Source organism: Ambystoma mexicanum, chromosome 8, assembly GCF_040938575.1.
Source record: "Ambystoma mexicanum isolate Mex_15411 chromosome 8, UKY_AmexF1_1, whole genome shotgun sequence".
Taxonomy (NCBI): Eukaryota; Metazoa; Chordata; class Amphibia; order Caudata; family Ambystomatidae; genus Ambystoma; species Ambystoma mexicanum.
In genome coordinates, this window is record NC_090929.1 from 1,494,839,889 (window position 1) to 1,494,911,977 (window position 72,089).

Consider the following 72,089-nt stretch of genomic DNA (forward strand, 5'->3'; position numbering starts at 1 on the left):
CCACAAAAAAACAAGGCCTAACGGTAGTGATCAAGAGACTACTAACGAGTGGAGATGGGCTAATACTGAATAGAGGCAAAATTATGAAACTGTTACACTACAGTTCCAAATTGCACGACATTGCCTTGGAGGACATCCGAATCGTGCAATTTGTAAATGAAACTAGAAGTGATTGGGTTACATTGCATCTGAACTCAAAATTGGTGCAAACTGCACTACTGAACACAACACAAGAGCTACTACCATATGGGTATGAAATTAGTTAAGAATTTAATGCACCTACTAATTCGTCGCAAAAGACCAACAGCTTGACTTCAAACTCTCAACAAATGCATGGAAACTATGACAAGAGGGTTAAACGCAGCCAGCGATATGAAATAAACTTCAACTCGAGGAACCTTCCCTCAAAGGAATCTCTTTGGAGAGAAATACCAAGAATAATAATGACCTTTCAATTTAACAATTATTCTCCAAAGAAAACAAAAGGAACCCTTATAGATGCTCCCCAATTAGAACAAGAGCACGATTGCTCATGGATTGCAACCTCCTTGGCCCCCTTAAGTTCAAGATAATGCCCAGCACCAATGAAGTTAAAGGAAATGAAAATGTCATGCTGGAAACCAGAGGATTTATCCATCTCTTCAATCACAACTCCATGAACCTTGCTGACTATGACATATTATGTCTTCAAGAGTCTTGGATTCAAAATAAACCAACCGTCAAGGGTATTGAAGTGTATTTAAACCTGGCACCCAGGGGCTTAAGGGGTCGAGCATATTACGGTCTCTTGACTCTAATTAAAGTGGGGAATGGTCTAGCAGCAGTTAGTGAAAGAAATCCTAATACATTCACACAAATGTTAGTGTTAGAATGGACCCATTGTGCCCCCATTGAGAAAAAAACAATCATTGTGTTCAACATGTACTGGAATCTGCTTGAAATTGACCAAACACAGTTTTGAAATACTCTTACATCATTGATGAAACTTACATCCAATTCAAGGATACTTTTGTCATTATTGCTGGAGACCTTAACATCAATTGTATAAACAGAGAGGGTATTGCGATCAAGCGTGCTGAGCAAACAAGTAGAGCAGCCTTGTGGACTCAGAAACTAGATGTTTGTGATTTCTATATGTTAAACGGGCAAGTTAAAGGAGATATTCTAGCTAAACCAACGTGGGCATGTTCAACTCAGATCGTTCATCTCGATTACTTCTTCGTCTCAAGGAATATGAGAGGCCTTATCGACACCTTCACAATCAACGTGCACCAAATAAGCAACCATCATCTGCTCACCCTAACAAGGAAACAGACCCAATCACCAATCAAAGATTTCTACAAGGCACCTGTACACATTTCGAATGGTGGCAATAGATTAAGGCTAAAAACCTCAGACATTGAAACCATTACAGAGAAATATCGGCTTAAATCTCATTTCGAAGACTCAAAGCAGGAATATGCGTGCATCTTAACGTGCTTTAAAGAACGTTGCGCTAAAAATGGAAAACCTTCATTAACATGATTGCATATTCACAATCAAGAGCTAATTAATGTTCAGCGAATCTTTCAAGTAGACATGAAACATCTAAGCAAATTAAAATGAGACAATACATTTAAATTATGCAGAGCAAGAAAACAGTGCTACAGGAATTGGCTAATTGCCTTTAAAGCTAGCACTTCACAGCATGATGCGGAACAAATGCCCAGCAGAATCTCCAATAAGAACACATGTGACCTATGGTCCATGTCAAATAACAACATTACAGTCCATCTAGCGACACTGCCAAGCGCAGTCCCTGAAAAAGTGTGGCAAACTCATTTCGCAGCGCTATATGCGCAACCTAAAAGAGATGGAACCATATAAAACTGCCAGACAAATACTCCATGGGCAATTGAATTCAATAAGGATGGCATTCTATTTTAAATAATAAAAACAAAGTTCTTGACGTACACCAGGACCCAATGGGCTTACGAATGCCAGCTTAAAACTCAACCCTGAAGTTTGGGCAGAGTTCTGAATACTAATGTTCACAAACACTGCAACCATTAAAAAAAAACAGATTCCTTGAAAACTGTAATAATAGTTCCCATCTTTAAAAAAGGAAATAGAGAACAACCTCAAAATTATCATCCAATACCCTTACTGGAAGCGCTGGGAAAAATCTTTGGCACCATTCTCTTGTGCCACCTTCAATCATGGGCAAAAAAATCCGGCAGAATAGACTCGAGGCAACCGGGCTTCACAAAAGGAGTAGGTACAAACCTACATTACTTTCTGTTATACCTGGTGAAATTAAAAGCTCTCAAGGCCAAATCTAAAATATATACAGTCTTTGTGGGCTTGGAGCAAGCAGAGAGAGATTATGAAATAGACTCCTCAAACTATGGCAATGTCCAAAAGACCTCCTAGAAGCCATAAAAGCACTATATTCAGCGACATCCACACAAGTATGTTTAACAAGAAAAGGCAGACTGTCAAGCAAAATTGAGACCTTTAAGGGCTTGAAACAGGGCTGTCCTTTGGCATCAGCCATGTTTAACATCTACCCGTCTGACATGAGTGTGAGCCAGAAGAAAATCAGAACCTTTCTGCCTAAAATAAACAACACACCCCTGCCATGGATATTATATGCCAATGATTTGCTCGTCATGGACCAGGCACAGATTGGGTTACAACGGCAAATCAATGCTTTAGACCATTATATGAAGTAGAATGACCTGAAAGTCAATGTAAAAAAGACAAAAGTCATAATCATGACAAACGTGAAACACCAGAATAAATCTACCCAATATTGGTTCTTGGGAAATCAAGAACTGGGTAGAGTACAGTCAATGAACTACTTAGATGCTTACGTCAGCTGAAACATGGATGAGAGTGGCTGGACGACTGCAATCAGATCGAAGAACAAAACATTGACAGCACTGGCTCGCGTATTGAAAAACAAATACTGCAAATTTACCATAACGCCTATTAGCACCTTGTATAAACAAAAGGTTGTGCCTATTGTCACCTACGGAGCGGAATCAGCACTGAACTTATCAGGGAACATTTGGAAGATCACAGAAGGTGCGTTCGGAAGAAAGTGCTACAGCTCCTCATGAGCATCCTGATTGCACCAGTACGGTTTCAATTAGGATTGCAGTCGCTACATTCGATTTTTTGATGGAAATCCATATAATTCTATCGCATTGCCATTTCAAATCCTATGTCCCAATCTTAATGGTGAACCTGATTGGATGTACATGAAGTGGAAACGCTCCTGTCAGGCCTGGTTATAGCATCTGGAAATCGCTGAGAATCTGCTAATGATAAATCCAGAAAAGGCAAAAAAAGATAATCCAGAGACAGGATTGGATCAAAACCCAAGATCTACAATCCACATATAAACTGTCAATTCCACTGTTATACGAGAGAAGATCCATTGGCCAAACCCCATCCTATTTAGCCAAATTCCTGAGCGCTAAAATAAGAGACCTATTCATGAGAATATGGCTCAATGTCCTACCAACAAGAGAGTTTCTAATGGCATGACATCGCGTACCTGAATCTGAAGTCTTCTGCCGATTATGCCAAAACAGAAATCACATCGAAACTGTAAAGCATTTTCTGCTGCAGTGCACAGCCATAACTCTACTCAGGACACATTTTTTGGTGGAATTTCTCAAAAATCTAAAAAGAGCTTCACTAGAAGAATGGTGGTCCAAACTTATTATTGGAGACCATCGAGCCTTGACAATTGCTGCATGCAAATTAATGGAAGACATTCTTAAATTGATCGAGAATAAGAATGTATGAACTTGTATTTCAAATGTATAGTTTTGACAGAAAGGCTTTGAAAGTAGACCAACATGAAATTAAGTGGACTGTTGATGATGTGTTTTTTTTTCCTTATTGATGAAAGGTTTGTACCAAACTAAATAATGTAATAAAAATTTAAAAATAAAATCGTTTTGGTTTAGATGTGGCTCTTGATAGCCAAAACTAAAAATTGCAACAACGCGTTTGCTTAGTGGCCTACATTTCAAAGAATCTGACAAATAACAATGTAACAATAATGTCAGGTTTTTATATAACGCTTCATGAAAAGATTCCCAGTTAAGTCCAGTGAATGTATCAATCTTTGAAGGATGAAGCATGAAGGGTTGGACGAAAAAATCATGAAATTCTTTTATTTCTGACCCTGTTTACTGAATTTGTGTTGTTTTGTGCCTGTACTAACACCCTCTTGCTTATCATGGGGTTATGGGTTACTACCAACAATTGAGGTGGCCTCCAACACCCCCGGAGCCACACCCAAGGGGCAGTCAGAACGGGACACAATTACAATATTAACAAAGAACGTATTTCGGACTTGTTAAACTATAGAAATTCTATATTTTCATATAGAACCTCATATGATAACCTTTCACAGTACCTCATAGTGTTTAGAAATAAGATGATTTTCATATAACTTCAATCTATAGTGTTCAGCATCTAGGGCTCCACTTTCGTTACCTCTGAAGATGTCACTCGCAGGTTCCATATGACGTTATAGAACCTCAGTAGTTGAGCCAGTCCTAACAATGTTCTTAAAGCAATAAACCCAGAGCCGGGGGAGGGGGGCAATTACTGCATCCGGTAATGGCCCCGGTGCCCATTACTGCATCCGGTAATGGCCCTGGGGCCCATAGTTACAGGCCCAAGCGTAGCAAGGGTCTCAACGAAGACCAGGGGGCATTACCAGACATGGTAATGGCCCCCCGGCTCACGGCTCATTGCCATTAGTGCCCCGGTCAGTTAGACCGGGGTACTAATGGTGTTTTGTTTTCAGTTGCGAGACACATTGCATTTTGCAGCCAGAAAAAAAAATGCCCAGTGGGAAACGTAGTCCATTTTCACTTTCTGTGGCGGCCATGGTAATCAAAGAAAATGGCCCCCATGGAACGGGAGAAGGAATTACACATAGTCCCTTCTCCCGTTCCATGGCGGTCATTAGAACAAATGAAAAAAAATACATAAACAAAAAAATGGCTGCCATGGAACAGGGAGAAGGGACTACACATAGTCCCTTCTCCCTTTCCAAGGTGGCCAGTTGCGGAAAGAACTCTGGACGCCGCAGAGGTCGGAGCCTTCTCGGGCACGTAAGGCCTGGGCGAGGGCCAATGAGCTTACGTTTTACAAGCTCATTGACCCTTACCGGGTACTAATTGTTTATACTTCCCTCTGCCGCCATAAGCCTTACCCACAACAACCATGTATGCTGGGGGAGGAGGGTTTTGACACTTTTTCAGGATTTTAGCTTTTTTTCAGGATTTTATTTCCCAAAAATACAGGACTACCCTGTATGAAGAGTAGAGGCGGCCATGGCTGGAATAGCTTCATAAATTCATGCTAACCTCACGTCAGAGGTGAGCACTTAAACCATGAACTCTCCACATAGAAAAGAAATCAAGTTTTTTTAAGGTCGCTTGGACAAAGAACCCATTTATTTTATTTAGATTTGGTTTTCACATTTAAACCGTACACAAAAGTTGTAAACTTCATAATAACCAGAAATCTACTAATTCCAATAATAAAACAAACTACAAAAGGACAGAGAGAGACTCCATGATTAAACCGCCCACAAAAGCAGTAATACAACAATTCCTACTAAAAAATACTTTTAGTTTTAATGATTTACTGAAAGAAAGGGTTTGTGCGTCCTACGAACAAGGCTGTTATTCAAACACACAACAGCATGCCCCAGTGCAACTTCAATTTTACCAATTAGAAATAGTTTAGGCTGGAATATAGGTTTTTAAAACATCGAATGAACAGCTATTGGGAAAATTGCACTTGAAACTTGGACCTAGTTTCTCGTGTTTCAGCTGCATACATTCCAACATGTCCCATTCCATTTGGAACATGCAAGTACAGCCCTCGTTTTAACTTTGCATTCTGGTACTTGCAGCCGTTGATTTCCCAACAGGACTACAAGTTCCAGAATGAAAAGTTAAAACCAGACATGCACTGGTATCTCCCGAATGGAATAAGGCATCTTGTCATGTATGCAGTTGTTTTTTTCTTCTCCTGTCTGGTGTTGGGATGGGGATGAAAGTGCAATGCCCCAGGCAGGCAAAGGGATTTTGAGTGCGCAAAACATATTAGCAGGTGGCATAGTGTTAGCAGTTTTCGTTGGGTGCGGCAGAATGCTTATGTATTCACTTGTAGTTAGCTTGAACACACATTAGAAACACCATGTAGCTACATAGAATATGCAACAGATGTATTTACGTTGTGGTTTCCGACGTTGAAGATAGGGTGATGTCACTTGTTCCTAGTGGTAGTGTACGAGCTAGTGTTTTCAGAGGTGTGCTTGTAGGTAGCTAATAGAGGTTGACATGTGAAATGGAGTCAGAGAATCACTGAGATTCAGACAAGCTCTAGGGACTAGGGTAGGAAGAGTTCTGCTGTGTTGGAGTCAGAGGCATGTGAAAGGGTACGCTTGCCAAAGGATGCAAACTAGGCCTTGCATGAAGCTGCTGCTCTGTTTAGTTTAGTTGATTCAGAGATGAGTTTCCCTTTCATCCCCCAGAGAGAAGCTATGCTGGCAAGGTCACTGGCAGCCAAGCAGTGGCAATAACAGTTAATTGAGTCCAGCTGCAGGGATCAGCAGCGCTGGGAAAGGAATGTTGGGTTGAGGAAAGGAAGGGCCGGGACTTGCCTTTGTAGTTTAAAATTCATGTGAACAGGGCATGGGGATTTATTAGGCCAAGAAGCCTGATGAAGATTTAGAGTACTACTGCCCTCGTCCTAAAGGTGGTCATCCTATTTTAAATGCAAGTGCTGCACTCAAGGGGATTAATAAATACACGAAATTCAAAAAGAAAAGTGGTGCCTTGAAAGCATCATCCCAGGGCACCTGGGTTCTTAGAGAGATAAGGGAGGAGACGTGCTAGGGCAATACTGTGATTTGGGACAGGAGTAGCACAGGTGATGCCAATAAATTAATTTATGAGGTCAGGAGGCTGTCTGTGAATGTCACAGTGCCTGGTATCATGAGGAGACCCATTGTATTATCAAAGCAGAGTTGGCCTCGCTCTTCACACTTTGATCAAAATCTGACAGAGGGGTGTACATCATGCGCCGGTAAAGAATGTTTATTCAGCAACAAAATATATTATGGCAACAATGTACCTGGTAGTCAATCAACTCTTAAGTTTCAAGTGATGATGTAGAAAGTCACGTGTTTAGGCGAATGTGTTTTAGATAATGTGTGACCAATAGGGTAATGGACTACAGGGGATAATTAGACTTGTTAGGTGTTAGCCAATGGGGAGTGTGGGATTATGTTGTACTCATTATTATGCATAGTTCTGTTAAGTTGTAGTTTTCTGCTGTAAAAAGATGTGACTTCTTTGGGTGGGGCGACCTCCGTGTTAGTTCGGTTCTACGGGACCATCTGATACTTTTTGCATGGAATAAAACTTTGTTTTCCTGGCAAACGGTGCCTGGATTATTTAGCCTACTTGGAATTGTTCTTGTCGTTTGTGTTTTGGGTCATTCACCCTACAAAGCTGGTGACCCCAATGTGATCCCAGCCTCTCCGTGAAGCTGTGGGCTGGCCTGCTGTGCATCCTGGTTCATGGTGCCCCTCTGCAGTGATCAGTCCCACATGCACTACTTGCAGAGGTTTGTGGGCGCTGTATTGCTAGAAGGCCCGCCTGTTCGTTGGAACAGGGTGCTGCACCCAGTTGTTCAGGCAAATTGATGGGAGCCCCATGTTAGAGGTGCTCGGGAGAATGTGCAGACGTAAGTGCACCTTTACGGGCGAAAAAAGCAGGGGATGATGTATGAAATTGAGTGATTGTAAGTGTGTGGAGAGAACAGACCACGTGGCGATATATAGGCCCTCATTCCGAGGTTGGTGCTAGTCATGGCGCTTTTAGCACCATGACTAGCACCAATAGCGGTACCGCCACCGACTTGGTGGTATGGGGATTTACCGGTCCATTCCGACCTTTGCGGGACCGGTAAATCCCCATTTCAAAAGCCATTCCCTATTCCCATTTGAGCCCCCATAGGGCTCAATGGGAAGGGGGAAGGCGTCAACAAAGGTACTGCAAATCGGGGTACCGTTATTGACCCCGGTATCCCTTTGCGGGTCCCGTCCATAATGCCTGGTAAAAACAGGGTTCTCTTGCAGAATAATGGTGAGATCTCCTTTGAAGTACATTGTGGAGACCAAATTGTTCAAGGAATTTTGGAAAGGGCTTTATTTCCTTAGTTTAAAGAAAGTAAACCAGACGAAACAGAGAGAGGTACCTGTCACGACCCTCGTCCCAGATCCCCACTGCCAAGCCCATTGGGATCAGGACTCGGGTCTCTAATAAGGCCTGGCATCCACTTCAAAGGCCCTCTGGGGGCCAGTCCTGGCGCCTATGGCACCAGGCTCATACACAGTGAAAGACATGTGTTCAGGGAACTACTTTATTTGAGGTTTTCAGCCAACATGGAGGCATCCACATAGCTTGGCTCCTAGGAACCAAGCTATGCGGTATAGTGTTTTGGGTGTGGTGGCCTAGGGACTATTTTACCTGGACTACTTTGTTGGGGCTATTTAAACCACACCTGAACAAGACAACACGCTTCGCGTTACTTTGCAGTCTGCAACGTGACGCTCACTGTGTTCAGCTATACCCACAAGCCTCGGAGAAGCAGCACCTGCAAGGAGACAAAAGGAACATCGTTAGCAGCAGCATCTTACCTGCAATCTCCATCTTTATCTGCCCGCAGCTCCTGTGAACAGCTTCCTTGGATCCGCACGCCTCCCGGACGGAAAGACATGAAAGAGGAAGGTAAAGACAACATTAAAGAAGGCATTAGAGACATTGCAAAACTACGAACTGCTCAAAAGGCTTATCTGGCTGGTCGCATCTCGGCTGGCATCGCTCCGGAAATTCCACACGCCCTGGGAGAACACTGCGACCTACGAGAAAAGAAGGAAAACAGGTTAGCAAAGGCAAGACATCGCAGCGCTGCGCATAACGCTTACTTACCGCATCATAGCGCTCATTACGCACCATCATTTACCGGCGAGGCCCAACATAGCCAGTTCGCCACGCTGAAGCTCCGCATATCTAAGGGAGAAAAGAGACATTTTTCAAACAAAGAAAGGCATGCAGGAATAACAACACTATATGAAAAAACAGCAATAAGACCTACCTGAAAGACATCAAACGGGCCGACATCAGTGAAGTAACTGGACCGCACATGCCCATGAAAGACAACGCGCCCCTGCAAAGAAGGCAGAATGGAGAGTACGCCTAATTCTACAACAAGGTGAGGAGAGGGCCCAGAGGGGCTGAAATCATACGGGGTGGTGGGAGGATACTTACCTCGATCTGCCAGTCTTGAACACAGCCCTCCTGTATTTTCAGGCGGAACCTTCCCCGCAGACCACATCTGGGAACCACTGAAAAGTATACCAGCGAGCAACCAGGCTGGGTGGCATCCCTGTGGATACCAGGTGAGCGTAACAGTACCTTAGGCTTTGTGGAAGCTGATAAACCTTGTAAAATCGAAGAAAGAAAGGGAGAAGAGCCTACCATCTATCCCGACCTAGCCTTCGCCCAGTGAAATGATCCAGCATCGCTGAAGCTTTTCTACAAGCTGTTCTGGAAGGAGAAGTTATAGAGAAAGGAAGCCCCTTTTTCTTCCTAAAACAAGGGTTACTTTATAGAAGAGAGACATCTATGGAAGACTTAGTAAAGACGCAGTTGGTAATACTCAAAAGCCACTGAAAGCTTGTACTGGAGATTTCGCATTCCCATCTGACTGGGGGGTATTTAGGAAAATCTCAAACCCAGGCACATATTAGTGGGATGTTTTACTGGCCAGGTATTCATGCCGATGTAAAGACCTTTATCCAAATGTGTGAAATATGTCAAAAGACCAGCACGCACATCCCATTACCTGCCCCTCTGAACCCGTTACGGATCCTAAAAGTCAATTTTTCAAGGATCGGAATGGACACAATTGGACCTCTAGAAACATCCAGATGCAACCCGATATCCCGAAGCATTTCAATGTGAAATAATACCACACACCAAATCCTTAAGCACCTCCTACCATATTTTTCCAGGGTCGGCTTTCCCAAAGAAATACTAACCGACTAGGATTTGAATTTCATGAGTAAGCTTATGGCAGAAGTCCAAGAGCTACTCTATATTACTACCTTGCAACCTTCTGTGCACCATCCCCAAACCGATGGCCCGGTAGAAAGATTCAATAAAACTCTGAAGTTAGATCTACGGAAATTGGTAGATAGGTAGATAAAGGTGGGAAAGACTGGGACAGAATGATCCTCCGGGCACTATTTTCAGTAAGGAATACCACTCAGGCCTCCACATGTTTCTCTCCTTTTGAACTACTCTATGGTAGAGAGCCTAGGGATGTCCTGGACATGCTCCAGGAAACCTGGGAAGAACGAAAAGAGGCTCCCATTCCCATTCCCATCTCGCAAACCGACACCAGAATGTGGGAACATATGAAATTGGTTTGAGATCTAGTCTGTACTCATATTGAAAAAGCCCAGAGCCAGCAAAAATCCACTCATGACAAAAAGGTGAGCTTTACATCATTCTCTATAGGACAGAAAGTACTGGTCCTCCTACCAACCTCAGAAAACAAACTAATGTCGAAGTGGCATAGGCACTATGAGATATTACAACGAACGGGAACCTGTACATATAAAGTAGCCCAACCGGACAGGAAACAGAAGGTCCATTTGTATCACGTAAATCTCTTGAAAGAGTGGAAAGAGAGCCATCAGCCAATCATGCCAAAGTATTAGCCTGTCTGGTTCCAGAAGAGGTAGACAACTTTGAATTAATTCCTCCAGAGCTATCTATCCAATACCAAGAATCTAAAAGATGTAGTCACCTCATTTCCCGACGTATTCTTAGAAAAACCAGGAAGACAGGAAGAGTAAAAGGCACATACCACTATATTAGAACACCTAAAGGTAAAGAGGTTAATGTAAAACCGTATAGACTCCTGGAAGCCCGTAAAAAGATAGTGATTGAGGAACTCAACAAAATGTTGAAAGCCAATATTATCGAGCCTTCGTCAAGTCCACGGTCCTCTCCTATCGTGTTTGTCACTAAACCTGACCGTTCCTGGAGATTCTGTATAGATTTCCATCAAGTAAATTCCATTTCTGACATTGATGCCTATCTCATGCAACACATCGATGTCCTAATTGATAAACTCACAGCAGGCACCTTTATATCCACCATAGATTTAACCAAAGGGTACTGGCTAGTTCCAGTACATGGGCCAGATAAGGAAAAGATGGCGTTTTGAACGCCCCAAGGACTGTTTCAATTCAAAGTCCTCCCTTTTGGCTTACACAGTGCGCCAGCCACTTTCCAGCGCCTCATGGATAAAATCCTGCAACCCTATTCCGATTTTTGTGGGGCTTATTATGACAATATCCTCATTTATAGTAAGACCTGGGAAGAACATCTCTTCCATCTTTATACCATAATGAAAGTCCTCAGAGAGGCCGGCCTAACTGCTAATCCAGCCAAATGAAGCTTGGCCCAGTCAGCCGTAAAATATTGGCTTCTTTGTAGGGAATGGTAGTGTACAGCCTCAACATGAGAAGGTGAAAGCCATCCTAGATACACCAACACCAAAGACCAAAAGAGATCTTAGAGCCTTTCTCTGGTTAATGGGATATTACTGTAGGTTTATCCCCAACTTTTTGGCCAAAACAGCTACGCTGACAGACAAACTCAAGAATGACGAACCCCTGATACTTCATTGGAACGACGAGGATGATATATGTTATAACACTCTAAAACAAACTATGTGCCAGAACCCAATCCTGAAGGTAGTAGACTTCTCTAAAGAGTTTGTATTACAGACATATGCCTCCCTTACAGGCTTAGGAGCAGTACTGTCCCAGGTTTCAGACGGATTGGAACACCCTATCCTATTTCAAGTCGCAAACTCTTCCCACGTGAAAAGAAATACTCTGTGCTGGAACTAGAGGCCCTGGCCATCAAGTGGGCCATTATCCATCTTAGATACAACCTATTAGGAAGAAAGTTCATACTAGTTACAGACCACTCGCCCCTAGTTTGGATTAGCCAATGCAAAGATTCCAACCCTCGGGTCATACAATGGTTTATAGACCTACAACCCTACTGCTTCACTGTGCAACACCAAAAGGGAAAAGAGCAGGGGAATGTAGACTTCCTTTCCTAGTTCCCCTGTGAAGCAGATGCGGCTACATCGCATGGAGGAAGGTTATGTGAGAAACCTGAAGGTGTCTCACCCGCTAGTCCGGAGATCTGTCATCCAGGTGGCCAGGACACGCCATCGCTATTGGATCCAGTTCCTGGGGGTGGATCAGTGGGGAAGATCACCTGGATGGGGGGGTCTTTGGGGAGTGGAAGTGGAACACCGATGGGCGTGACGCAGTACCCCCTTCCTTCTTACCCCTTTTCTCCATCCTACCCCGTAGGATACTTAGAAGCTGTATCCCACACGCCCTTTTCTGACACGAACACTTTCCTACATGGTGAATGACAACAGGCTAACACCAGAGCCGTTTATCTGATAAGTCCCACCACAAGGGTCAGGCAGAGTCAGGCAATTGACCATAACTACGTACACCTGACGGCCCTTTCCCTTCCCCACAGGGATAAAAGGTGGAGCAGGAGAGCACATTTTGAGCAAGGCCGAACGCACAAGGAAACGGCTACACCGGACCAGCAGTTCAAATGGAGGAGAAAGGCGACGAGACCTGGAGGAACAACGAAGGGGGAGCGGCCCTTGCCTTTTTCAACTCAAACCCACAAAGCCTCCGAAAGGGAAATCATAAGACTGGGAAGTCCAGCTGGCGTGTGGTGTGACAGGTGTACATGGCACACAGGGCCCTCCCGCTCTGATAGCAAAGCAGGAAGAAGCAATTGCCACTGTGTTGCCTACCTTGACTCCCGAAACAAGAAACTCCAACAGTTCAGCACAGCCGGTGAGTCGGAGAAGACAGATAGTAAAACCGAACTGTGCAGGGCCCAAGGTTGCAGGCAGAAACCTTGTTGAACAAAGAACTTATGTAATTGAACTTTAAAAAAAACAATAGAAGGTTTAAAAGCAGAGGTGTCAGGCATCGCCGGGCGCTCATTCGAAGGACTGGAGCATTTATGGGTTGTGTTGTTTGTTGAAACTACGAGAACCAAGAGGCCTTTGGAGAGGCCATTGTGGAGTGTCAAAGTGGTCCTACCAGGGTCTAGCAAAACCCCTCGTACACTCAAAGGTATTTGACACATTGGAGAAAATTGATTGAATTATGAACCTGCAAATGTGAACCCTACCGAGGGATGCCTGCGAATTGAGGGTAAACAGGGATATACCCATGAACATTGTGACAACAAGTGTGAACCCGGCTGAGGGATAGCCACAATGGATAGTTGTTTAAAAGGACATTGAGATTGTTGAATGATGCGTTTTGAGTGAAAGGCTGTAGTGAACCCCATTGAGGGAGGCTAACATTGCAAGAAGGATCAGAGCCTGGGCTGAGGGGGGTGCAAAGGGGTGAAGAGCAATTGTCCAACGTGAAAGATTACCCAAGGAACTTTTGTTTGTTTATTGTTTATGGTACAGCAGGCCTTCCAAGGCAAGAGACCTTACAGGAAAGACCCTAGAATGTCCTGGCATCATTGAATGAAACTGTAATCTTGTGCCTGCAAGGCCCAGGAGTGTACTGTGCTCAAAAGTCCTGCCTTGTCCCGTGCTAGAAACATGGGGAAGAGAGACCCCAGCCCTACCATCCTGACTTATCATTTGGTGAACATTTCCTTCTTTTCTTGTGAACATTATCCCCCCCTACTTTGTAATTTAGTTGTAAGGATTGGCAATCGTTTTTTTTTTAGTATAGGCCCTTTTTGTTTGACAAGACACTACTAGGACTGCCTTACTATTATTTGATGGTCGTAGCTTGCCCCCATCTTAGATTTAGTTTTATATTAGGCGTTTTTCTCACCAATTATACAGTTTAATAAACACCCTTGAAGTGTGATCACCTGTGTCTGCCTTTACTGTTGCCACCATGAGTACAGTATCCCTTGTCAGGTCATGGTGCAACACAGTAAAATACTGCACACTACATTTATTGTTAGAGTAGTACCCACTCACTTGCAGGAAGACATGGCAAAAGTACCCAGCACCTTATGGACCAGCACCCCCATGATGTAGTGTTATTGAAGAACATAGTGGCCGTCCACATACAACTGAAGCAGGGTGCCATATTACCTAGAGTATGACAATGCCCATTATCCACGGAAGCCGATGAAGGGATTTATGACAGTATGTAGCATTATGGCAGCAATGTATAATAGTACCATCACAATCCCCTTGCAACACAGTGATATATCATGTCAAAAAAACAAAGGGTTTAATTTGGAGAAGGATACAGGATCTCTGCCTTTTGTACAATATTGTGGAAGCAGAGTTCCTGGTAGTACCGAGTCCCGCCACAATCCTATGTAACATACTCAGTGAAGCCACACATTTTACTGCAATTGATACTGCAATTGATTTGAAAAATGTATTTTCCCCATCCCATTGTACCCTGATTCTCAGTACCTCACTGCAGTTATGTATAGCGGGCAGCAATTTCAACATGCAAGACTCTGTGAGTGGTCAGAAATGAAAGCCGGACACAAAGTTGTCATGTTTTTGGTTAAAGGGCCACATTACGACCCAGGCGGAAAACCATGGTGCTAATAGCACCATGGTCCATGCCGGTAATTTACCGACTTCGCCATGGAGAAAGGGGGAATTACCACCCCATTACAAGGTTGGTGGGACGGTAATTCCCCCTTCCCCATTCCCATTTTTGCCCCATAGGGCTCAATGGGAATGGGGAAGGCGCTAAGTACGGTACCGCAAATTGCGGTACCGTACTTAGCACCAAGGTCCCTTTGCGGGTTCCTACTTTAACTGCTGGTGTAGACCAGCTGTTAAGGTCGGGTCCCGCAAAGGGACCTCGTAATCAGGCGCTAATGGGTTAACGGCGCCACAGCCTTTTACGGCGCCATTAACCCATTAGCGCCAGGGTCGTAATGAGGCCCAAAGACTTTTATTCAACTTAAATGGGTTGGGACAATGTGTCATGATCGCCCCTTTTTGGGAGCGCTGGAATAGGTGGACATGTCGCCATTAACATGTTCCACCACGCCTTGGCACTGTCTACCTTGCACGGTCTAGTTCTTTTTCAATATGGCCACTGCCGTTCCATATCAGAGTTCCGTTCCCGGCAGCCGGCACTTTGCAACCCTGTTATTCCTTTCGGGTAAGACGCTAGTGCTCTCTTTTGCTCCCACTCCTGTTTTTCCTCCAGCCTTCCTGCTCCAACCTCCTCCCGCTTGTGCTACACCTGCCCTTGCCTCATTCTCTGTTCTCCTGCTCCTTTTGATGTGCCTATCAAATCGTTCGGCTCCTCATTCCTCGTCCTTTGATCTGTTGTGTGCTACCGGATACTTGCTTCTTTGATCCACGTTGTTGTCAACTCTAACAGCCACCATACATAGGAGTTTTTGTGCCTAAGGCTTTTTCCCTTTTCTTGGGCGGCTACCGTGGGGTGGGGGATAGCCACTTTATCCTTCTGTTTTAACATCTTCAGGACATAGTGGCTACCTCCTGGAACAGACCTTATCTCTTCGAGAAGAAGGGCTCTTCCCGAAGCAAGAAGTCAGACCCTGGTGCTGAGTCATCGGATTCAGATCACTGCACTTCTTCCTCACGTGACAATGAAGAAGATAAGGCTGTTGTTTTTGAGACAATGCCTCCCTGACCCTTTTCTGAAGAGTAGTTTCCCTACCGAGAAACATAAAATTAAGGATCTGTCCGAAAGTAAAAGTCATCATCGTGTCCAAACGTTCTATCCTGACCCTCACACTATAAAAAAAAATAAAGTGAAAGGGGAAATTTCTTTAACCTGGTACTTGCAAAGAGCATTCTTAAATAAAAATAAAATAGCTCCAATGTACATTTTCTCCAAAATGGAAAAATACCTTTGTTTCCAGAGGCTGATTTCCTTCGCCTGGATTCTTCACTGGTATCACAAGTGTCTTTGGATCTAACAGTTCCCCTGTGTTTTTCCTGGCACACAACAATCATTTTAGACAAACACTGTTCACCCTTGTAAATTCTTCTTTAACAAAAGTTCCTTCTTTTAACACAAGTTCCTTCCTTCTTTAACAAACACTGTTTCCGCTTGACGCTCTTTGTAGATCTGCAATTTGCCTGGTATACTCCCCTGCCAGGACTCTTTATGCACTATCATTTTCCTGGTGTACTCCCCTCCCAAGACTTCTTTTGCATTTACATCTGTCTGGTACATGCTTGCCATGAGTAGTATATATCATACCAGCTCAAAATCACATTATGAGGTGCAGAGAAATGCATGGAAAATCTTACCATCTCACACAGAGGACCAGAGAATAATGAAGCCCAGGGATAGCAAAGTGCGTGCCTGGGGCTTGGCCCTAGAAGGGGCCCAGGGGTGAGTGCAGGGAGTGGGGGGAGATGCTGGGGGCAGGAAAAGAACTCAAATAATTTGAAAGAGAGATGAGCGGACCACACACTGTTCTTAAGCACTAGCACTGTAGCTACGCAGGGCTGTTCTATTTGCTGTTCTATTTGCCATTACAGATACATATATATGCCATTCACCATACTGTCACTATTGTGGGATGGTATCACAGACTAGAGACAGTGTGCCATGAGCCCCAGAGACACTTTATTATCCTTGAGTCTCATTTCCTTCCGGTCCTCTGTGTGAGATTGTAAGAATATCGCAATTCGCTAACAGGGGATCTTCCTCATGGGACAGCGGGGGATACCATGCCTCATCTAATGAAGTCATGACATCCCCCAATAGTTGTCTTCTCCCATGTGATCCTCCCTCATATAGCCACCTCCAGGGTCAGGATCAGGTAGTGGCTGCTGTACCCTGGCCACATGGGAGGAGATCGCTGCCAGGGAATTTGTGATGGCTCCATTGGATTCACCACAGCTCACTCAGGGGTGCTGTAGGTACCCCAGTATCTTTAACAGAGTATTACATATGGATTAAGTTAACATACACATTCAGAGTACTTTCATTCAGTATTTAGATGACCTCCTAGTGTGTAGTAACACTGAAGCGCAGTGTAGAAGGACTCTGTGCACTATTGTCATTGCTTTCAGAAAAGGGATACAAAGTGGACAAAAACAAGATGCAGTATTGTCAGAAGGACATTTTATACTTAGGACAAAGTCTATCCTCAGCAGGAAAAAGGATAGCTCCAGACAGAACAACTAAAGTACACAACACACCACAACCTACCAATTTGAAAGAAATGCAACAGTTCCTAGGATTGTGTAACTATTGTAGAGCTTGGACTTTTGACTACTCCAGTTACACAAAGCCCTTGTTGCAAGGACTTAAAGAAGTCCCGAAGACTAAAGGGTCACTCACATGCACAGGAGAAATTATCACGTTTCCAAGAACTTAAGAGTGCCAATACTGTCTAATCCCTCCATTCACATTGTAAGGTGTTGCACAGTGAACTCTGCTACATTCATTGCATGGGTGTAATTTTAGGGGGGTGCAGGGTTGTTTGTCCCCCCCAACTTTCATGGCACACCATTTTGTCCCCATTCATTTGGATGGGGAACCTTTTCTTCAGATCTCATGTCCCCCCCAACTTTTTCAGCAAAGTTACTCCACTAATTCATTGCAATACCCGTTCAGACAGGGGAGGAGGTGTATGACTATGTTACATATGAGGGACCCAAGGACGACCTGATTCATGTGAGGGAGAGTGCACTTGAAGATCGGAAGGTGCTCTTCGCTAATGGGTCATCAATGATTGACCAGTAGATTGGCCAAAGGCATACAGGTGCTGCAGTAGTGTGCCTCGTAGACGGGGAGTATGAAGTAGCAGTTAAAAAGAGGTTACCAATGTGTTATTCTGTGCAAACAGCAGAACTCATTGCACTGATTGAAGCATTAGAAGCATCATAAGAGTGTCTAGTGAGAATCTACTCTGATTCACCATACAACACATCTACAGTACATTCTGGGTTGTCCAGATTCTGAAGGAGAGGGTTCAAGAGGGCTGATGGGACACCTTTGTAGCATGCCTCATTGGTGGAAAGATTAATATATTCCTTATCCCGCCAATCAGTAGTAGCAGTGGTGAAATGTGCTTCCCACACCGAGACACCGACTTTGTTTCACTTGGTAATGATGATACAGATAATACTGCCAAATAAGTGGTGTATCTAGAAGACCCAGACGACACAGCATATCAAGAGGTAGCCTTACAACAGTAGTTGCAGCTAACAGTACCTTACACAGCAGTTACCCTCACTCAGATAATTGCATTACAGCGTCAGGCACCCCATGGTAAAATGATTTATTGGCTAAATGTGGGTGTTTACTTTCACTAACAGATCTTATCTGGAGACAAAACATCATAGGTAAAGTAGTAATGCCACAGGAATTGCTTATGGTTGTTCTTGATCAACTGCATTACCCAATGCATATGTCTAAACAATATGTTGCAGTGGACATACAGGAGGACTGGTCTGTCCCCAATGTTAAAAGGTTCATTGATAAGTTTGTGGCAAATTGTACTACCTGTCATCTTTACAGCACTGGGCACACTCTCAGGACATTGTGTGGCACATTGCCCATCCAACAGGACCCTTTTGAGAGCACCACATTGATTGTGTGGACATTATCAACAGGTATTTTTATTGTTTGTCAATTTTCTCATTGGATTGAGGTGGGCCCTTGCGCACAACCAGATGCAAAATCAGCAGCAACATTTTTAGTACACAAGGTCTTTCCTCACTGGGGGATATGTGATGTCCTAAAGTCAGATAATGGGACACACTTTTTCAACAAATGATTTAAAGAGATTACCTCCCTACTAGGGATTAAATATAAATTTTGCTTGATTTACCACCCTCAATCCAACAGGATTGTAGAGCGCATTAACTGTCTCTTGAAACAAAAGCTGTTGAAGTTATGTCACACGTTAGGCAGGAACTAGCTGCATTGTCTCCCTCTGGCTCTTTTCAGCCGAAGAAACCAACCAGGCAAGGACCACCATTTGTCCCCACACTAGATAGTGATGCGGAGAAGGTTGCACACACACAACTTACACCTGCATGCACTGCATCAGACGCACACAGGGCAACTGAGATTTTGGGGGGGTTTCAGGTGTATTTGAGAGATTTAACCAAATGTGTAAACATTATCTCTCAACATCTCACTTCCAGGAGCGAAGAAACGGCTGCCACACCCACAGTCGACCCAAGGTCTCTACAGGTGTCTCAGCTATATCCAGGAGATTTCATCTACGTCCGTTCCTTTGTGAGGAAATGGAGCAGTAATCGTTACCAGGGCCTGTACAAGGTTATTTAGTGTACCCTGTTTGCAGTGCAAGGGAAGGAGTTGACATATTGGATTCACCTCTCTGATGTAACAGAGGCAACTGGCACAGCACCACCTCCTGCAGGCCCTCAAGAATAATGACATTAAAAAATGAATGTAGTTACTTTTATGGTGACAATCTTGCACCAGTGGAACCACGGGCATCATGCCACTATGTTTTCTTTTTCCCCACAGCGTCCAGGATTCAAAAGTAATGCAATGCATATAGTATTATATGTAGGATGATATTGATTGTGATTTCAGGCATAGGTTAATTTATCTGGGATAATCTCTCTCAAATTTGTACAGTTGTCATAGCTGGTTCACAACCCAAAATATTGTGCCTGCCCAGTGCTCACAAATTAATTCAGGAGATTGTATGGGTCTGTTGTCATGTCTGACAATTAGTTATATAGATATTACTTTTTGTTGATGTTAAATAATGAAATAAGACCCATACTATTTTTCGGTGAGTTCATGATCATCATCATGTTTATTTCGGAATCATACAAGACATTCCATCAAAACAATACAACATGTAAAACATATTCAATCACAGTTTAAATTACACCCTCCATGTATTCATTACATTGTATTAACAATCATACCAGTTCTTAATTCAATTCATATTTCTGAGCAGACATTTCCTCATATAGAGTGCAGATTTTAAGTACACAAGCAGGGACCAGCCCACCCGAGGCGAATCCGCCCATAATAAGTAAGTCAGGGCAGGTTGATACTGAGTAAAGCCTATTTTCACGTAGCAATGGTCATAACACTGAGCTTCTCAAATTAACATATGCAGGACAAAAAAGTACCAGATGGGCCAAGTCCTCGAGTGGTGTATCACACAGAGGGCAAGACCGATTGCCATTCTGACCAGACCAAGCCGCCACCACCGCCCATAGTTGGAAAACATCAAACCATGCCCCAGTTATAGTTACACGGTCTGCCGGAGATTCTACCCACAACAAGTATTTCTCTTTGCCTGGGGACATAATGGTCATGAGCCCTCTAATCTTTGGTTTCAACAGCTCACAGTTTCTCTAGTGGCTTTGACATATTCATAAGAACGGGCAGTCCACAGCTTTACCTCACCACGAGACAGCACATTAGAAGGTGGAAATAAATGTGTGATGTTAATGGCCCTCAGTAGTTTCTTAATATGGTACAGCCATGGAACTTTACCCCCACCATCCCTAGATATCATGAAAGTAATCAGCTCATGGGTGAGGTTTGCTCTCTCATTGCCCCATAGTCTAACCAGCGAATGATAGGCTGCAGGGAAACCACATATCCGATTGGCCTGCAGCCCAACTCCATATACAACCTAGAATCTGGCGTTGATGGCAGCAGGCCCAGTTTTCACAGTTTGGAATGGGGGAAACATTCAAATAACCCCACAGCTCCATCCCAAATCTGGCAACCGAGGCTGCTTTGCCATTGTACAGTTTGAGTATCAGATCAACTGGTCTGGCCCTGAACTTTACCAGGGCCCTTAGGACTCCTCCCAACGCTTGTTTAAAATGCACAGCCTATTTTGTAATATGGACTGGGGCACAAAAACTAGAAGCAAATCTGACCCCGAGTTAGTCGAAATAATTAACCCTGGAGATCACACTGCTCATACAGTACATGGCCCTGAATTTGACCTTTCGCCTCCCCTTCCAGCAGGCCATCACCGCTGACTTTTGTGCATTTACCACTAGGTCCAGACCACCCATAAAGCAAGCATAGTCAGAGATGAGGTGCTGCAAGGCTGTGGAAGTATGGGCCATGAGCACAGTGTCATCCGCACATATGAGGACCGGGAAAGATCGTCCGCCCAACTTGGGTACACCAGGAGAAGAATTTAAAAAGGCTTTGAACGTACGGCCCTTTGGGTAGCGTGTCATGCAGTGGATGGGAAGCAGAGTAACTCTTACACCAAATAACGGAACCAATTCAGGAAGATGGCAAAGGTTTTCTGTTTTAATACTAATTGTCTAAAACAGGGAGTTACAAAGGACATCAACAGATGTCGCACAAGCTCTCAGTGCATTTTCCAAAAAATCAGTTATATAGTGAAAATTCATCATGCGTGACTTCATACTACGTGGCAAATAAGAAAAACCTACCAGCGATTGTGATACGCTCAAGGGGAACCTCTAAGTTTACTTTCTATAAGGGGTTAAGTTGTGATTGGACATCTACTGTCAGGCGAACAATTTATGCCCACCTCTAGTGCAAGTCATCTTCATCACTATTAGGTACACGTTATATCATTGGTCTCTAACTATAAGGCCCTTCCTTATATGTCCCACTATATTTGGTTGGCACGCTTGTGCCAGTCTGAAACATCCGGCTCACTAGCAGCACCTAAGCTCAAACCCCAGGTGCCAGGAGGTGGACTTGACTGTACAGCCCCACCCAATTAGCCCAACATCTCTTATCACCCATGCTTGCTGCCATGAAGATTGTCTTTGAACTTGGCCTTGCAAAGTATCCTTGTCTCTGGGAATATAAGGGAGTGCAAGCACGCACTATCATTATTCTGGAACTCCATGCTTAACTTCTATTTTCATCCTTGGCTCACATGACAGGAGACCACGATTTGGTCCATGTCTCAGTATTTAACTTAAATTAATAAAACTTGGCACCCATGGTGTTCTTTCTTTGCACCTTAACAAGGAATGATTCAGTATTTCATGTTCACTGCCATCAAAAATAGATAACCAGTCTTGGCTGCTTCAGCCTTGACACCAGGCCATACAGCCCATCCATAGCCTTCCACCACCCCAGGTAGTTATTTGTTGCAACACAGCTTTCGGCCCTTCTCACCATGGGTCTGGGCTTACTAAATTTGTGACACTGATGTTCAGCTTCTATATAATGGCGGCACCGCCTGCAGTCTATTCACTATTCATAGCCAGCGTTTAAGTTTGCTTGATCTACTTGCGTTGCAGCGTCTGTACAGTTTTTGAATGGCTTGCATTTTCTGCAGTGCTTCTCACACGTGCAGTCTTCCCTTCGCATTTCAAAGTTTACTCGATTCTCAATTTCGTCATCCGTTTCTATATGGTCCATATGTTTTCATCTTCAGCCAGTCCTCTCAGTGCCTCACGCTTGTCTTTTGTGATGTCACCAGCTCCTCTTTCTCTCATTTTCATATTCCTTCAGGTCGCTCCTCCATCAGATTGTCATCTTTCCGGGAATACACCTGATATAGTTTTCTTAATGCATACCTTTTCTCAAAGATTCGCTGTGGAATGGTCACAACTGTTGGTGTCAAGCATGACACAATTTCAGGCTCCCAGCATACAGGTAGTAGGGGGCGGGACTTCCTGCAGAGGCATGTGGCTGCTCCTCTACAGCTTTGTGGAGACCATTCACATATAGGCAGAAATGAAGCAGCACCAGGATACATCCCCTGCACACTCCTAATTCCACCGCAAAAGAATCCATGCAGTACCTGTTAGCTCGACTCCTAACACTAGCCTTTGTTAAGGTATGCAGTCTAGCCAAAATGCTTACTAGGCCGGAAGGGTAATTCATGGATTTGAGCATGTCCCACAGCTTGGCACAATTCATCTTGTCTAAGGCCGTGCTCAGATCCATGAAGGACAAATAAATGGGTTCTTCCTTAATATAAATCGAGTGTGCAGCTATCAAGTAAAGATTAAGAAACTGCTCAGCTGTGCCCAGCCCCGGCCGGAATCCCAGCTGCTTGCTTGAGCCAGGCCAGAAACGCACGGCCCAGAATCTTGAAAATAGAGTCCAATAACGATATGGGCCTTTATGAGGCAGGAGACGCCTGAGGCCCCTTTTTGTAAATCAGATGGATAATGGTGCAGGTCCATGAGGGCGGTATCCCACCCCTGCACAAATGGCATTCAGGCCCTGGGTCAGCACCGGAGTCCAGAGGTCTGGAGCCATAGTGAACAAATCTGCCGGGATTTCTGTTTTTATTGAAATTATAATTTCCCAGGAGTAGCCGAGCAATGAGGATTACAACCACTGAAAAGCACAACAGGCGGTATAGTCATTGGAATAGATTGAGTGGTTGTGGGGCATTTAAAATCACCACTGCTGATACTAGAAGAGAGAGAGAGGTTGCAGGCAGAGAGACCCTGGAGATAAATGTGTTACCTCTGACGCTGATCAGAGAATGCAATGCAGGAAAACTGCTGCTTGACCAGAAAAGACTGCTGGAGACATCATCGAAGAAGGCAGACAGACCGGAGGTTAACTGCACTGGTATTGCGACCAGCGGGGCGCTGAGAAACATAGGAAGAGACTGGGAGTGTGGCGACTGACAGCAGCACAGAGGACAGAGTGGCAAAACGGAGCAAGAAGGCAGCCCAGTGAGCGATGTGCCCAGATACGCTCTGCAGCGGCTGTGGCGAAGCGGGAGGGAGCAAGCAGTGCTTCCTGACAGCCAAGGGAACTGGGACACTGAGCGAGGACCGGATGTCTGCTGGAGGTGCCTGCAAGGTCAGGAAGAGAAGCGGGAGCCAGGGAACATAGAGAGAGTGTAGGAAAAGAACTGGTGAGCACAGGAAAAGGGTGGGGATGCTGAAGAACAGTCGGGCAAAGTATTGGAGGCTCTAAACAGTGGGACGGGGCCTGGGACCCACAGTATGAACTTGGGGAAAACCGAGAAGGGAAACCAAAGCAACATTGTATGTTAAGACCTGGCCAGAGAGTATACCAGGTTTTTTGATCAATCAAGGCAAATGAACACATTAAAAGAACTGGACACATACTGTGTAAAAAAACTGCATGAGAGAAGTCCTGACAAGAGAGTATATCAGGCGCACTATGAGTTTGAATTGAAAGTCCTGGCTGGAGAGCATATCCATGAAAGCCAAGTGTGTGAAGCGAATTGCATAAAAAAAGCCTGACAGGCTTATACCAGTATACCAGGCAAAGCCAAGTTTCAAGTCTGGGATCTGCACTCAAGTTGAGTTATTTTGAAAGAAGAATCCAAAGGAAAATTTATACCCATAAGATTTTGAATTGCAGTTGTAGCACTTTGATAAGAGAATCCCAAGGAAGAGTCATCCCCTTAGGTTTTTGAATTACATTGTTTGTGGGAAAGACTTGGGGAAGGGAGTTATTTCCCCTGGAGTGAATTGTAACACCAAGAGGAGGGGGTCATCACCTTGGGCTTTAAAGAACTTGGTTATTCTTTGGAATTGTTGGTTTGGTTGAGAGAAACATGGGGGAGGGAGCCATTCCCAGGAACTGTCAACATTATCCATTTGGAACTTGTGTTGGATTATACCTTTTTGTTGAACTTGAACATTTGTGCACTTTTCAAGCCAAAGACAATACCCTTAACACCTTAGAGTTTGTTTTAGAATGAGAGGGTTAGGATAGGATTTCGGAAACAGGACATTTTTTCTTCATCTTGACAAATGACAGACCCTTAGTTTTGGTTGAGACAGTGAGGCATGCTCAACCCCCTTTTATCAGTTAATACAAGTGTATATCAATCACTATGCGTCCTCTGGGTCCACGTCTCATTCCTGGTTCCTCACAGATGCTTCTCTCTCTGTCTTCTCCATTCCTTCATCATAGGTAATTGTATATGGGGCGTGCATATAAAGGGGGGTAGTAGTAATACCACAGATGATACAGAACCATTAACATTATGCATAGTGATGGCACAAAACAAAAGAGATGGAAAAAATGTGAGAAGCACGGAAACAGAAAACGAAATAGAATACAATCAGAATAAGTGGGTCATTTTAGATACAGTTGTGGATGTGCACCACCCCGAGACAGACAATATGTGGTACAAAAGAAGTGGGATGAGTGAAGTCAAATGAAAGAAGCTATATTTGCAGCCTTGTATCCGTTCATTAGGCATGCCCAAAATGTTTATCCCGCAGGAAATTCCACCTCTTATAGCCCAATGTTTAATGCACCTGGACCTTTGTAGAGTACAAAGCCTGTTCCAAGGACACACCATAGAGGCAGTCGTAATGGATAGAGATGAAAGCGAGTGTGGAAAGAACAAAGAGCAGCCGTTTTGTTAAATAAGACCACTACTGAAATTGGAAGGTGTGTTGTTTTCCAATGACAGATGGGTGAAAGGACTTGTGAGCTGTACAGCAAGGGGTCTACTGGGGTTCTTGGAGGATGTAGTGGCACATGTCAACGAGAAATGTTCTAACGTGTCAAACCTCATGTTTACTGAAATGAATGAGAGGCTTGCTAAAGTGAAAACATTGACACACTTCTCTTTTTGCTTCAGAGGAAATGGTACTGTACTGGTGGGCACAAATGAAAGATACAGTAAGACTCTGTTTATTCCTGATCTGACTAATGGCACATCTGCATTAATGGATGTGTATTGGGTGTGTGGACGATACGCATATCTCTACCTTCCTCCATCCTGGAGAGGAATTTGTTCACTCACCACTCTGCATTTGGTTGTCCTCAAAGTGCCTCATTTACATTTGATTGTCATAAACATGCCACCCCCAGTCGGAACCAAACCCACTCCCCATCCGTGTGCTCGCCACTCACTAAGAGGTCGTTGACAAAAGAGATCTAACTATTGGTCTCAAGACTCTTCTGACAAGCTGAAAGCGATCCCAGAACAAATCCATCTGTTCACAAAGACGGAAATCATTTGTTACCTCCCTCCTTGTGCCGGGCCTTCAAACTGCAGCAAATGCAAAGTGGCTGAAAATCATAAGGTGGGAGATGCTACACTCCAGTCGTGTCTGCTATCCAGAGTCGGGCCATGTGGGCTTGCCACTTCATTCCGGGGTTGCGTTCACTCGTTCCTACCTTTTTTGTTTAATCTGGTTTGCCTTCCTACAGTCAGGATGATAACAGGGCTCCATGTCGTGCTTCTGTGAATCACTGAGGCTTCAGCACTCGGGCTTCCCTTTTCGTTCCTTGCAGAGTCTCTGCTGCTTCCCCGTTGTTGGCTTGTTTGCTGTGGGGTGCCTTAATGGCCTTCCATCATCGCCATCCACACCCCCTCCAGAGTGTATGCACGGCTCATGGGTTGTGTCGCTGTGCGAGCGCTTTTCTGTTGTTTCCTCGCTTCGCACAGGCCACTGGCTCCTCCTGCTCCCTTCATCCTGTTGCTGCGCTGCTCTCCGCGTGCCGGGTCTCGCTGATACAATGTATCTAGCCTGCTGTGACCGCGCATGGCTCACTGTCCCTTAGGACTAATGTTCCTCTTTGTTTGCCAATCACACTCCCTCTGGAGTGTCTTCAGGGAGCCTGGTCTGGATGGCTGCGCAAACTCTCCTCCAACGTTGCACTCGGTCGCATGGACCACCAGGTCTATCCGTCCCTTTGTTCTGCGGGAGAGCCGCTCCTCATCCGGGACTTCAGCGTTGCAATATATCTACCATGACACATTTACTGTGCACGGTCTTCTCTTCCTCTGAAGACCCGTATCGCGGTTCCAACACATAGAGCACTTCCAGATAGCAGTTCTCCCCTTCAGTTGCATCCTGCATGATGCTGCATCCTTTGTTCCATCGCACCGGCCATTTTGTTTACAGTTACGATTTTCGGATACAAACTAGCCATCGATATCCTGGATGAGTACAGTTGTTTTAGGGCCTCAATTCTTCTCCAAGCATGCACCGATACTTTGCACATATCACAGTGTCTTCCTGGGTTCAATCACGTCATGTGGATACATTTCTTTGTCGGATCATCTCGGATCATCTGGAGCAGTTCAGGATACACGTCCTACTCCATGGCTCTTAAGCCACGCCCCCGCGAGCTCTGTGTTAATTTGGTTTTATGGGACCGTCTAACACTTTTTACATGTAATAAACCTTTGTTTTCCTTGCAAACGGTACCTTGATTATTTGGCCTACTTGAAATTGTTCTTGTCGTTCGACCCTGTCCTGGCTGACCTCCTTTCTCACTGACCGACCCTCTCAGGTCCAACTGGGGTCTTTCCTCTCTTTTAACTCTCTCTCTCTACTTGTGGTGTCGCCCAGGGGCCTAACCTTTCTCCCTGGCTTTTCAACCATTACCTGGCACCTCTTGCCCACCGCATCGCTACTCTCTGCTCCAACTTTCAGTGTTATGTGGATGACACTCAGATCCCTTTCAGGCTCCCCTCAGCCGCCTCTTCCCCTTCTCTCATACCAGACTGTCTGGCCGCAATTCAGGAATGGTGTGCCACCACTGATCTCTGCCTTAATGCCAGTAAGACTGAGCTCCTCCTCATAGGAACACCAGCTCCCTCCTTTCCTCTCTCTCTCTCTCTCTCTCTCCCTCTCTCTCTCTCTGGCCACCCACCCTGCGCCCTCTTCCTGCTCCTACCTGTGAGGCTAAGAACCTTGGTGTCATCTTCCACTCCACCCTTTCCTTCTCTCCTCACATTTCTGATGTCTCTAAGAAATCAAACTATCAGCTGCACCTCCTCAGAGGTATTCTTCCTTTCCTCACTTCCCCCAGAGGCTCACTGTCTCCAGAGCGCTGGTCCTCTCTAGGCTGGACAACTGCAACAGCCTCTTTCTGAATCTGCCTGCCTCTACTCCCCGACCTCTACAACGTATCCAGAACAGGACTGTGAGACTTGTTCTTGTCCTCAAACCCAGGGATCGTATCTCTCCAGCTCTGAAATCTCTTCACTGGCTCTCTGTGGCGGCAAGGATCAAGTTCAAGACCCTTTGCATCGTCCACAAGGCTTTCTGGGGTCTGGGACTGCACTACCTCCAACTCTCTCTTTCTAAACATCTCTGTTTTTGAGCTCTCTGCTCATCCACTTCCAACTCTCTGTGGGTCAGATGCTTTTCAAAGAAGAGAGTTGGGGGCAGATCTCTCTCTTCGGCTGGGGCCTCCCTCTGGAACAGCCTCCCTGCCTCTCTCAAACTTCAGCAGAACCATCTCTGGTTCCGGAAGCAACTCAAGACCTTCCTTTTCACTTCCGCTTTCTCTCTTCTCCCCTACTGATGTCCCATACTGCTCCACGCACTGGTCACCGGGCGACCCTCTGAACTTGGACCCAGGCTCCTGCTTATCCAGTTGCCCTCACACTTATGGTCTGCAACCCTACAGTCCCTCCTCCTTGCACTTATAAGCCACCCGCTGGCTGCAATTAGTGATGTGCCTGTACTTCTCCCCCCCCCCCCCTCCGGACCCCTCGGCACTTCTCCCCTTCCACTTTCCTGCACTTGTGCAATCAGAATGACACAAGGCCTAGTAAGATCACCCCCTGTTTCTCCCTCCTTGTCGTGCCTGGAAACACTTGTGTACATGTGCGTTATAAATGTCATATCATATTGGGCCCTTCACTCTACAAAGCATAAAGGCAAAGTCCAAAAATCCAGATGCTACAATTGGTTTTTATTAAAAACATTTTTAAATTAGAATTTCCAGCATGGCAGGGTTTTTCGATCTTCAGCATCAATGTACCTGTATATTCCTTAAAAATCTCCTTCTCCTATGTTTAGTTGCCATGCTGCACTTACTCCCGGCCACAGGATGTCATATTTTACAGTGTAAGCTTCACCTTGCTATGCTGATGCTTGCCTGGGTCCTAAATTAGTTTGTTTGAAGACTGACTCACCCTTTTCTTACAGCAAGCAGTATAAAAGCAATCATTTTGCTAGCCGGCTCAGAACTATTACTGGCCTGTGGGCAAACAGAGAGCACTACCTTCCTTCCAACCGAGGCACTCCCAAAACAGCCACACGCACACAATTTACAGTGTCTAAAATCCGTGCTTATGCGTGCAGTTTCCACAAGAGGCTCTTTGTGTTGCTCTGCCTAAAACCTGTTTAAAGACTACACCTCTTCAGGAGGGAAAGACTGCTCTACCTCCAAGGCATAGCTACCTGTCAATATTCCAATGCTTTCAAGCTCGGCGCTAATGCAGTCTATGAAATGGAAGGATTTGCTTTGAAGTTTTGACTCGGGCGGCATGAAAAAAACCTTTACGCCCAGCGACAGGGAGATTAGAGCAGCTTTGAGCTGCTGTTGCGCGGGTTTCACAGGGCATTTCCAAGGTCTGCTTATGTAAAATGAAGACTGTGCTTTCAGTTTTAATCATACACAAACCCCGCATGTTTACTCAAAATAGAATGAGTGGAAGGGGGGAAGGTTCTCGGGAAGGTGAATTCTGAAATTTACTGCAACCTTTAACCAGCAAGGCGTTTGGCGGGCAGTGAAAAATGGCTGACGTAAGGCCCATTTAAACATCTTTTAAGACCCGGTTCCTGCAGCTGAAATAAACCCACCTGCATATCGCAATAGCAAAACTGCACTGATGTAGTATAGTCAAAGGTTTAAAATGCAAAAGGGCTCTGGAAAAACAAGTATGCATATGTTTTATCTCCCCTACTTAACACGTTTACAATCTTCCTTACTGGATAGATCTCCTAAATCAACATACTGCTAAATATGTTTGTTTCTGATGGAGTGACTTTGTACTAAGCCGATTGAGGGCTTCGATCAGCATTCTAGTTAAAAGAACTTTCTCACCCTTCAGTAGACTGCCATCCTAGCCTGAGAGGACCTTATACTGTGGGCCCTGGGGCCAGAACCCCTGCTCAATCCAGGACTTCAGCAAGCTCACCCTTTACCTGACTGCTTCAAAACATAGGGTTCTGTCAACCTGTTGAATATCAATTCACTGCAAAGCTTCTATTGCCTCACAGGGCCAAGGAACATTGCTGTTTTCAGCCTGTAAATTGTCTTTTGGTTACCTATAGCCCTATTTTAGTCCAACTCAGAACTTACACTTGCTTCTTCTCATCAAACCATCCACTACTTCCCTTTATGCTCCCCCACCAATCCTCTCTCTTTCTTGGGCTGCACCCTTTCTTCATTGCCTCCACTTACCTATCTCTTCTGCCCTTCATCTTGCATCTTGACTTCGCTCCAATCTCCTTCTGCTCACTCTTCTCTGTCACCCATAACCTTCAAACTCAACTGGGTTTCAGTTGCTGTCCCCCCAATCTTCTTCCGACTCCCTGCACCTCGCAAATAAGATGCTCCCGTGTTCCCAGGATTTCCAACCTCATCTAGCTCCCTCGCCTACCGCAACACACTCGCTCCTCTCCCCACTTCCTATCACTCTTTAACTCTGTGTCTGGTACCCGCAATCCTTCTGCACCAAAGTCTTTCGACATCACTGACCATTTCCATTCTTATCACCCTCAACTTTCCCTTCTTGTTATCACAGAAACCTGGATCTCAGCTCAAGACTCTGCAATACTATCAGCTCTTCGCACAGACTCTGCTCCCTTCTCCCACTCTCCCCAAACTGCTGGGAAGGGCGTTGGCATGGGGTTCCTTATAAGTAAGTCCGTCAACACTGCAAACGTACCCCCTCTGACATAAATACTTTCTCTTTTGAATATGAAACAGTTCAACTCGTCCCTCCTACTCCTCTCACTGTTCTGGCTTTTTATCGACCCCTGGTTCTCTCAACTGCTTCTTCCCTGATCTGACCTTACTCCTCGAGTCATTGGGCCTCATTACACGGTAGGTGGTAAGGGATTACAGGCACCGGTAAGGGTACCGGTTCCGGTAATCCCTTACTGCCCTACTACGAGGTCCCTTAGCCGGTCCCTTCTTTAACGCCAGGTCTGACCTGGTGTTAAGGACGGGACCCGTTAAGGGACTTCAGAGCAAATAACGGTACCACAAATTGCGGTACCGTTATTAGCTACTTCCCCATTCCCATTGAGCCCTATGGAGGCTCAAATGGGAATGGAGAATGGTTCCCGGAATGGGGACTTACCGGGTCCTCCAAGGTCGGAATGACCCGGTAAGTCCCTATTCCGGGAACACGGCCCCGGAATGTGGTAAGGGGGTAGCCATGGCGCTAATAGCGCCATGGCTACCGCCTACCGTGTAATGAGGCCCATTGTCATGCATTGTGACTTTAACCTCCTCAAGCCCTCTGCGGCCTCCTGCCCTGAAATTAACTCCCTACAGTCTATCCTCTCCTCATTGACCCAGCTCAATCCAATCACTCTACTGTTCACTTTAACATCTCTGTCCCACCACAGTCTTCTCCTCATTTCTCGTCTTCAGTGATTACATGGAAATTCAGGCAGGACTCTCTTGCCTCTCACCTGGATGCTGAGAACTCTCTCCTGTCTCTTTCCCCTCTTCATGCCTCTTGCATTGACTGTGCTTTATCTGACTTTCACTATGCAATTATGACTCCTTTTGACAAACACTATCCTGCTCGCACATTCACACCTTTCCGTCACCATCCTCAGCCTTGGATCACCTCTAAAATTCAGACCATCAAAACAAACATGTGCCGTAACCTATGCCACTGGCACAAATTACAGACACCTACCCAATTCTCTTGCTGCCCTAACCTCTGCACTGGACTCTCCCAAATCCTCCTCCTTCGTGAATCTAATCTCGTACCTTCCCAATCACTCCTGCAAACATTCATCTACCCTCCAATGCCTGCTCACACCTCCCAAGCCACCATCCCTTGCCTCCTCCCTTTCTGCTAATGACTTTGCTTTCTACTTTTCCTCTAAAATCTCCAAAGTTCATGACACTCACACGTCCCTCCTCTATTTCCCTCCCCAACTCTCCTTCTGTCCACCACTTCACCCCCAACCTTGTCTACTCTTTACTACTTCTCCCCTACCTCTCCTATTGAATTATCACCCATCCTTTGCAGTGCCAAACCCATCTTGCGTTCCTATGGACCCTTTTTCTACCCAAATGGTCAAAGACTTGGGGGCTCATTCTGAGTTTGCCGGCCCTGAAATAAGGTGCTGGTAACAACGTGTACAGGCACCTTTCTGGACCGGCAAACTCAAAGTCTGCCAGCAGGGACTATGATCTGCCCGTAGTTCAGGCCCTTACAGGCAGACAAATGCTGCAATCACCATCCCATGGAGTCATATTTGACTCCATGGGAGTGGGGATTTACTCATGTCTCTGCCAATGATAATATCCTGGTAATACCGGGATATTGGGTGGTGGAGACGGTAGGTTAGTCTCCCAGGTATCCCGCTGGAATTACCGGCGGGATACCGGGGGACTTGTAATGAGCCCTAGTCTCAATCACTTGCCCTGATTTCTCTGAGCTCTTTAACCTCTCTCTCTCCGCTGGACTCTTCCCTGCCTCTTTTAACACTGACAATGCCTTACCGCTATTGAAAAAACCCTCTGCTGACTCAAACGTCCCTCCAAAATATTGCCTAGTTTCTCTCCTTACCCATTATTTAAAGTCTTTGAGTGGGTGGTCTTCGATCAAATCACTAAGTACATTGAGGATAATGACCTTAGAGATCAATTTCAATCTGGCTTCTGTAGTAAACACTCCACTGCGACAGCACTCAGGGATGTCTCTAACTTTCTCTCTAATGCTCACCTTTCCAAACTCTCTTCGATAACAATCCTTTTCGACCTTTCTGATGCTTTTAGCACTGTGAGTCACTCTTCTCTCTTTCCCAAGTGCTTCATTATGCTCACAGTAAGCTCACATCCTTTCCTGGGAAGCCATTGCATGCTCGGTTTCCCCCTCCTGCCCCTGTAGTCCACTCCCTTCTCCCCTGCTCCATGCCTGCCGCACTTTGTTGAGAATGGCCTGAGCCACTTACACATGACCAGAACAAATCCAGTGATTTCTGAGAGTCTTATTAGCTTGCCGAGTTCTCTGAAGTTCCTATTTGGTTTTTTCCAAAGTGTCGCACCATGCTCAAAGTAAGCTTTTCTTTCTGTTGTATCCTTTCCTGGGAAGCCATTTAATTCCCGCTTTTCCCCACTTACATGTGTCCGGAACAACTCCAATGATTTCTGAGAGCCTTATTAGCTCGCCACACTTGCAGAAGTTCTCATTTGCTTTTTTCCAAAGTGCTGCACCATGCTCACGGTAAGCTTTTCTTTCCACCCGCATCCTGTTCTGGGAAGCTATGTCATCCTCGGTTTTCCTCTCCTGCCCGCCCGTGACCCCGTAGACCACTCCTTCATCCCCTTCTCCATGGCCACCCCACTTTGTTGAGATTGGCCGGAACCACTTACATGTAACCAGAACTCCACTACTTTGAAATCCTTTCCAGGGCTTCTCCCTAGGGCTGCTCCTGCCCCGTCTGCCCCTGTTTGCCGAAAGACACCTGATGAAAGACTCTACAGCTCCAACCAGGTAAGGTGGTAAGGATTTGAAACACAGCCATCACTATGCTCCAGAAAACCTTGCCACTTCTATATTACTACCTTCTTTCTCAATGTTGTGTTGAATTTCCCTGTGCTCTGAGTTAGCCATTGTATTGCACATAGGAAAATTGTGATGGGCAGCAGATGTATTGCACCTAGAAGAATTGTGATGGCTTACTAATATTTGGTACATAGAAGAATCCTTAAGGGTAGCCACCGCATTGTTCTCAAAAGAACTGTTGCAGTTAGCCCATGTACTACCCCTAGCGGAATTCTGAAGGTTTGCCATGTATCGCACTTAAGAGGAACTGTTAAGGTTGGCCTATGTACTGCACCTAGAAGAATTGTGAAGGTTTGCCATGTATCGCACTTAGAAGAACTGTTAAGGTTAGCCTATGTATTACACTTTGTAGTATTCCGAAGACTACCCACTCTATTGCTCTTAGAAGAATTGTGAAGGTTAGCCAATGCATCGCACTTAGAAGAACTGTTAAGGTTAGCCTATGTACGGCACCTAGAAGAATTGTGAAGGTTTGCCATGTATCGCACTTAGAAGAACTGTTAAGGTTAGCCTATGTATCACACTTTATAGTGTTGTGAAGGCTTGCCAATGTATCACACTTAGAAGAACAGTTAAAGTTAGCCAATGTATCGCACTTAGTAGAATTGTTACGGTTGCCCTATGTACTTCACCACAAAGAATTGTGAAGGTTAGCCTGTGTATTACACTTTAAGCGATTGTGAAGGCTAGCCACTCTATTGCTCTTCGAAGAATTTTGAAGGTTTGCCATGTATTGCATTTAGATAAACTGTTAAGTTTAGCCTATGTACTGCTCTTAGAATAGTTGTTAAGGTTAGCCTATGTTTTACACTTTAAAGTATAGCGAAGGCTAGCCACTCTATTGCTCTTAGAAGAATTGTGAAGGTTAGCCAATGTATCACACTTAGAAGAACTGTTGCAGTTAGCCTATGTATGGCACCTAGAAGAATTGTGAATGTTTGCCATGGATCACACTTAGAAGAATCTGTTATGGCTAACCCATGTACTGCCCCTAGAAGATTCTTGAAGGTTAGCCGACATATTACATTCAGAGGAATTGTGAAGATTAGTGGGTGGTGCTCTAAGGATAACTGGGAAGGTTAGCCATTGTATTGCACTTAGAGCAATTGCAAGAGGAGCCATGTATTGCACTCAGATGATTATTCTAGGGGAGCCACTGTATTACACTTATATCATAGTATCATTAAATCTAAGTTTATCGTAGAATGTAGCCATTGCATTGTAATCCAAGTGAAGGTACAACGTAGCTTGGATATTGAATGGTGGAGGTAAATTGTAGCCATTGGGCCTCATTACAAGTATGGCGGTAAGGCAACAACAGCGCTGTTATCGCTACCGGCACCGTTGCTACCGTACTGCCATTCTAGGAGTTCTGTTCGCCGGTGCCCTTGCAGCCACCAGGTCTGACCTGGTGGCCATACCGGCACCCGCGAGCAGAACATGATGGTAGAAGTGGTACCGTTTTAAACGGTACCGGTGCTACCACCCTCCCCATTCCCATTCGGCCCTATGGGGTCAAATGGGGATGGGGAGTCCCTTATTACCGGCACCTGCGAATGGGCAATTGCCTGGTCCGCCAAACTCGGCATGACCCGGTAATTGCCCATTCGCGGGTGCTGGAAAAAAAATGGAGACCGGCGGCAGCCTTACCTGTACTACAGGCACGGCTACCGCCAGACTAGTAATGAGGCCCATTGTATTGATTCTAAGTGGGCATTCATTTTATCCATTGCATTAATCTAGGAAATCATTAGAATGTAGCCAATGTATTGAACCTTTCACACTCCATGATTATGGAGATTAGCCAGAGGCGCGGCCACCGACCTGCATGCGTCTGCCACCATACACCACTCAAGGATACTTCACACATTACCTTTGCCATAAGAATGCAGCTACTGTTCATGACAAAAATTCAATAGATATTTGCACACATAATGACTATCCCGCTCTAACATACCCTCTCTAGACTGCCTCTCACCACCCATCCACATGCCGGCTCAACATGGGTGGCTAGCAGGGACTTGGCCAACCCTTCATATCTTCATGCTGGCCGTTATGCACACACGCATTCTATCACTTTTCAAATGTTCCCTTACCTGGACTTCGTTCCCCCAATGCCATTCAACCTACAGCGCGTTGTGACCATACCAATGGTGAAAAGTGCTATACAAATGGCACAATACAATAGGGCCATGGGTTTTTCAAATCTGCTCTAGCATGGATCATCTCCTAAATGGGAACTAGAGCATTTAAAATCGATTGGAATTCACAAAACTCTGATCCCACTGCCCTCCCTGTCTGTGTCTCCCAAGGATCAATCCTTGGACATTTGTCTTCACCCTCTATACCACTGTCCTAGAAAGACGTATCTCATACTTTGAGTTTCACTATCACCTTTTTGCAGATGGCACTCAAAAATGATTCCCCTTTCCCTCCTTCATCCCACCCATCTCAGAAATGTGAGGAGTCAGGAATGAAACTCGAGCACAGTAGGTTCATGATTTTGGCCATAGACCTTTAAAAAAATTTGGTTTGGAAAATGCCCCTCTGTCCCTGCTCTACAGGTATGTCGAATATGAAAACAAAACTAATGGGTCAGTCCATTGTCAGAATGTCCGAAACAACATGTCCTGTGTCCAAAGTCCTATTCTGACCCTCAAATTCTAAAGTCAACTCTAAGGTGAAAGGGGAATGTCTTTCACTTCACTCAGTAGCAGAACCTTGAGTTTCTTGGAATCACAAGAATTAATTTTCAAAGTGACTTAATTTACACTCTGAATCTTAGTGGACTGTCTGGCATACTCTCCTGCCAGGCTTCTTCCACTACTATGTATGTTTCACTCACACTCCTGGGTTATCTCTTGTTATATCTTTGTCAGTATGTTCTCAAGTAATCTTATTTCTTATATGGTCCAGCTCGATCTTGCCTGGGACACGCTCTTGCCGGGGCTTTTCTTATATGTAAACACTTCTGACTTGCGAAGGCCTGGTATACTTCCCATGCCGGGGATTTATTTGTATGCAAACCACTTATTCTCATATACTTGTTCTCATAAACTTGTGACTTGAAATGCCTGGAATAAACTCTCCTGCCACCAGGACCTTCTTTACTTGCATAACACTTGTTCTCATATACTTGGTTTCATAAACCTGTGACTTGAAATGCCTGGTATACTCTCCTGCCAGGACTTTCTTTTCATGCATACTGCGCTCTCTTGCAAACTTAACAGTCTCTTGTTAATATATTGTTCTGTTTTTTAAGACATATGGTACCTTTTGTTCCATCTTATTCATACCATTTACTTCTGTTTCCTTTTGGTACCATGCTCGGTATGCCCCAGTGTCCCCTCTTCTCTGGGGTGGACTCACTGGGTTACTGTAGCAGGGATTGGCTCTCCCGCAGTTAACCTGCAGCAGCCTGTCGGAATCCCTCCTGCTCCTTCCGGGTTCACCGCCTCTGCCTTGTGTTTCCTGTCCTCCTTGCGGCTCTCGCTCGTCTGCTGCATGTTCCCAAAGGCTCTTGTGTTCCTGCAGCTTACTGGACTCTGCAGTCTTCCTCTCTTGGTTCCTTTCATGTGCGCTCAGAATAACTAGAAAGCAGTGTGTGTACCTGACCTTTTGGGATTTTCATTACTCAGTTCCTCTTGCTCGTGGCAGTATTTCTAGCATTAGGAAAAGAAAAATCAGTTTGTGATAACTTACAGGTAGACTATGAGGCAGTGTTTTCAGTGGCTGTAGATAGTAAACTTGATGACTTATATATAGAGTTGGAAAAAGTACTCCCAGTGGTTCTAAATGGCAAGTTACGTTTTAGATAGCTCGGTGGAGATGGGCATCGAGTTACCTGGTGAGTAATCCTCACTACTCCCTGCCTCTTCCTCGTCTTAGTGGCATGCATATTCTTCCTAGTGGGAGTTTGGAGTGTAGATATACAAACCCTACACTGAGGTGGGAAATTAGGGGAACAACATTCCATTAAGGCTTGGGGAATTGGGGAGCAGGGGAAGTACCCTTTAAAGAAAAACGATGATATGTGATTTCCTCTACTGGTGTCATTGGGTTTCCCTGAGAGAATGTTTGCTGCCAGACTCACTCCAGCCCAGCCCCATCTGCCCTCAAAATGGTCCCGCTGAAAAGCTTCACAGAGACTTGTCAGGGCCCCTGACCCTAGTCGAACACCCCCCTTTCCTCTTGATTTTGATGTAACACAATCCCAATATGGAATTTGGTGCAAAGTTACCACACTGGGCTCTGCGAAATCACAGGCCTAACACATACCCCCTGTGCTGTGTACCCCCTCTTTCATATTTCTAGAGCACATGCCAGATATGTTGATAATTGTGCTGAAACTGATCTTGTAAAGAGACTGGCCGGACACACTGAATTTCAACTGGACTGCACATACAATGACTGACACTAAACTATCCCCTGCCTTCTTGAGAGCGCTCAAACATGGTGGGTTGTATTATCTTTCCATGCTCTTCAGTTGCACTGTGCCCTGCCCCACTTAACACAGTGTGCCATTTAGACCTTGAAGATTGCAATGTGTGGGGGAGCTGAAAATCTGATATATGCCTCTCTGAGTAAAACCACAAATCTGGTACATACAGGCACAGATAACACAGTATTTCGAGGAGGGGCTATGTAAGCTTTAATGCAGTGATGTTTTTCTAAGGCTTCATTCCATCCTTACCTGAGGAAGTGGAGACAGTGCACAAAACCTCAGAAATAAGCAAAATAAATGACTTTGTTAGCCTAATTAAGGTACTGACTCATTTACTTTTGGATCAACATTCCCTCTCTCTCTCGCTCTCTCTCTCGCTCTCTCTCTCTCTCTCTCTCTCTCTCTCTCTCTCTCTCTCTCTCTCTCTTCTCTCTCTCTCTCTTTGTCTTTATATTTATATATGTTCACAGAAATTTGCCAGTTATGGTAAGCTAAGCAACCCTAACTCGCGCCACCAACGTGCACTGCTAAGACTAACGCCCAGAACATCAAAGATGACATCACAAATGCCATTGATGACATCACTGATGGCATCACATATCTGGGCCACTTGTTTTTGTTCACTGACATATCAAGGCCATGTGGTTTTGTTCACTTACAGTCAGAATATTAAAATTCAAAAGGTGCTGTATATCTAGACGTTAACCTTGTCGTATGTTCTTAAAGTACTTTCCTTAGGGTTTGGTCTCAGCTCATGATGCACATGCGTGGGGCAATAGCAGGCCCCAAACTCACAATTCATTTGTATACATGAAGATAAAAATTAATGTTATTAATATTTTCTGATGATGCTGTTTCTTTCTTACTTACTTTAGTTTCCTGTATGTGCCTCTGATTTGTATGCATTGTGGGTATTAATATGTATTGTTTGTACAAGCACAAGTGTGTAGTAAGGCTTGAATTGTTAGCTAGTTATTACATGTTTAACATTACTCAAAACTCTGATAAGGTAGCATTCATCATTTTACTATCCAAAATCACAAGATTATAAATATTGTACTACTATGGTGCATGCTGCAGCCGTTGTCAATGCTTATGTACGATTAGATTCCTATATTCAATACAATGTTGTTTAGATGAGTACATTCTTTAATAGATTAAGTAGTTCATGATAGGTCCCCCGATCACCCCTGACATCTTGTTACCAACATTATAAACACAACACCGTGTAAAATTAATTTCACATGTGATGCCATAACTGGCAAATTTCAGAGGTTTTTCAGTTTTAATTGTAACCATAACGTCCCTTTAACAAAGCCTTTTCATTGAATATATATATATATATATATATATATATATATATATATATATATTCTATTCTGTTTGTTTTTTTGTGTACCTGGCATATGTCCCACGTTTTTTACACCCTCATAAACCGGCTCATCACTTGTTGTCATATTTATGTTATTGTACAGGCACCCTTCATGGGAATGCCTCTGCCATCTGTTAATGTGTTATTAGAAGTAATTTCTGATCGAAATAGACATCCCTGTTTTTCAAATAAATACAAATACACTGCTAGTCTTTAACGTCATAGAAACTGGGACAACCTTGCAATATTGGGGCTCTGATCTTGGCATCTGCCTAGTTTGAGGGATGCTGAAACTTTCCTGCTCTTAGGACCTCTAATTCTGTGATCCTCACAGTTTATAAAATGCTGACTCATAGGGGGTGATTCTTTAATAGATTAAGTAGTTCATGATAGATCTCCCGATCACCCCTGACATCTTGTTACCAACATTATAAACACACCCCCTTGTAGGGAATTTTCATCAGGGATGTTGCTAGGTCTGGAAAAGATCTAGTAGTACCGGTGCCAGTGATTGCAGCAATTATTTGCCAGTAGGGTCCTGAGTTCCTGGCAGGTCAGGCTTTCCGGTAGTTCACTGTCCCTACCGGCAAACTCAGAGGGTGCAGGTCCAGTAAACAGGCCGGTGGCGGTATAACCAGCATTTTTTCTGGCATTTTTACCGGACCTGCACACTCGTATTGAAGGCCTAGACCTTCATAGTGATTAGTCTGTGGGCGTTAACTCAATGGCCCTCCTGGCCCGAGAGGCTTTTATTGTGACACCTCTAACACAGAGGAATTATAAAACTCACAACCTGCTACTATGGTGTGCTTTGACTTTATGCAGGAACTCCCCTGGTCTGAAAGGTGCTGACACTGAGAACATGCTGTGACTCAGAGAGACTGCCAGAATCTCTGATTCCGAAGCATTCTTAACCTCAGTGGATCTGATTCTGACACCTTGCTGGTCAGAGAGGCTTTGACTCTGAGACCCTCGGTGTAGTGAGAGGTTGACTCACATGGGCCATCTTAGTCTGAGGCGTGCTGACACTGAGATCCTACTACTCTGTGTGCTGGGGAACCCTTTAATATCAGATATGTCACTCAGAGACCCTTCCATTGTAACTGGGCGAAGGCAGGAATAGCCCCACATGTCACATTACCCCGTATTTCTTCCAGTGCTGTATTTCTTCTTTGGAGCCTGAGACCTGTAGATTTGAGTGCTCCTGTAAATTAAGTCGAGAGTACAATTACCAGAATGCAAAGAGAAAATGGAGACTGAACAGGTGCACACACCTGAAAGGGAGCAGCTTGGGGCTTTGCCTGCTTGTGCCTTAAACCCAGTGCAGCATTCCAAGATAAAGCTGTACAGTGTTGTAATGAAAGTATGTGTTACCGGATGCAAATCTCAGTAGGTGAACTTATTCTGCCACTGAGGTTGAGCTGCTTCTTGGACGTCACCAATCTCCAAACATAGGCACAGCTAAGCACCAAAGAGCTGAACACAGGATGAAACAAGTGTGATATTGGACACCTTCTGGAGGGTTGCACGAGTTTTTAACGTGGTCAATTTCCTCGTTTGAACATTAATCGTGCATTTTTCCCTTTGGACGTTTTTGTCTAATATTTTTATTTTAAATGGGTGGAGGGGTGGGTGTCCCCAGTTCCCCTTCCAACCCACTGCCATGCACTACCCTACCCTCCCCACTCACAATACCCTACCACAAAACACATCAAGGGTGTAAAAACCACTTTTTTTCCTATACGGAAACCAAAAAAATATATATATAAATAAAAAAAAGGCATTCAACCTTTTTTTCCGGTCCTTTTGACTCGACCCTATTGTATTTGATCCTTTTGTTTTAGATCCTTTGACTGGACACCCCTTGAATCTGTGGCAAAATCCCAGGTAAAGCAATGCCGGAGGCCTGTTCTGTGCAGATTATTAATAGATAACCGTTATTCTCGCATGCAGTGGACATTAAACACAGAGTTTAATATCCGCTGCTTCGGAAAAGAAACCAAGGCTGGCAGAAGTGGTGCTCGGGCCCTAAATTATTACCACTTAGGAAAAACTACTTAAATGTCTTTGATCGAGTCACTGGGGAGCCCCCACAGCGTGGGGCCCGCTTTAATTGAAATGGTTGTAATGCCCTAACGCTGGCCCTGCTTCTCTGTTGCTGAAACAGCACACTCTAACACAAGCACTTAAATAGTAACATACTGTTTTAATGGGATAAGATTAAGTTTACGAAATTGATGACCCGATTCGTTGCCTTACAAACCTACACAGCAAGCATGCATTCCAACCTTTGATTTTCATTGCAGGAGGCAGATATCAACCACTCCCTGAATATGGGCAAACAACCAAGCAAAGTGAGAGGGTCTAACCTATCCTTGGAGAATTCGAATGCTAACTAATGTGTCAAAGCAGTGCATTTTACAGCACAATTCAGAAGAAATTGTGAAAAGCCATAGAATTCGTAAATGGGAATGAGCACATGACATTTCAGAAAATAGTCACTCAATCTGCTGAGTTACCTTTAAGCTTTGTGCTTCAGGACCCATCACTGAATTTTCAAATAATTCAATCAATTCTGATGAGGATTTTTGATTTTGATCAATATCACTGCATCATCAACTGTCTGCTCATCTGCTTCTTCTCTACCAACAATGAACCTGCACACAGTATTTTTTTGTATGTACAATCTAAAACCAAAAACTGTAAAAATCTTTATGGGGATTAAGTAAGGTTCCTGCCAACATTGCTAAAGAATAAAGAGGGCAGACGCTTTCTTTGCCCCATGTAGTTTGCACCTTGCATAACTAGCATGTAAAACAAAGTCACACATACGAAGAAAGTTGGGAAATGCCAGAGGACTCCAGGAGCAGGGGAAGACACCCACTAAGATATGCTTGGAGATGGTATATAAGGGATACGTCTCTGCAATTCCAACCATTAGGCAGCCCCCAAATCCTCTTGAGCAAGGTCCTTTCAAAAGCGCACCCACTGTATTTTATGAGTGTAGACTTAGGAATCCTTACTCTGGAGCATCACAGATACCATGCAGTATTAATCAGAGGCACGAAGGCAGACCTTTGGGAGCTCGTCACCATGAGAATACTCTGGTGTGAGAGGGGATGCAGTTCCAACAGCAAGGGGCTCACAAGTCTTCTCACTCAGTCAGAGGTACAGCCAGGATTGTCTAACAAGTGGGGTCTGAAGCTAAGGTAGTTGAGCCTAGTGCAGTGACATTAACATCTGTAAATGTCAACACAGCTCTCCTGAGTGGGCATTTACAGCAATTGGGTGGGCCATGCCCGCTCAGGCCCTACCCTGTCTATGGGCCTCATTACGAGTGCAGCGGTAAGGGGTTAACGGCACCGGTAAGGATGCCGGTGCAGTTAACCCCTTACCGCCGCATTCCGAGGTCCCTTAGCGGGTCCCACTAAGGCCGGCTGGCAAAACCAGCCGTCTTTAGCGGGAGCCGCTAAGGGACCAGGGAGCTAATAATGGGCCCGTAATTTACGAGCCCGTTATTAGCTCCCTGCCCATTCCCATTAAGCCCTATGGGGGCTCGAATGGGAATGGGGAAGGGTTTTTTGAATGGGGATTTCCAGGTCCTCCAAGGTTGGAATGACCCGGTAAGTCCCCATTCAGAGAACCCGGACCCGGACACAACTTTGGAGGCAGCCATGGTGCCAGGCACCACGTGGCTGCTCACTCGAAGAACTCTGGGTGATAACCCAATGGCGGAAACTACTATAACCAGAAGGCCTTGGGAAAGGCGAGAAGAGGGTCAAAGTGGTCTTATGGGATCTAGTAAAATTCTCTGTACAGTCGAAAGTCTTTGACCGGTAGATGATCGTGAATAAGGGAAGTGAATCCCACATCATAAGAAAGTAGAAGGAACTGTGAGATTGGCAAAGGTGAACCCGAAAGAGGGATGCCGATGAAAAGGGGCAAAGTCTAAAGTCCCAAAGGAAACAGTGTGTTGACTAGAGTAAACCCGGCAGAGGGTGGTCCACATTGAATTAATACTAGTGAAACACTGAGGGGAAAATATCCTGTTTAATAAGAATGAACGAAAGCACTGTGGGGCAAGAATGAACCCGACAGAGGGGCGTCCAACAGTGTGTTGTTTAAAAAGACATTAAGACCTGGGGGCGCTCTTGCGCGCAACTAAGATGGCCGCCTGATCGGAGTGCTCCGATCCCACGAACATCCTATATTAAAATAAATTAATCCTTTTCGGAGCCGTGACTGGAAGAAACACCTTATTCAGCTGGTGCCTCAACACACACAGCACATTTTGTGCAAATTTGGCCCGGAAACGCGAAGGTGCTGAGGAGTTTGCAGCCCATTCAAAACTGGCGGGCTGCCCTGCAGACGGCGATCCGCTATGGAGATCCGAAAGATTCTCGCGCCAGACCGCGGTCGAATAAACAACACAAGGCCGTGTGGGGGAGGAGCGTTGATTCCTGCGAGGCGGCTCCGCGGTGCAGGCTTGGAAGCAGATCATGTGTGCTGGCACGGAAACCCTTGGCCGAGTGGAAGATCGGCTGCAACACCTACCCACTCCCCGACCGGCTGCCGGGGGGATGTGCTGTCGCCCACGCGGGGCCCCAGCTGGCTCCGGCTGAGGATCCGTCGCCAGACAGGCCCGCTTGTTGGCGCTGCGGGGGCAGGCGGGGGAAGTGAAAGGTGCGCGGACCCTCGGGCGGACCAGAGGGAATTTGAACGCAGTGCGTGATACGCAGCGGCTGCACCGGGGGGCGGGACACGGCCCGCTTGGGCTGAGGAGGTACGTGCCCAACACCATGAGGAAGCTCAAAGAGTACAAAATAGGAAAAGGAAATATAAACTATAAATACCGGCCAGCACCTAGATACTCTATAAGACGTGGGAGGATGCAATCCACTCGTGTAGTGGCCCATTAACCATATACAACCTGGAATCCTAGGATGTGAACACTTGACAGTGCTGCCCCAATAATATCTGTCACTGTGAGGGCCCTGTATACGAATTTGGCTATCCTTGAATTCCGGCGGACAGGCGGATCACACGGAAAGCAAACGCAATCCACCTCCAAACATACCACCAAGGCACCTCCAACACCTTCAGCCCGGAGTAGGTGGATCTTGCCCTGGGAGACTTCTGCTGGTTCCGGCTGACCCTACGATTGTGCCCACAGGAGAGTGTCGCGGAGACCCTGTGCTGCCTGAGAGAGGGTGGGCGAGATGGGCTGAGCTGCATCATAGGGCGCGGCCCGCTTGCACCAAGAGCTGCGCACCCAACACCACGAGGGGTAAGGCACTATAAGCAGGGACCAGTGACCACCCGGTACAACACATGGGAGGCCACGGGTTACCTGTGTGAGGGCCAGCGAGTGGTGGTAACTGTGGGGATCCATATGTGGGAGGCATGAGACCAAAGGTGCAGGCACACCAACACCAACCACTGCGCAGGAACTGAACCCTCATACTTGGCCCCACTCCAATTTAATATATGGTTGGATTGCACCTACAGCAGGAGCAAGTCTGGACTGCAACGCCACAAACAGCCAGACATCCAAGGCACTCAGCCCAATATAAATTGCCTTCAAGATCCCACGTCAGCGGACAGCTCAGTAACAAGTGCTGGGGCTGCGCTCACTAGGAGACAGTTCAATACTAGAGGACTCCCCAGCGGATGAGGCATTCAAAGACCCAACGGGTACACTGTCAGCTATAGCAACCTAAAGAGACACAACATGAACTACGCTACTATATAGACCACCACCAAGCAAAGCCCTGTTCCCCAGAAGAAAAACACCATCCTCCTGAACCTATGGCAAGGCCCCGATATACATCGCCAGGAGGAAACCTGGGAACCATAGCCTAACTACGGATTTCCCAAGGATCTTGGCAGCAACGACGTTCATCGACCAAAAGACTTGCTACACTGGTACCCAACGGGTCGCAACATACAGACGGGGAAACAAGTCCATATGGACTATACTATACCAATATAGGCGACCGGCCCAATCCACGTTATCTATCCTTGATCTACACCGGCGACTCATGGGCCACCACGAGAAGAAAAACACAGGTGGAAAGAAAACTGGCCCAATGGACTCCTTTGCTAGCTCCCAACCCCAAGGGATGCTTGCCACCACGTCCATGGGAGACGACAATCCTGCCGAGACACCACCCGACGCCAGAGAAGATTGTTTAATGACTATGGTTCAGAATGGCTTCCTAGCAGTGAATGTCAAGTTGGATGATATTGTTGTGACAGTTAGCTCCCTCAAGGCTAGAGTAGACAAGGAAAGCTCTCGCATTACAGACGCCAAGAACAGGATCAGCACGAACGAAGATGCAATAACACAACATAGCCGGGACATAGCACAATTGAAAGGAGAACTGCGCAAGACTCAAGTAAAATGCAAAGACCTTGAATCGAGATCTAGAAGGAACAATATCCGTATTGTCGGCATCTCGGAATCTTTCTACAAGGGTCCAATGGAGCGGCAGGTAGAAGGCCTGCTGAAAACTCTTCGAGGCTCAGAATCCTTCTCTGACCACTTCCTTGTTGAGAGGGCGCACCGCATCCTGGCACCACCACCCAAACCTGGGGCACCGCCGCACACAATCATTGTTCGCCTTCTCAACTACAGAGACAGGGACACGATCCTGAGGCTCTCCAGAGAAAAAGGTACCTTACAATACGAGGAAAGCAGAGTTCACATATATCTGGACTTTCCAAAGATCAAGCACAGGATCAGAACAGGCCATTGAGACCGGGCGATGACGAACTAGGCCCAGTTAACTGAAACGGATTCACAACGAGACCCTTATTCGGGCTGCAAAGCCCATCCAGTCGAGATCAACGGCTCCATTTGACAACTAATGGGACAGCCGGAATCAGGAGCCTCTACTGACTGAGGCCATGCGACTGCAACGAGCGACCCTCAGGAAAGTTCCACAGGTTATGGGGGAAGGGATACATCATCGGGTTGTGGTTGATGATGCGGGTGGGGGTGTTGGGGGGGGCACAATGTTGTGCCACAAATGGCAACAGTTTAAAAACAGAAAGGCAAGTTTCATCGAGCACAGTTGTAAAGGCCAACGGCGCACACAAATCTACACACGAAATAGCATCAAAAGAAGACCATGGCACAGGGTGACAGTCAAACTCCTCTCATGGAACATCCGGGGCCTAAATACCCTTATTAAGGCCAGGGAAACTGCAGCATACATCACCAGACATAATCCCAATATTATACTATTACAAGAGACACACGCACTGGGACAGGTTTGCACCAACTTCCTCCCAAGATGGGGTCCACTAAGATACTATACCGAGTATTCATCCCAATCCAGGGGGGTTCTCACTCTAATACATCCGAAATTGGGCTTTCGTCTCCACAACACTAAAATTGATATGCACGGGAGATATGTTTTGGTCTGGGGAGAGGTGGTGGGACGGAGGATAGTTATAGTTAATACATATGGCCCCAACATAGAGGACCCCGAATTCTACAACAGCATACATAGGGCCTCATCACGACTTTGGCGGTAACCCTTAAATCCGGCGGTCGCGCTATTACTGCCGGATTTAAGGGTCCGCCAAATCAGGACTTCAGCGGATTTCGCCTCAGCTCTTGGCTGGGGGGAAATCTGCCGAAAATTCATGCTATTACCGCCGGCGGGTAATCCGCCGGCGGTAAGAGCGCAAATTTTTCCCCATTGAGCCCAATGGGAAATGGGGCATTCATGGGGAATGGGGAATTACATTACCGCCGAACTCGTGATCCGGCGCTATTAGCGCTGGGGAGTTCGGCGGTAGAGCTAATACCGCCTGCGGTAACACCGCCGGCGTTACCACCAAAGTCGTGATCAGGCCCATAATATGTTAACTGAAGTTGAAGACACGGCAGTGATTTGGGGGGGATTTCAATACGATCCTTGACACGGCCCTGTATAGGTCCACAACCTCCCATAGATCCCCAACTAAGACTGCATTAGCTATACGGCAGATAATGCAACAGATGACCTTGGTTGATATCCGGCGAGAATTACATCCCTAGGAGAAGCGTTTCACTTTCTATTTGTCAGTGCATGACTCCGAGTCCCAAATAGATTACTGGCTTATTAGCTCAACACTCACAAACATGGTCCTGAACTGCGAGATGTACCCCGTACCCTCTCGGATCACTCACCAATATCAATCATTCTAAATATCTGTAACACTGCCCACGGGCCAGACGTTGGAGAATGCCCCCCATCCTTCTTAGAGACTCCCACGTCTGCGAATCATTAAACATTGAAATAGAGGAATTCTTCCAATTAAACGGGGGTTCAGTAGACCGATATGCCACGGTATGGGAAACATTTAAAGTATGGGTGCTAGGTGCAATCATGGCCAAGACTACCGGATTACTGAAATCTGTGAGACGAGAACTGGACACTATGGAAGCCAAACTTGAACTACTTGAGTTTTAGTACACTACCACGCATAGCAAAGAGGCCCTTTCAGACATCCACACGACACTTGCTGAATTTAATAAACTTGCTGAGAGGGAGGTCCAATACATGGCTGCTCCTGCCCGGGCTCGTAGATATGGGGAAAGCAATAAAGCTGGGAAGTTCTTGGCCCAGATGCTCAAGGCCGAAAACTGCCACCCCCCCATTGCGGCTGTTCAGACTGCCAGTGGGAACATGGTAAATAGCGAACAGGAAATGAATGACATGTTTGCCGCGTTTTACAAGTCACTATACTCCAATCAGGACACCAAATCAAGGGAAGACCAAATGCTCAAGGCCGAAAACTGCCACCCCCCATTGCAGCTGTTCAGACGCCCAATGGGAACATGGTAAATAGCGAACAGGAAATTAATGACATGTTTGCCGCGTTTTACAAGTCACTATACTCCAATCAGGACACCAAATCAAGGGAAGAAATAATGGAGTATCTACATGCACTCGATGTTCCAACTCTAACCCCAGAAACACGAATGCTATTAGACACCCCCATATCGCTTTGGGAAATTACAGAGGTTTGGGAAGAGGCAATGGAACGGGGCACACTACAAGACACTATGCGAGAAGCAGTAATAACGTTCCTCCTCAAACCCTGGCGATCCCCTCAAAACATGGGTTCATATAGGCCACTCTCACTTATTAATACTGATGCAAAGATTTTCGCAAAGATTCTGTCGACCAGGCTACTGCCCTACATGCCCATAATGGTACATCCCGACTAGGCCGGCTTCATACCGACCAGGTCCACGGCTCTCAACCTGCACAGACTCTTTGGAGTGATGGCGCAAATAAACCCAAAGGCAGACACGGTTGTAGCAACCCTAGACGCCGAGAAGGCTTTCGACTCGGTGTCCTGGGACTATCTATTCTTAGTTCTTGGAAGATTCGGGCTAGGTCGGTATTTTATAAATAGTCTGGTTACTGTATATGCGTCCGGGGGCAAAAGTACTATCCAATCAAACTATGTTATCATTATTCCAACTGGGTAGAGGCATGAGGCAGGGCTGCCCCTTTTCCCATATTTTATTTGCACTCTCAATAGAGCCTATGGCTGAATACGTTCGACAAAACCAAGTACACAGGGGCCTCAGAATGACCGGAAAGCCACAAATTATCTCCCTATACGCCAATGACACTCTATTATATGACTGGAACCCTGAGGAAAACTTAGCACCGATTATGGCTGAGATCGAGAAGTTCCCCGAACATTCAGGGTATAAGATCAACGTATCTAAGTCGGAATTATTCCCGCTCACTCCCAACACTAGAGACATGTCAGACACACAAGGATTTAAATGGTCCCCCATACATATCCGTTATTTGGGGATTATGATATCAAGAGATAAAAGTACACTGTATGCAGATAACCACGGCGATTTATTACAATCTCTCGCCGTCAAGTTACAACTCTGGAACAAACTCCCCTTATCCCTTTACAGGCGTATATTGTTGCTTAAGATGGTAGTACTACCCAAGCTATAATATCTCTTCTGTAACATACCAATATGGCTGGGCAGTACATTCTTTATTAAACTCAAGACGCTGACCACTACATTTGTATGGGGGGAGGACGGCCAGGCTGAAATGGTGCGAAATGACGGAACCTTTCGAAAAGGGTGGAATAATGGCACCAGACTTTGAACTCTATTACTTAACATCGCAGGCACACTTTGCGAAACACTGGTTTGACCTGAAGGACACATCCCCTGGAAAGATTTGCGGCATCCACCTCAGACTTACAAGCAGTAATGTTCGACCCCAAACGTAAAGACACATGTGAATATGACCCTGTGAGCACTACCACACGAGCATGATTTATGATATACAAGAGAATTGACCTCACTACCCCATATGATCCAGAAATACCACTTTGGAACTTCCCGGGTGTAACACCCATATTTGATAAGGTACTTCAGGGGGCGTGGGATCCACAGAAACAATTTGGAATGCGAGATATGTTCCAGGAAGGAAAGTTTTGTGAACTGGAAGATTTTATTAGAGCGGTGGGCGGAGGCTACCTCAAACAATTCCAATTCCACAGGATGAAAACCGCCTTTACTGCTAAATGGCCCTCATTCCCAGCAGAACCGCCCACACATGAATGTATTGCGGCCATGACGGAACCAGGTGGACACACAGGAAAAGTCTATCCGCATTATATAACCTTGTCCAAACGCACTCTAAACCACGCAACAACATTAAAGAAGCATGGGAACGGGACTTTGGGATGGAGTTATGTGAAGCCACATGGCTGAGGTACTGCCAATTCACCAAACACGTTTCCATGAACTCAGGGCTGCGCCTGATTCAGTTCAAAGTTCTAAACCAACTACACTATACTCCCAACAAATTAGCTAAGTTTGTAAAAAACCACACAGGAAAATACCCCAAATGTGGCGCCCCAAATGCAGACTCTTACCATATGTACTGGGCGTGCCCACTCGTAACTAAATTCTGTGAGGAAGTTGCGGAGATGCTAGAAGACATTACTGGTATACCAGCCACACCTTCCCCATGGAAATACCTTTTCAGGGATATCGGAAAGGTTGCAGTAACCACTAGACGACTGTTCAATGTGGCATGTGTGGTTGCAAAACGGAATATATTGAAATGCTGGAAATCAGTAGAACCTCCCAGGAGATTGGATTTTTTGAAAGACCTATCAATGGTCAATGAATGCGAGGAACAATTTACTATAACATTACCGCCAAGGTGTCGCCCCAAGGACATATGGGCACTGTTCAGACTATTATGCTCCCCGAAGAAGATGATAACATGCCATCACCATCCTAAGTACAATTGAACAATATGACAATATGTAAACTATAACGTGTGTATTCCCTAATGTTGTTTTGCTTGATATGTTGTGCCGACTACCGGCCAGTTTAGCCTCGATGTAACTCTCTCTGAACAAAAATAAAAACTATGAAAAAAAAAAGACATTAAGACCTGTGAAGTGCAACAGGTGAAGGTGTTTGTGAAAGAAAAGGGGAAGTGGATTGTCCCCCTTGGAGTGAGAGGGTGGAAAGAAAGCCAGAGTGAACCTGGCGTGAGGGAGGTTGATATTCGAGAGGGGTCTGCGTCGGAAGAGGGGGACCCAAAGGTGAAAAATCCTCACCCCAAGTGCAATCCGAAAGAACTTTTTGTTTGATTATTTGAACTATTAGATCCTCGGAAGCAGGAGAGACAACCTCCAAAGATCCTAATATTGATAAGAACTGTTTGTTGTGTCTACGCCTGGAAGAGGAGGACCCAGGGGAGAAAGCATCACCCAACGTGCAGGCAGAAAGGAACCTTTGTTGTAATTTTGAACGCATCAGGTCCTCGAAGGCAAGACACTTTTTATAGAGCAAGAAACTTGGCCATCGAAGATCCTGTTAGCTGAAAACAGAACTGTCGTCTCATGCTGGGACAGCTCGAGCGTGTGCTGTGTTCTAGAGTCATGCCTTGTCCCGTTCTCAAAATGTGGGGAAGGGAGATCAAAATTACTGCATCATGACAGACTGTTTGTGAACACGTCTTTATTTCTTATGAGCCGTATACCACACTCTTTTGTATTTAGCGTAAGGATTGGCAATAGGTTTTTCTTAGTATAGGCCCTTTTAATTTGACAAGAGACTACTAAGACTGCCTTATTTTTATTTGATGGTGGTAGTTTGCTCCCATCTTATATTTAGGTTTAGATTAGGTGTTTGTCCTCCACCCTACCTATACAGTTTAATGAACACCCTTGAACCTTGATCACTTTTGTCTGTCTATTCTTGATACCATGCAATCCATACACTCCATACAAAAATACTTGGATCTAAAGGGACTCCTCGTAATGCTTTTGGGCCTGTGACAGCTAATATGAACTCTTTCACATTCATTTATTGTATCCCTGGAGTGGAGCACTTTATTCCTTCGTCAGTAAACGATATGGTCATATTATTTTTTGTCCTCAAGTCACGCCCTAATATGTCAATTGGTGTCTACTGTAAGGAAGGCATGGTATCAAAGTAAGAAAGACACAAGTAATCACAGTTCAAGGGTGTTTATTAAACTGTCAAAATGTGTGAGATAAATGCCTAATCTAAATCTTAGATGGGAGCAAGCTATGACCATCAAATAATAATAATACAGTCCTAGTGGAGTCTAGTCAAATAAACAGGGCCTATACTAAAAAGAAAAAAATGACAATCCTTAACCCTATGCTACAAAAGGATGTGGGATAATGTTCACAAGAAAAGAAAGAAGTGTCCATCAAAGGATAAGTCAGGATGTTATGGCCAGGGTCTCGCCTACCCCACATTTCTAGCAGGGTACAAGGCAGGACTCTTGAGCACAGCTCACTCCCGGGCTTCTCTGACACGAGGTAACAGTTCCTTTTCTTAATATCAGGACCTCCTGCGTCCAAGTCTCTTTCATGCAAAGTCTCTTGCTTCAGAGGGCCTGATATATCATAAACAACAAAACAAAAGTTCCTTCTATTTATCTTTATGTTGGGCGATTACTCTTCAGCCTTGGATCCCCCTCAGCCGGGCTCCGATCCTTCTCTCAACGTTAGCCTCCCTCAGTCGGGCTCATACTTGTCATAACAGTGTTCACAGGTGTTTTACTGCTCACCCTATTTCGTAGGGATCCCTCAGTCGCGTTCACATTTGCCTTCACAACATGCCGAAGACTCACAATATCACAGTTCACACTGCGTTCTCCTCATCCGGGCTCAAACGTCAGTTTCACACTTCCCTTAGTCGGGTTCACACTTTCATCCCTCAAAGACCTCTGCAACGTGTAAAGGTCTTTAGATTGTACAAGCGGTTTGGCTTGACCCTTGTATGACCACCTTGACACCTCACACAGGCCTCCTCCTGCCCTCTTGGTACTTGTAGTTTCAACACTTTTTAATTCAATACAGTCTCCTTGTTCAGGAGAGGGCTACCAGCCAGAGACCTGCAAATGATCGCCAATGTGACGCCGGAGCACTCTATCACTGGTACCAAGTTCATTCACAAAAAGACCTCTGTCTATTATTCTTCTTCCTTCAAGTATAATGTTTCCACTGTGCCACTGCAACCTTAAGCCTAACACAGTCCGGTCCACTATTGGATTCTTCTGACTCACCCTTTTGCCGCTGGAGTCAAGTATAGTACCACGATGGCAACTGCATCCCCCGCTCTGGCTATCAGTGCAGGAGTGTCCCATCTACTGCTGATATCTGTCCCACCATTCACCAGCTGCGATTCCCGGTCTTATGTTTCCTTTGTCGGAGGCTTTGCGGGTCTGGGTTGAAAAGGGCAAGAGCAATTCCCTCCTCTTCTTCCTTTCCGGTCTCGCCGCCTTTCTCCTCCGTTTGAACTGCCGTCCTGGAATAGCTGCTTCCTCATGCGTTTGGCCTTGTTCAGAGTGTGCGTTTGTGCTCCGCGTTTTATCCCTATGGGGAAAGGGAGGGGAAGTCGGGTGTGTGTAATTATCAGCATTTGCCTGACTCTGCCTGACTGTTGTGTTGGGACATGTCAGGTATACGGCTCTGGTGTTAGTCTGTTGTCTTTCATGGTAATCGGTCTGTGAGAAAGTGTTTGTGTCAAGAGGGGGGGGTTGAGTTTCTAGATATCCTACGGGGTAGGATGGGGAAAAGGTGTCATAAGGAAGGGGGTACCGTGTCTCACCCTTCGGTGTCCTACTTCCCCTCCCCGAGGACCCCTCACCTAGGTGATCCTCCCGCACTAGTCCACCCCCAGGAACTGGATCCAATAGCTATGACCGTGTCCTGGCCACATGGATGACAGATCGCCCGGTTCTAGTGAGTGAGACACCTTCAGGTTTCTCACATACCCTTCCTCCATGTGATGTAGCCGCATCTGTTTCACATGGGAACCGGGAAAGGAAATCTACATCCCCTGGTCTTTACCTTTTTGGTGTTCCACAGTGAAACAATAGGGTTTCAGGTCTAAGAACCATTGCATGACATGAGGGTTGGAGTCCTTTAGTTGGCTAATGCAAACTAGGGGGAGAATGGTCCTTGACGAGTGTGAACGTTCTTCCTAAGAGGTAGTATATAAGGTGTATAATGGCCTACTTGATGGGCAGAGCCTCTAATTCCAGCACAAAGTAATTCTTTTCATGTAGGAAGAGTTTGCAAATTGTAAATAAGATGGGATGTTCTAGTCCATCGCAAACTTGTGATAGGACTGCTCCTAACCCTGTAAGGGAGGAGTCCATTTGCAATATGAAATCTATAGAGAAATCTACTACCTTTAGGATCGGGTTCTGGCACAAGGTTTGCTTTAAGGTGTTTTATCATCCGTGTCAGTCCAATGGAGTTTCTGGGGTTCAGCATTCTTGAGTTTATCTGTTAGCCTAGCTGTTTTGTCTGAAAAGTTTGCAATAAACCTACAGAAATATCCTATTAAGTCTAAGAAGGCTCCGAAATCTCTTTTAGTTTTAGGTGTAGGTGTATCTAGGACGGCTTTCAGTTCCTCATGTTGTGGTTGTACATTCCCATTCCCTACAAAGAAGCCAAAGTATTTCACGGCTGATTTGACTAGTCTGTGTTTGGATGAATTAGCAGTTAGGCTAGCCTCTCTGAGGACTTTCATTGTAGTATAAAGATGGAAAAGATGATCCTCCCAGGTTTTACTATAAATGATGATATTGTCAATATAAGCTCCAGAGAAATTGGAATAGTGTTGAAATATTTTATCCTTGAGACATTGGAAAGTAGCTGGCGCACCGTGTAAGCCAAAAGGGAGGACTTTGAATTGAAACAGTCCTAGGGACGTTGAAAACGCTGTCTTTTCCTTATCAGGCCCATATACTGGGACTTGTCAGTATACTTTTGTTAAGTCTAGGGTAGATAGAAAGGTGGCGGTTCCGAGTTTATCAATTTGGTCATCGATGTGTAGCATGGGATAGGCATTGAAGTTGGAAATTGCATTAACCTGACGGAAATTGATGCAAAACCTCCAGGAATTGTCAGGTTTAGTGACCAATATGATAGAGGTGTCACAGGTTTCCCCCCTTCTCACCTGTCTGTATTGTTTATTGGAGTTCTTCGAAGAGTCTTCTTGCGCACAGTTCGGGTCTTGTATAACCCTGTGCGTACGTCCTCGGGTTCCAGCGTGCGCTCAGTGTTCTGACTCCTGGAACGTTCTTAATGTCCGGGAAGTCCTGGAAAAACGATGAAGAGTGTACTCGGAAAATGGGTACACGGAGATCCGGGATGCAAGAAGGGACAAAAAGGAAAGGAATGAATAAGGAGGAATAATAGGGGCCAGTAACCAGGAATCAAAGAAATTACCAAGGGCGAACTACGGCAGCACACGTCTAGCCACCACAAGCGGTAGCGTTGAGATGCGGAGAGCCGTGGGGGCGTGTCTTCTTTATAGAACGTGATGCGTCCGACGCGGAAGCTGGAAAACAGCGTTCCGTGTTTGACGGCCATGTTGGGAGTACTGCTGAGTGCAAGCCCCTATGTGTCAGGGACCAGGAAGTCCAGAAGAGACACGTCCGATGGTTCATGACAAGAGGAGGACCAGGGGCTCGGAGAAAGCATGATAATATTTACTGTCAACATTTTATTTACTCCCTCAACTACTATCTGTTTACGGGCTTCCGGGAGTCTATACGGTTTTAGATGAACCACTTTTCCCTTAGGTGTTCTAATATAGTGGCATGTGCCTTTTATTCTTCCTGTTTTTTCTCAAAATACATCAGGAAACAATGTAACTACATCTTTTAGATCTTGTTGTTGTTGAATAGATAGCTCTGGAGGAATTAATTCAAAGCGTTCTATCTCCTCTGGAACCAAACAGGATAGTACTTTGACATGGGTGGCTGACGAGTTCTCTTTCCACTCTTTTAAGAGGTTTACATGATATAAATGGACCTTCTGTTTTCTGTCCAGTTGGGCTACTTTATAAGTACAGGTTCCCGTTCGTTCTAATATTTCATAGGGCCCATGCCACTTAGAGACAAGTTTGTTTTCTGAGGTGGTTAAGAGGACCAGTACTTTCTGTATGGAGAACAATCTTAAGCTCACCTTCCTGTCATAAGTGGATTTTTGTTGGTTCTGGGATTTTTCCATATGAGTGCAGACTAGATCTCGAACAAGTTTCATATGGTCTTGCATTCTGGTAGTGGTTTGCGAGATGGGAATGGGTGCCTCTTCCCGTTCTTCCCAGGTTTCCTAGAGCATGTCCAAGACATCTCTAAGCTCTCTATCATAATGTATTTCAAAACGAGAGAATCCTGTAGAGGACTGAGGGGTTTTCATTACTGAAAATAGTGCCCAGGGGATCATTCATTCCCAGTCTTTCCCGTCCTTAACTAGCAATTTTTGTAGGATTAAATTTAGTGTTTTATTGACTCTTTCTATGAAGCTATCAGTTTGGGATGGTACACAGAGGTTCATAAAGGTAGTAATGTGGAGTAGCTCTTTGACTTCTGCTATAAGCTTGCTCATAAAATGTGAACCTTGATCAGTTAGTATTTCCTTGGGAAAGTCGACCCTGGAAAAATACGGTAGGAGGTGTTTAAGGATTTGCTGTGTGGTATTAGTTTGCATTGGGAATGCTTCGGGGTATTTCGCTGCACAGTTAACAATCACAAGGACATATTTGTTTCCTAGTCTGGATGTTTCTAGAGGTCCAATGATGTCCATCCTGATTCTTCAAAAAGGCACTTCTATGATTGGCAAGGGATTCAGAGGGGCAGTTAATGGGATGTGCGTGCTGGTTTTCTGGCATATTTCACACGCCTGAATAAAGGTCTTTATATCAGCGTATTAAAACTTCCCACTGATATATGCCTGGGTTTTGGATTGTCCTAAGTACCCTCCGGTAAAATGGGAATGTGCAATCTCCAGTACAACCTTTCGGTGGGTCTTGGGGATTACTAACTGCGTCTTTACTAATCCTTCTGTAGATGTTTCTCTTCTATTTAAAAACCCCTGCTTTAAGAAGAAAAAGGGGCTTCCCCTCTCTATATCGTCTCCTTCCGGAATGGCTTGTAGGAAAGCTTCAGCGAGAGCTGGATCATTTCGCTGGGCAAAGGCTAGGTTGGGATAGATGGTAAGCTCTGCCTCCTTCCTGTCTTCAATGTTAAAAGGTTTATCAGCGTCCCCAAAACCTAATGTACCTATTACTCTTTCGTCTGATTCACTTTCTTTCAACTGAGGAAATCGAGCCTTCTCCAGAATTCCTTGAGCAATTTGAACACACAATGTACTTCAAATGCGATTTCAGCTTGATTCTGTAAGAGAACCTTTACGTCTTCCCGGAATTCAGGATCGATTACACCTGCTAAAATGTCTATACTGAACTTCCATGCTAGGCCAGATTTTGGGGCCAACCTTATGTAACACCCTGGAGGGGGTATCAAAACCAAATCTGTAGGAATCATTCCTCTTTTCCCAGGGGGGGGGGATAACAGCTTCCCTACTGCTACAGATATCGAAACTTATTGATTCTTTCATGGCAACAGAGGGGCTAGAAGCTCTATGACTATGTTCTACGTTTAGATATTGTAGGGTTCCCCAATTAGTTTCAATTGAGTCATATCCCACTCCTAACACCATACGTAAGGAAGGCATGGTAAATGCTAGGGTTGTTCTTCTTCTCCCCCGCACCTTGAATAACCTTAGAATCTATCAGTTAATTCCTTATTAACAACATAACTTTAATTTTATAAAATATTAGGTTTGCAAGTGGGTGATCTTCTTATGGTAGCAAAGTAAGACAGACACAAGTGATCACAGTTCAAGGGTGTTTATTAAGCTGTAGAAACGGGTGAGATAAACACCTAATCTAAGCATAAATCAAAGATGGGAGCAAGCTACGACCATCAAATAATAATAATACAGTCCTAGTGGAGTCTAGTCAAATAAACACGGCCTATACTAAAAAAGAAACTATTGCCAATCCTTACCGCTATGCTACAAAAGAGTGTGGGATAATGGTCTGAAGAAAACAAAGAAGTGTTCACAAAAGGATAAGTCAGTATATTATGGCCAGGGTCTCTCCTACCCACATTTTTAGCAAGGGACAAGGCAGGACTCTTATGCACAGCATACTTCTGGGCTTCTACGTCACAAGGTTGCAGTTCCTTTTCTCAGTATCAGTCTCTTTCATGCAAAGTCTTTTGCTTCAGAGGGCCTGATGTATCATAAACAACAAAACATAAGTTCCTTCTATTTATCTTTATGTCAGGCGTTTACTCTTCACACTTGGATCCCCCTCAGCCGGGCTCTGATCCTTCTCTCAACGTTAGCCTCCCTCAGTCGGGCTCAGACTTGTCATAATGTTCACAGGTGATTTAGTGCTCACCCTAATTTGTAGGCATCCCTCAGCTGGGTTCACATTTTCCTCCACAACGTGCCAAAGACTCACAGTATCGCAGTTCACACAGCGTTCCCCCTCATCCGGGCACAAATGGCAGGTTCAGACTTCCCTTAGTTGGGTTCAAACTTTCATCCCTCAAACACTTCTGCAATGTGTCATGGACTTTCCATTGATCAAGGGGTTTGGTTTGATCCTTGTATGACCACCTTGATACCTCACGCCGGCCTCCCCTAGGCCTCTTGGTACTTGTAGTTATAACACTTTTTAATTCAGTACAGTCTCTTTGTTCAGGAGAGGGGTACCAGCCAGAGACCTTAGAATGAGCACCCACCTGGGGCCGGACCACTCTATCTCTGGCACCAAGTTGGTTCACAAAAAGACCTGTCTATTAATCTTCTTCCTTCATGTATAATGTTGCCACTGCAACCTTGAGCCTAATACAGTCCAGTAAACTATTGGGTTGTTCCGACTCACCAGCTGTGCAGAACATGTAGGCGTTTTTTTTGGCGCTGGAGTCAAGGACGGTACCACAATGGCAACCGCATCTCCCTGCTCTGGCTATCAGTGTGGGAGGGTTTGAGTTTCTAGATGTCCTATGGGGTAGGATGGGGAAAAGGTGTTGTAAGGAAGGGGATACCCTGTCTCACTCTTCGGTATCCCACTTCCACTCCCTGAAGACCCTTCCCCCAGGTGATACTCCAATACTGGTCCACCCCCAGGAACTAGATCCAATAGCGATGGCCGTGTCCTCGCCACCTGGATGATAGCTCCCCAGGAACTAGCGAGTGAGTCACCTTCAGGTTTCTCACACTACCGAGAATATAATAATGGCATAGTCATGTCGTGCTCTCCTATAGAGATTGGTAATTCATCTGTAAAAGGAACTAAGTTCATCACCCCAGAGAATCCCTGTGCATTCCTGACAATGCCTGACATTGGGTATTTTCCCTCATGCACACAGTAAAGCGTTACTCCAGTGTCTACAAGAAAAACGAAAATGTTTTCCTTACTATCATTACCTTGACACTAGGTTCCTCTTGGGGGTCGCTCCATGGGCTGTCCTATTGTGGATATACATTCATCCCTGTACCTGTGAAAGGATTTCCTCCTACCATGGTTATACTCCCTAGTCTAGGTGTGGATGTTTTCAGGACTCCTGCGTTCATATTCCATAGTGGTACCATGGCCTGTTGTATCTGCGCTTGCTGGGTTTGTATCTGTTGTGTTTGCATAGGCACTTGCTGTGGTTTCCCTTGTGGCTATTACATTTGTAATGGAGATTGGCATGTTTGCTGTGGTTGTGGCGCATGTGTCTGATTCTGCATGTGATTTTGGGCATACTACTCCTGTGGTTCTGTATTGTACTGTGGAACATAGCCCATCCCCCCTCTTGGAATTTGCCAATTTTGCTGCATGCCCCCTCTACTTCTACATGTTCCGGCTATATGTATTATTCTTCCACAATTCCAACATTGTTGTGGCTGTCCGCCATTAAATCCACCTCCTCCCTGAGGGTTTTGAAATCCACCTTGTCCTCCCCTAGGTCCATTCCCTCTCACTCTTGGCTAGAAATTGTACCCTCTCTGATCTATAAGGTACACTATGTTGTTTTGCTGCGCTGGTCGCATTTCTTGTGTCATCACACCTTCACCACTCGTCAATACCACTATGGCTAGTTTAGACAATTCTTTTCTGATCTTACAACACTTCCTCCTGCTTTCTACTCTTAGCTTTCTTTTTTTCTTCTCCTGTAACAATCGGAAATGATGCATGATAGTCAATCGTATTTCTGGCCATGGCTTTGCCTCCATCCCTACCTGTTTCTTCATCTGCCATTGCACTGGCTCGGTCAGTCCCTGGCATAAAATGGCATAAAATAATTCCACCATTTTATCCCGTGGTTCTCTCATCTCAAGATGCCGTTGCTTTTGAATATCTTGAATAAAAGCGACAGGATCTTCATCCGCAACCATTTTCCTAGTCATAATCGCACCCATATCTGATGTATGTGGATATGGTAATCTGAGCACCCGCCATACATTTGCTCTGCAATTATTAAAGGGCGCACCATCATGTGTCGTGTTTTGTGCAGTCACACCTGCATACCATCCTTGTTTCCAAATGTCATCAGCCCTCTCCCCTCGGATGGCTGCTAGCAGGCCTTTTATGTCACCTATTGCTAACATCATTTCTGATGCCATTCCCCTAACTCATAAATCCATTTGCTAGCACCTGAAGTCAAACTAGGTAATTTACATTTCAAATGATCCTTGTCCATTTGTGACCACGATATATATTGTGGTCGTCCTCCCCCTTTCTCTAATAATGGAAATTGTGTAAATCCTAATTCATAATCATCCCCACCTACACTTCTTGTTTTCCAGGTGAGGCTAGTGTCACCCGTTTGTCTCTGTTAAGTGACCTTAATCTGTTTAAATAAGTCAGGGATATAATGCACGACCATGCTTGTGGTCACTCAGTGTATGGTGCTGGTTCTGGTGTATTGTCTGTAGGGTCCTCTAAGTCTGACCATTTTACCCCTTTTTCTACACTTGGAGTCTTTCAAAAAAGTGCATGCGCCCTCTCTTTGCGCTTTCTCGGTGTTACGCTCATCTCGTATCCACAGGGACGCCACCCAGCCGGGTCACTCGCTGGTATGCTTCTCAACTTGCCCAGATGTGGTCTGCGGAGAAGGTTCTGCCTGAAAACACAGGGGAACTGTGTTCAAGACTGACCGACCTGGGTAAGTATCCTCCCTCCACCCCTGTATGATTTCAGCCCCTCTGGAGCCCTCTGCCAACCTTGTGGTAGAATTAGGCGTGATCTCCGTCCTGCCTTCTTTGCAGGGGCGCGTTGTCTTTCATGGGCGTGTGTGGTCCAGTTACTTCACTGACGCCGGCCCGTTTGATTTTGTTCAGGTAGGTCTTATTGCTGTTCTTTAATTGTGTTGCTATCCTGCATGCCTTTCTTTGTTTAAAATGTCTTTTCCCTCCCTTAGGTATGTGGAGCTTCAGCGCGGAGAACTGGCTTGGTTGAGCCCCGCTGGTAAATGATGGCGCATGAAGAGCGCTATGATGCAGTAAGTAAGCGCTATGCGCAGCGCTGCAAAGTCTTGCCTTTGCTAACCTGTGTTTTCCTTCCTTGTAGGTCGCGGTGTTCTTCAGTGCAAATGGAATGTCCGGAGTGGTGCCAGCCGAGAGGCGACCAGCCAGGTTAGCCTTTTGAGCCGTTCGTAATTTGCAATGTCTCTACTGCTTTCTTTAATGTTGCCTCTATCTTCCTCTTTCAGGTCGTAATGTCCGGGAGGTGTGCAGATTCGAGGAAGCTGTTCTCAGGAGCTGCAAGTGGCTAAAGATGAAGACTGCAGGTATGATGCTGCTGCTAATGATGTTCCTTTTGTCTCCTTGCAGGTTCTGCTTCTCCGAGGTTTGAGGGAATAGCTGGACACGGTGAGCGTCACGCTGCAAGCTGCAAAGTAACACGAAGCGTGTTGTCTTGCTCGGGTGTGGATTAAATAGCCCCAACAAAATAGTCCAGGTAAAGTAGTCTCTAGGCTACCACACCCAAAACACTAGACCGCATAGCTTGTTTCCTGGGAACCAAGCTATGTGGATGCCTCCATGTTGGCTGACAACACAATAAGTAATTCCCAAGCACATGTTTCTCATGGTGTATGAGCCTGGCGCCATAGGCGCCAGAAGTGGCCCCAAGAGGGTTTTGGAAAAGGATGCCAGGCTCTAGAGGGCCGAGTCCTGACTTCACTTGGCCAATGGGTTTGCCAGAGGGGGTTTTGGGCGAGGGTCGTGACACTCGGTTTCTTCACTTTCTTCGTCTGACATCATTATGCCCCAGCTTGTATGGCTTTCACCTCTTTCCACATCATCAAGATCAAGTATACTTAAAGACAGAATTCTATGCTCATTTGTTATTACCTCATCTGGCCTACCTCCTCTTTCCCTCGGTAGAGATCCTTCGACATTCTCTTTGGTTTTATACCCATCTTTATCCCTTATTTGCCGATATAAATCCCAATACTTTTCCCTATTTTTTCTGCTTTATGTTCATCAGCCCATGTTTGTATTCTTGTTATCCCTTTCAGCTCTCTGTGGGGTAGCTGTGGCCCCCTCTCTTCTTCAAATCGTTCTCGTGCTTTGATTATCTATTTGGCATCCCTTTGTCCCCTGCTTCTGCTCATCTCTTCTTCGCTTCTCTCCATCCCTCTCATCTCTTCTTCAGCTTGCCTTCTTTTCAACCTACATACTTTCAATCTCTGTGTTTCTATCTCCTCTCGTTTCTTTTCTTCCAGTCTCTCCTTTTCTTTCCTTGCCTCATACCTTCTTCGTTCTTCCTTTTGCTTCCTCCCTTTTTCCTTCTCTTCCTTGGATGCTCTCTCTTGTTCTCTCTCTTTCTTTTCTGCTGCTTTATTTCATCTCTTTCTCTAACCCTATCAATGTCCTTGACATCTAGTTTGAATAATATCTGTCCTCCCATCCATTCATTCTGTACTATCATCACTCGCTTAGCCTTGTCCTTCACTTCCCTTTGTCTCTTTGCTTCTTCCTATATCTCTAACCGTCTGTACTTTCTCTCATCATGCTGTTTACTTACATCATCTGTTGATATATATTAGCGTTCTCTACTTTTGCTCTCATCTGCATTGTCCTCACTGTTATAAGCGGGGGGCTTGTATGTCGGATTAACATACCCTGCCGCTGCTTTCAATTCCATTAAAGGATAAAATCCCTGCTTCTCAGTATCTGCACTTTTGTGTTCAGAACGCAAAAGAGGATCTGAATGTGTTACATCCTCCTCTTAATGCTGATTAAGCATCCACTCCTCAGGTGGATCTTCCTTCTCAGTCTGATACATCTTGCATAACTCTAAAACAGCCAACCTTTTCTGTAACATCTTTCCCTTATATGTAGCATGCAAATATGTTGTCATAGGTCACAATACTGTTTTTGGCAACATACCCTCTTGAGGCCACGGCATAAATGTTTTATTAGTTGTGCCGCTGACGGTCTCCACGTGATACTGCTTTATCTTGGGTGTATATCTTGGCAGTGTCCTGCATTGATGTAAAAGAGGAGTGTCCCCCATGATGACAAGTCGGTTCCGACTGCCAATGGTTACCAGATATTTTATTCTTTTATTTATATACCACACTGATTAATTTGAGAAAGCACCATCAATCACTGCTCATTACCAAAAAACCCAAGTTTTAAAAAATCAATGCAATGGTGTTCTTTTTATCCCTTTATGTACAATTTCTATCAATGAACACAATAAATGTTTCACACTGACATACTTATAACCCCATACACATGTGCGTCCCCCTTTCTTTTCTATCGCTAGTAAATGCATCTCATCTCATTTTTTACCCCGTTTCAGAGTTTGATACACACACTTCTTCTTGGCCTTGCCTCAGAAATCCTTAAATAATATCCCCATTTTGAGTTTTAGTGCGTACCCTTCCACCCCGCTTGGAACCAGGAATTGAGGTATCTCTTTCTCTTCTTTCTAATCCCCAAAAATCCTGTTACTTATATACATATATTTACAATGCAGTCCCTCACGATATATTTGCCACTTTTGATGCTCTTCTTACATCTGTGGCTCAGCTTGAGTCCCTCAGCATTGTCTCTTCCTCAATCGACTTGTTTGCCTTCATTCCGTGGGGCACCTGCAGGGACAGAACAGGAATTTCCTCAAAGGGGCACCTGCAGACCGATTCTTCACACACGTTTGTATTGCGCACTGCTCTCCACAGGAAGATCCACGATCTTCCGGCTAATGCCGAAAGTAGTCGAAAGTCCGAGAACCTAGATGTGGACCCCGGTCAACTGGACCAGAACCATCCGCACTGCTACCAGAATATGCTCTAGCACCTTGAAGTGTCTCTTGTGCTCGATGGAATTATCAATAATGATCTCAGACCCACATAACAGGAAAGTCTCAAAGAATATGGCAAAGTACTACTTTATTATCAGTGCAAATAAAGCAGGGCAATCACACTCACACTTTAGGTTCAATTATACAGAGGTTTTATACCTCAATGTACGTCAGCTATGATTTCATCCTACGTAGCAAACTGTAAAACCTATTGAAGGGAGGGATTGGTTAAGGGAACATTAGTACCTATATATCATATACGTATTAGTAATATTACTGGATTCCCCTTATCTGGTGGGCATGCCTTGAACCACCTCTAAATACATATAATACAGATTATAGCAGAATAATAGCAATGGGTTGGCCTGTGCAACATTGTATAGCATGTTACTACTAACCTCTGATTGGTTGACATTCTCCCCCAAACTTGGACTTTCTGCTCGTTAGCAGCACGTAAACATAATTAAACCCAGGTGCAGAGAGCAACATTAGACTACTACCCACTTGCCCAATTAGTCCATTATCTCTCATCGTTCTGGCCCTAAGCCAAGGCGTCTCCATTGTAGTTGACCTTGCATTCTGTCCTCTGTTGTGGGACTTTCAAGGGAGTGTAGGTACACCATTATCTGTGTCTGGATCTTAATGTATAGCCCTTGTTTTCGACTTCTGAATCACTTGTGAGGAGACCACAAATGATGACATCCTTGATCGCATGCCAACAGACTCCTCTTTATTCCTCACACAAAGCTGTTTTTCCAGCAGCTCAGTACTCTGCAGCCCTGGTCTGTTATGGAGATAGCTTGATTGGCTTCAACAAGAGTCTGGCGTCCATCTTTCCATCATGGCCGCCTTAGCCACGTTATGTTTTCTTCTGCAGCAAGCCTCTATACGTCTCGTCTACCTTGTGTTTCTGCATATTTACACTTATTGGTCAGCTGGTTACTTTATCTTCTTTGCATATATGATTTCTTCTTAGTTGGGTGCATGTTACTCTGTTTTTTCAGTTATATCTTCACTCTTAAGTATTTGTATATCGTTTCAGTGCATCTTCACGTCTTCCCTTCATGACGTCACTCTGCCCTTGTCCGATTTCACTTATAGCTCCTCGATGTCCAATGGTGTGTGCAGACATCTTTCCACCCTTTCAGTGCAAGGGTACATTTGATACCGTTGTCTAAGTGCATATCGTCTCTCATACACTTGATGTAGCATTGGGATAATACCAGGTGTCCCACATAGGGCTCTTCTCCTGTTGTTCCAATATGATAGATGTGAGGGGTTGGTAGCTAGGGGTGATGTGTTCACCTGCTCCTCTACCAGGTTATGGGGTGACCCTAACAGGTAGAGTTTAAGTCCGGTCTTCAATACTTCCATCATTGGGCTAGCTTGTTATCAGTGGGAGGGTATTTCAATGGAGAGGGGCAAGAAGTGAGAATGAGTGAAAGCAGGAGGAGACGTAAGGTTGGAGGATAGAAATGTTGTTGAGAGCAGAGGATCATAGTCTATGAGAGGGAGAGTAGAGAGAAAGGCAGTTAACGAGGTGTGGGGCAATTACATGGATAGATTTGTACACAATGAGTAGGAATTTGAAGAGAGAGTCTGTTTCCATGGTCAGTCATCCCGCAAGATGACAGTGTGGTGAGGTGAGAGAGGATCTTAATAAGGTGTTAAGAATATGCGTAGCAAAGTTGAAAACCTCTTTTAGAGGAGAGTAGGAGTCGATTAGCGGGGGCGAGCAAGGACCAGGCTCAAGCAATAGTCCAGTTTACTGAGGATGAGGGTAGATTGGAGGGTTTTGTCTGAGTGGTGGGTGAGGTGGGGGTAGAATTTCCTTATTTTGAGGAGGCTGATCTTGTTGTCCATGGCAGTAGCTATGATGAATTGATGGAGTCTTAGATAACTGTCAAAGAGGACTCGGATGTCGTTAGCCTAGGGTGATGGAATTGGGAATTGGGTTATGGAAAATCGAAAGGCTGGGGGATAATACCTTTCATCTTGGAGGAGTTGAGCTTTTGGCAGAGTAAGGCCATTTAACGTGGATGGCCATGAGGCAGCTGATGATGAGAGCTAAAATGGCAGGTGTGAACGATGGCCATTTGGATATCCTCAGCTTAGGGAAAAGCCAAATCATGACATGTGTTTGCTAAGAGAGGCAGTGCAGAGAGTAAAGAGGAGAGGGACAAGCACTGATCTTCTGGGGACTCCCATAGGGTGGGGTATAGGAGAATATGTGTTACAGTTCCAGGAGATGGAGAACAAGAGAAGAGAGAGGTAGTAGGTCACACAGTTGATTGCAGTGCCCTTAAAACCAAGGAATGGGAGGGTTTGGAGGAGGGACGGATGGTCCATAGTATCAAATGCTTTAGAGAAGTTGGTTATTGTGTGGATGGAAGAGAGGTGAGAGTGGTGAGCAGTGGTTAAGGAGATGGATTAGTGCAGGCCTTTCCAACATACAGCCCTTAGACTGCCATGTGGCCCGCTAAACTGGTTCCTGTGGCCTGCGCATTCCAAAACACCTGCTTCCTGGTTCCTGTTTGCATGGATTGTGGGAGACAGAGGCCTGGAGTGACATAGCATTTAGTCCAGCGGTCCGAAGCTGTCGCAGGAAACAGGTAAGAAACCTTTCTTTTTTGTATATGTGTATGTGTAATGTGTGTTTGTGTGTATTATGTGTACATGCATACATGTTGGATGTGTATGTATGCATATACGCGTCTGTGCATGTGAATGGTATGTATGTATGTATGTATGGGTGTAGGTATGCTTATCGTGTGAATGAGAATGCATTGTGTGTGAATGTTCTGGGTGGGTGCACCTGTGGATAATGCAGTTGAATGGTCTTGATGGAACTGTGTTAGGATCCATCCCCAGACAGCTCCGTTGTTGCCTGGCCGTCTCTGGCAACCAACGTGAACCCGTGGACCTGCAGGTATCAGAGTGCAGTGAAACATTTCCTGAAATGAAGGGTAAAACCTGCCATTCTGAGCAAGTTGCTGATTCCTGCCATGTAATCCAATGGCTTGGAATAGGTCCAGAAAATTCCAAGATGGCCGTACGTATGCCCCTTTTCTTTGTAACCAGAGCGGCATTTTAGTATTCCTAAAAATGTTCGCCAGGGAACGTTATGATGTTTCGAACCACTCCCTACCGCAAATGGAATAAAGCCGCTAGGTGAACGCTACGGCAGCGTCTCATAAACTGCTAAGACGCTTGCCCGCTATGGATGCATATCATCAGGTAAACTAGGTATTTAGCATGTATACAAGAGAAATGCTCTGAGACTTTGTGCTTTTGTTTATTGCAGATCACGTTACTCACTCTGAATCCATGCCCAGTGTGCACTAGGGTTAATGCATATTCACAAGCACTTTTGACCACACAGACAAACACTTGTCCTTGAATGGAACACAATGTCTATTTTGTTGACTTGTAACTCTCCAGAAAGGACTTACTCAAGTCCTGCAGTGAGATATCGGGGTTCTTTTTAAAAAGAAAATTGACTTTTCACTAAGTTACAAAGCTAAATCATCGAAAAACAAATGAACAATTTGTAAAATGTACACATATACATACATGTTTTAATAACAAGAAAAGTTAAAAGAAGATAGCAATTTCCTGACTACAGGCCATCATTCATAGTTTAGATTTAAGGGGCCGAGTTCACGCAGAACGCTTATCACTGCCCGAGTCATGAGGCTTTCATGTCCAGAACATAGCCGGTCCCAAAAGGGTTGGGTTTCCAGCCACCATACTTTGTCCACAAATATTGATAGCTTCCTATGCAAACGAGTATCCGGGCAATCAATCAGGGCATGTCTCAGTGACTCTATGCTTGCGCTATCGCCGCGTAGGCATGTGCTAACGATATGCCGGTCCTTCTGCCTTGAGAAGAGAATTTCCCTTGTTGGTAAGATGTTCAGACGAAATCTTAGGAAGTTATTCCGACCTCTAGTATTTGGTACCCGCCTTAGATAACCCGGTAGGTAATCCTGTGGTTTACCGTGGAGCAAGTGAGAGTATGAGAATTTTTTGGATCTCATTTCTGTGATTGTTGTTATCCAATCTTTTCTTTTTAGTCGTTTTTTGACATACATTGAATTGCCACAAAGCTCACTCATTTCAAATACACAGGAACGCAAGATATCCTGCGTATAAATTGTTAGAATTGACAAAAATGGATTTCCCTTCTTCATCAGTTCTTTGTTTAGGTCTTCGTAAAGGGTGTTAAGTTGGGGACAGCTAATCAATCTATATGCTGACACTATTCTCCACTCTATGTAGGAGCTGAGAGAGAGAAGACCCAATTCATACCTCAGCGAAGATATCGTGAGAGACTGGGGGAGGGAGAGAACATTTTTCCATAATAAGCCTTCTAGCCTCTCCCAGTTTATTGTTGTAATTGCTGGGATGACATCTGCACCGTAAGTCAGAGTGGGAATGACTTTACTAACATAGAATCTTATCAGTGGCATTATAGAGAACTTACAATAACTAGAGTTCAATTTCTTAATTTGGCTACCCAAATTAATTAGCTTCTCTTCCAAAATGCCCTCTATGTAGCCATTAGATGGAAATGAACAGATATTAAACACCAAATACAGAACCTTCTTGCCTTTCGAGATGACTTGACCTGTTATTTTCCAGATAAAGATAGGTTCCCTAGTCAGTGGACGTTTAAAGACTACTATTTTTGATTTAGCCTGATTTATCTTTAGATTGTTGAACCTTGCAAACTCCCAGAGAGCGTCCAGCAGCATGCTGTAATCTGCATACGCTACCCAGTTCAATCTCTCCTTACTTACCATTGGACTAGCAAGGCCCTCCCCTAGCAGGCTAATGGTCGGATCTGATAAATATAGATTAAAGAGGAACGGGCTACCATACATTCCTGTCTCACTCCCTTATGAGTCTGGATTCGAGTATAAAAATTACCTCTCGCATCCAGCCTTATCTTCAAGAATGACTTGTTGTTGAGCTCTATAATTATAGATAGTATTGATTAGGGGATTCCCCATTGTCTTAATTTCTACCATAACCGTTCTCTGTCTACAGTGTCGAAAGCCTGGGACAAATCGACCCAGGCCCCTTAACAGAACCGGGCCACCCTTCACAAAACATTTGCTTGACCCAGTACTGAGGATCAGGCCTTTCTGTGTGGTAGATAGTCACCTCCTAACACCAAGTTGGTTCTTTGCGAGTATCCCATGTGTTTTTACCCAGTTTCAAGATCCCTCAGCACTAAGCTTGAAAATATCTTGCTGTCTGCGCCCAGAAGGGAGATCGGCGATAGTTCATAGGATCCGTCCGGTCTCCCTTCTTGTATATAGGTATTACTATGGCTTCCCTCTATGAGTCTAGTAAAGTCCCAGTCTTAACTATCTCCCTAAAAAGATTAAAGAGAATATGTGACCACAAAATGTCATCCGATTTAAAGATCTGATTGTTGAGACCATTAGGTCCAGAGTCCCTCGATCCCGAAGATTTCTTAATGGCCTCCTTTACTACCTCCATGCTAGATTCAAGCCCCATCTGGTCTTGCCCTGATCAGTCTAAGGAACGTCTCCCAGAGGTCCGTATAAGGCAGAAAAATGCTTCACCCATACCGACTCCTGTATGACATTACTTTGGGCGGTCACTTATCTCTGTTCTCTCCTAATAACGATAGCCCAGACATTTCTGGAATTGTGGTTCCCAAAGATCTTAGCATTTGTGCGCCATCATTTTGTAGTCTGATATGACTTTAAGATTTTGACAAGTAATTATATTTCTACGTATCCTTCTTCTCTCTGCGTACAAATCCCCCTTATTGAGATCTTTATTATTCAGACTACGAAGTTCCTTCCTTAATTCCCTCTTCCTTAATAGGACTGCTCCACTAAAAGAGTGCCGATGATTGTGCCATGGCTGTTCACCTACAAATATAGGCATTTGGGCTTCCCATAGGGATTTCGGGGTCATAAAGGACATTCAGTTCTTGATCTGACATACACTGACATCTTGTTAGTTCCCGATTCAGATGAAGTCCACCCCCTCCAAATTTGACCAGTTGATTACCAGTGTTATTCACGACCATGGCAGATGAATACTGTCCTTCTTTATTTTCGGTGACTAGATCGATTGATCCTGTCATCATGTGATGGTCACTCCAGGCTGTCATCTTAATATTAAATTCTTTACATTTATCATAAAGGTCCTTTTCTAAGAATGTATAATCAATGGAAGAGCCCTGCCCTCCCCTCGACCACGTGACTGCTGGTGGAACGTCCCCCTTGATATTACCATTAACCATGAGGAGATTCCATTCATTCAAGAATGCCAGACATTGACGACTGGAAGGTGTAGAATCCTGCCAGTCCGGGTTTATTCGAGTTCTAATGCACTGAGTGTTTAAGTCACCCATCAGGATGATGTCACCCGCTCCATATTGGATTTTTAACGGTGTAAAAACATGAGCGAAGTGATTCAGGAAGGGAATAAAGGGTGAGATAACGGGGTTGGAATAGATGTTAATTACCCAAAGCACCAAATCTACTTTAGGGTCCCTAAACATGGTTTTTATTGCTAGTATTCCAGGAAAGTCATTGCTTACTGTCACTGAGCCTGAAAAGATGGAATTCCTCAATGCAGTTAGCAAGTTCCCCGCTGGTCTGCCTTTCCCTTGAGGTTTAGCCAGTTGTTCAGTCAGTGTAAACCCATCTAATTTTAAAGGTTGCTTTAACCAGGTTTCTTGAAGTGCTATTAAGTCATAATTATTAAAAATTCCCTTTCTGATATCCTTATTTAGGAAAGAGCTGGAACCCCTTGTGTTCCAGCCTAGCCATTTTAACTCTCTTGAAACTAAAGCAACGTCTCAGCCAATCCTAATTTCTGGAACACTTGTGAAATTATCTCTGGTACCAAAGACCAAGGGTTAGGAGTCTTTGGTAGCGATGTAGAGGGATTTAATATACTTTTAGTCCATTTTGTATCATTGCTTATTTTGTTAGTGAGTGCTAAGCCTGCCTTGACTACCATAAAATCCTGGCCTTCAATTCTCGGACTCGCTGGACCTCCTTGTTCTTTGAAAGGTACTGCTGAGGCTTCTATGCTGGGGGCCCTTAATACAGGAGCTGCTGCTAAAACTGCTTTAGCTCCTAATCTAGATTTCATGCCCAATTCTGTGATATTATTATTTCTTAAGTCTGGAATTTTTACATATTCGATGTTGTCAGTTGACAGAAGATCGACAGAATTTCACTTCTGTTCAAGGATTTTTTTGCTTTTCTTGACCTCAATACGTTTAACCCAGATTTTAGAGATGGATTTGTGTCCATATCGAGTTCCTCTACATGGTTGCTTCCCTTCACTTCATTGTGCTCTTTATCACTGCCCTCTCTAATTCCCTGAGACTTGACTGGTCCCACGCTTGTGATCTTAGTGATTTGTTTATCGATCTTTTTTGTTTCCAGCATCATTCGATGAATCTCTATGTTGTAAATCTCTTCAACATCAGGGAGTCCTTCGGCCTCTAAGGGATCAGTTGATGCCTGGGCACATATAATCTTATTGTCTCTCTTTCTGCATATGAATATTGGGGCTATCCTTAGAAGTTTAGAAGGAGCCATGATTTGTACCCCAATTGTTGTTTTATTAGAGGCCTTCCCTAACATTTGGGGGTCATCTCTCGACCGTATACCCTTAATCCCGCTTGCCAACCCTTCTCTCTCTTCTAAGCTAAAACATCTGTTAGCTTTTAATGTGCTATTTTTAAATATTTTTCCATTTGTCATGGGCTTCTTAGACCTCGTTGGATTGTTAGGAAAAGAGATTGATCTTACAAACTGCACCTTAGCTGATTTATCAGTTCTTGGAGTTTTCTGATTTTTTGTTTTTTGTTTCTAAGCTATAGTAGGGTGCTCAGAATAAACCCCCTCTGCACTTCTT